Below are 71221 nucleotides of genomic sequence, written 5' to 3' on the forward strand. Positions count from 1 at the left end.
GAGTGCCAGACACGGACCAATCGCGACTAGTGGGAGACCGATTCAACGGTAGCAAAAAGACCCACCATGGACTATAACGGGATCTCAAGAACTCACAACCTCTTGCTTCCGGTCGGATTGTTGTACGATATCCTAGGCTATCTTCCCATTGAAGATGTGATTTCCTTCGTATTTTGTTGATGGGATCTTTTCTTTGTCATCTGTGGAATTACTCAAACGTGAAATCGGCCCAACACTGAGACATCTTGACGCTTTTATAACATTATTCACGCAGTATTCTTGGTCCAAGAGCTGGCTGCAACGCATTGTACAGCACGCAATCCTTGCTGAGCCATCGATACTTCGAGATGTTGATTCGCTTAAGGCAGTCCATGCAAGGGCAGAGCTGCCGGAAGATGTGTTTCGAGATACTGTTCGCGGATGTGCAGAATTCAACTGGCCAATATTCCATAGTTGGCTTAATTGTCAGCAATACGAAGCAGCAAATCAATACCTCAAACACAGCCCATGGGCTATCTTTGACAAGAACAATATGGCAATGACCTCCCTGCATGTAGCTGTACTGAGGCAAGCTACGGGAATTGTCGAAACAATCGAAATTGTCCTTCAGGACATGAAAGAGTCGCAGAAATTGATCTATATAGATCAGCCTGATGAGCTTGATAACACCGCACTGTCATATGCAATCTCAACCGCTTCCACACCCATAGTCCATACCCTCGTCCGTGCTGGGCGTCGAGCGTTCGGTCGAGTCCGGGTCGCCACGGCATTCGAGTCCATCCCCCAAGAATGGTAGGTTCACAAGGAACCCATAATGGCCTCTCTGCTCTTGGCCATCACCACTTGGACAATGTTACTAGGCTGCACCACGAGGAGGTGGCAGAGTCGGACTTCGCAGCCCGGCTATCAGGAGTTGTTCCTGGTGAGTCGTGACAGTGGTGAGTTACAGCACGTGATCTTTGGTTGCTGGCATGGTCTCGTGTACTCAAGATGTAATGGCCAGTCCTCTGGATCGTCTGCGCTGGGTAGAAGGCAAATTCCGCCTCACAGGTGACTGTCGTCTAAAAAAAAAGCCTGCAATTCGCCCAAATGGCAAAAGCGGAGTTCAAATCCCCTTCAAGTAAGTTCCTTATAGATAGAGACTTAAGATAAAAGAGATTGATTCAACTGACTAACTAAATTCCATGCAGAAGGAAGGGCAATAAATAGATGAGATGGATAGCATGAATTAGCACAAAGGAACAGTATGGCTCGGATGAGAGAGGTCCGGAAGAAGCAAACATAAAGTTAGGGGAAGCGGATGTTGCATCCGAAGCAGGCTCATATAGGCCTATCAGGCCTCTACAGGCGTGATAGAGAGGATCTGTTGGAGATCGGTGCTTCATGCAGGAAGCGCATCTTTCAGCAGGAAAGATAGAGGGCCTAACGGCTCAGGCCACTAACTAAGGTCATGTAACCAATGACTAACATGGTGTCGGAGAGCAGCGTTTGCATTGGGCACAGCTTTCTCCTTCGAGCTGACAGCAGTAATCCGCACAAAAGCTGTTATTGATCCAACACTATATACAAGAATTAGGCATTTGATACCAGAGGAACATAATATACAGTAGACTTCAGGTTAATAGAAGGTATGGTACTTACACCTCTTCTCATAAGCGTGTTGACTGCAGGGGCGTCATCTTCAAGAGTAGAGTCTAACGGAACTGCTGCGGCCGTTATAATGAGCAAAGTAAAGATAGAATATATGAGCTTCATTGTAGAAAAGATATTTAGGGGGCGGAAAGGTTTGAAAATACCGAAATAAAGACAGGGCACTAGGTTGGGGGAAATACAAATCTTTTATAGTTACAACAACCATTTGTGCCGACGCGGCCGGATTCGCCCCCACCCCGCTCTCTTCTCCCTCTTCCCTCGATCGGGTTTGGCGTGGGACCCCACCGTGCCTCCTTCCGGTTTAGCCCACCCAGATGCGGTTTGGTGCCTGCACTATGCCTGAAGGGGCTAAGAGGCCACCACCTCCTGTTTGGGTTTCGCGTACTCCGATGGGGTTTGGCGGCCCTCTCTTTCCCCAAACGGGAATCTGCTGGCCCTACCTGAGCCACCCATGGGGTATTTCAACCTGCTTCATGATATTCATTCTTTCTTCAATCAATCAACTTTTGCATTCAAGATTGGTTCTGCTTCATCCTCGCCCTTATTCGCCTGATAGGATTACTAGCCCACTGTCTCAGCTTGCTCCGACACTTGCTTTTGTTAAATGTGGCGCAGACTTCGCCCAGTATGGTTACACCCACAATGACGGAGCCCACCACAGTAATGCACCCTACTATAGAATGCGCGAGTTTTAGCAAATTCGGAGTTTCCAATTCTATGCAATTGACTTTAAAAAATCCGTCTACGTTGGTATTTCTTCAATAATAGTAGCTCGACGGTTTTATCTTGCGCCCAGATCGCCTGGATTTTCGACGCAACGTTGTGGCGTCAGCTCTCGGTGATCGAAACCATTAACCAAGCTTACTGTTTCAAAGCGCATTTGACCCTCCAAATATTCACTTTAGGACACACTACCGAGACTTTTATCTTGATACCGGCCCGGCGCGATGGCGACTAATTGGGATCCGGTGGGGTTTTTCTGGGCCGTTCCGACCCGCATCTTCGTGGGGCCGGTATATCGGATTCTCCCCGCTAGCCGGTAAATTCTGGCAAAGCTCGTCTCCTTGCTTGCTACTATACAGTGCCGGCCGTTATTGCCTTCTATATTGGAAACATAGAGGCACATAAACTTCAAACCCTAATCACATGACACGCTAAACCTTATATAAATACTTCCGTATTTATTGGTGACCTCACGCAGTCAAGAGGAGCAAGAAGAGTGTAGTTTGGCCATAACGGGTCACCTGTCGCTGCGGTCGTAGACCGTAGCGTCAGATAGGGCCCGTTCGCGCTCCCCTTTAGGGAGGCAATATGTCTGTATTGTAGTGGATTCTATATACAGAGGGAAGGCGGGAGGGACAAAATCAAGACTTGACTGCGTGAGAGATGACGAGCTATCCGCAGAGGCAAGCAACTGACTCTCGTGAGTAGGGCTGTTGACGATATTGCCGATATACCGATATTGACGATACGATATCGACAGACGATACGATATCAGCAGCTTTTGAATTTGTCGATGCCGATTGCCGGTACGATATCGGCAAGCTTCAAATTTGACGATATCACCACTCACGATATCGTCATATCGTATCGGCATCGGCACATTTTCCCCTTAGAATCGTCTAGAGAGCGAACGGGCTTTCGTCGAACAGCAGTTTTATTTAACACTTTATGAATGCAGAACCGGATTATCGCGATGGCATAATTTAACCAAATCTCTTGACCGCTACCACTTATACCCATCGCGAATCAACATCAGCATTCTTAAGGTATCCCCTTTCAAAGAATATCTCCGGATGCCTAGCACGTCCCTCGCTGTACTAAATACTCTCTCAACAGCAACTTCAGAAGCAGGAATCGCTAGATAGTCCCTGGCTGCTGCTGCCATCCGCGGATACTCGCCCTTGTGCATCTTCCACCAATTACAGAGCCAGTTCTGGCCGGTTGTATCTGCGACGCTGATCGGAGGGGTGTCGAAGTACTTATCAATATCTGAGAGCGGTGGATCTCGCGCCTGCAACTTCTTCAGCATTCTAGACTCCACATCACTATGCTGCAGGGAAGACGATTTTGATGCAGCGGCATCATGCTCCGGGTTACTAGCCGCGTATACTTGATGTATATTGGTGCGGATCGTTTCCAGAACCATTGTCCCTGCATTGCCATCTTGCAGTTCCCGTAAGACCATTTCACCTTTGACTCGGGGATCCAAGACGAGGGCAGTGTAGTAGGTATCGCAGTCATCCATAATGGAATAGTACTTTTCGTATTTCTTCATCCCTTCTTTCACTGCAGCTATGATATCTCGATTCAGTTTTGCGAATTCACCATTGCCTTCCGTCACGTCATCAAGCAGTTCGTGTAGCTCATAGTAAATCGGGACTGCGAGGCTGATTTGTGGATTGCGTTTCGAAATGAACAAAGTAAGCTCATTGAATTTGTGGAGTACTGTGTGAATCTGTTCCAGCCGTGACCAATCTTGGAGAGTGAACGGCGGGAGTTCCTCCTGAAGGTTTAGGAACTTGTTGACTTGTTGCCTTGACTTCAAACCATCATCGACCATGCGAAATGTCGAGTTCCATCGTGTCGTAACATCGTACGCAACGAATTTGTCTGGAAGATTGTTGAGTCTGCAAATCTCCTTCCATTTCTGTCGGCGCTGAGGACTTCGGTTAATCCAAAGAGCGAGGACCCGTAATCTCCCTATTACTGAGTGATCGGTGATCGAGTTACCAGTCTGTAAACAGTCACAGGCAACTTGCGCTTGTTCCATCGTCCCCGACCACACGTTACGGAGGATATCTTTCACAATCAGATTGAGGACATGAGCCAGGCAGCGGATGTAGCTGTCAAGACCTCGATAGAGTGGTGCTGGCATGGCGTCTTCCCCCTAGGTCGGTCGGAAAGAGAGAAGTATAACTCCGATGCCATCGCCTCATTGTTACTAGCGTTGTCGCCTGTAATGGAAATGAGCTTGTCCTCGAGACTCAACTCAGTAAGCATATTTTCCACTGCAATTGCCAGATTTTTCTCCACTATGAATGCCCTGGAGTTCGGTGAACTCGAGTAATCTCTCGCGGTACTCAAATTCGTCAGTCAGCCAATGACCTATTATCCCTAAAATAGGAAGATGATTCTGGCTTGTCCAGATATCCAGTGATAAGGCAATGGTTTTGCAAGTCAAAGTCAGCTCATTCTTCAGGTTGGTGCGCTGTATGGCGAACTCTTGCATGATTCGATCCCGCAAGGTGTGGCGAGAAGTGAATGGAGGCTCAATCCCAGGAATGTCTTGGAACATTTGCTGAAACTCTGGAGACTCGACAGTGGTGAAGGCTTTCATATCAGTCACGATCCAGCGAATGGCATTCCTTTCCAAGACCTCTTGGTGGGTGAGACTCTGTTTACCACCCATAAAACTCCGAATGTCCGGTCCCTTCTTCGCTGGCTGTATACTGGAGGTCGGGCAGTAAATGCCATGCTTTGCCAAGTGGGTTTTCATGTTGCTGGTTGTGTTTTGCCTTTGAGAATCTGACGTATGCCAGTCACAGCGTGTTCCCGTTTTTTCATCTACATGCATACAACGAATCTCTCGGTCGACCAGCCGCCTCTTGTTGGTCCTCTTGATAACCCATGGACAATCAATGGCTGTAGTCTCGAAGTACCCCCAGATCCACTCTGTAGCCGGCGCTGGCCGTTTACACCATCGAGACGATACGTGGCTTGTGATTGAAGTACCAGCATCTGTTGAGCTCTCTTGGGATACTAGCACTTGCGACACAGACTCGGAAGGTAGGAGTTCGCAATCTGGTATGTTGGCGAGGATCACCGCGTCTTTTTGACAGGTTGGGAGCGTATGTGTGAGATTGCTCGGTGGCTCGCTTGATTCGCTTGATTGGTCGGTTTGATCCTCGGGCAAAGACTCTCCATCGCTCTCGTCATTCAGAACTCGGTAGTTGAGGCGTTTCTGCCGGGTACGCATTTTGTGTTGGATACACCGGGCCACTGGTGCAGTGTGAATGAATACAAATTGCTGATCACAGCTCCCTTTTGATACGGACCCAGTAGCTCAGTAGAACCAGGGTTGAAGAGTCATATGTGGAGTTGATTAGTTTCTGGAAGAGCTTCACTGCCAACGAAGAAGAGGTAGGGGCACGCGTCCCAGTCTCTCAGACGCGTCGCGTCTAAATAGAGTTGAACCATAAAATGGGATTGAACCCTTATGACCTCTGGATATTCTGCCATATAGCATAACGGAAGAAGGAAGGCGTAGCCATAAAATAGAACAGGTAATATGATAGTATGTTGGCAGGAAAAAGCCAATGACGTAAATATATATATACGTATGCGCAGAGGAATGGAAGCAACTTAGAAAGGATTAGACATGTACCCTGCAATAGCAGAGTTGGTTGATAGGACGGGAGAGCAACATAAAATATATAAATATCAAGCCACATAGTACGGCAACAACACAACGTACGACTACACAACGGAATCGGATTGCCCTAATTAACGAGTATCTAAGCTTACATTCTCTTTGTAGTAAAGTTTTCTATATCTAGGAGCAGGAGCTATTCTCTTATTGTCCAATTACCGGTGACGATATATCGCCGACGATAATATCATTTGCCGATATCGTATCGACAGTTTCTGAAACTGTCGATGTCGATTGCCGATACGATATCGGCAGACTTCGAAGTTGACGGTGCCGATTGACGATATGGGAAAACAGTGCCGATATCGTATCGTTAACAGCTCTAGTATGTTGCGTGATCAAAATTGCTTTGCAGGGCCAAAAAGGAAAAAAAAAAGCAATTGAAGTTTCTATGATGTGGGAGACATGGCAAGAGACTACGTTGCCTCTGTGAGACGGTGACCAGCGCTCCCTTCACCGCCCGACCGTTCACCACATCAACATCAAACACCAACATCAAACATCAACATCAAACATCAACATCAAACATCAACATCAAACATCAACATCAAACATCAACATCAAACATCAACATCAAACATCAACATCGAACATCAACATCAAACATCAACATCGAACATCAACATCGAACATCAACATCAAACATCAACATCAAACATCAACATCAACATCAACATCAACACATCAACACATCAACACATCAACACATCAACACATCAACACATCAACACATCAACACATCAACACATCAACACATCAACACATCAACACATCAACACATCAACACATCAACACATCAACACATCAACACATCAACACATCAACACATCAACACATCAACACATCAAAACACCAACACTTCAACACTCTCACCAATTCTCACCAACATGTTTGCTCTACGCCTGAATGAAGGGTGTCAATTTCACTACGCGAAAGGACTATCGGATCGCAAACCATCAGTGCAGAACATTTGGGAACCTCCCCTTTGATAAAAATGACACTTTCGTTGTTATATAATGTTGGCCATTGAATTTGGGACGATCTATCTAGGGCTCATTCTATCTATCCAATGATGATCCTTCGGAAAAAGAAACAGACTATGAGGAGGTTGGGCAGGTCTTTGCTTCTTCGAATACTGTTGAATATCGAATACTGGTCTCTAACACCACGAAGAGGTGCCTGCACATTGCTAGAGGGCTTGTTAACGCAGCAATCCCCTGCAAAGCACGTTTGTTGACGCAGAGCTCGTCCTGCGAAGCACATTTTTACACTCGCGGGGCTCAGGGCAGCGAGGGAGCACATTTTGACACTCGCGGGGCTCAGGGCAACGAGGGAGCACACTCTTACACTCGCGGGGCTCAGGGCAGCGAGGGAGCACAGTCTTACATCGCTGGGCTCGTGGCAGCGACAGCCGTGGTCACGGAAGCTCTCAAGCCCGCAGGCAAGAGAGGGACACTATGATGCATCAAAGTATGAGGACCAAAGTGTGAGGATGGAAGTCCTGAGAATTTTGGGCTGGGAATCCGCCCCCTTTTATAATTTTTCGGTCAAGTCTCTACCAAGGAACCAGTGCGCCGAGGGTAGCGAGAATCACTGTCCTTTGGTTGGCGTTGAAGCAATTTGAACGACGTTGAAACGGTAACTTTGTGGCCTACCGACTCAAGTTTCGACCTGGGACCATTTCTCTCAAATCTTGCGTTGAGTATGGTGAACCGCTTTCATCAACTGTTGAAAGAAAGCAACGCCGCAAAAATGTGATTCCTACATATTGTTGAGTTTGCAATTAAATCGCTCAACGCGGTGGCACCCTACATCTGCCCGTTTAGCCACGGTCGCCGTCTCTTTCATGAGGGTTGATGTGCTTCAACAGATGCCAAAATAATAGGTTGGAAAATTTCTGGTTGACAGAAACGCTGGACTGTACCTGCGGTTGGCCGAAGGATCCTTTGGTCTCGCTCGAATCAATCCTGTTCATCCTTGGCCCCGCGCTGCTGAATGTTGTTTCTTCCCTGCTACTCGCAGCCAGCTAATGTTGCTTTTACTAGAATCTCTACTCCCTTACCGCACAGATATTGACATACTCTCAAGCTCAGGATGAGGATTGTCCTTCTTTGGAGGGCATAAACAAAGTCCAGAGCTTATTGGAAAGTTTTCATAGGAAACCGAGCCTAGGACAACCATGTGAAATGTGCAACCAGGCCCACGAGCTAGGTTCGCGTGATCGCCACCCCCTCGCAAGATTGCAACGCTACTATCACATTGATGAGACTGGATACAAACAGCACCCGACGGACCAATCAAACACAATGCGCGAATTTAGACAGACGCAGGTACGGTTCTGCGATGCAGATCCCAGCGGCGACCCACGGGACACTAGATCAAGGAGGTTCTATTTATGGCCCGGAGAAGAAGTGAAGGATTTGCAAAGATCCAGACCGATCCACAAGCCCAAACTTGACGGCCGTCAGTCTGATGGAAAAGGACTTTGTTGCGTGGAGGGTACGGCCGAGGTACGGTCCAGGCAGGTGAGGTATTTGGAATATCGCGCGGAATTCTGGCAACAGAATGGTAGGCTAAATCCCGATCCGTGGTTATGTTTTCCTGGTTCCTGTCACAGGAGAATAATTCTCCTGTCAAGTGGCAAGTTGCTCCTTGTCTATCAGGTCTGTCGAATGTTCTAGAAGCTCTGTCTTCTGTCCTGCATAAAGCTTTCCTGTAGAGATTGTACTCTCTGAATCCGACACAACCCCCTCAATCGTCAGTCCCATATCCCTAGCGGATAGCTTGTGGAAACTATCCGATCATGGACAGATCTCATGAGCTTATGTAAAAATATCTCCGGTTTTTGCACTAAAACCGAGGAACCGATTGGCTGCCGGAAATGGGTTGAGGTTGTGGCCGGCGGCCCCTAAACTTTATCTCAATTACCCTCCACATCTTGATTACGACTGTAGCGAGAGAGAATCTTTCTAGTACACTGCTGGTCTGTTCCAATACCCCATACATGAACAGGTCGAAACTCTTGTGATTCTGCCCCAATTCTATGGGCTTCTCTTTTGGGCTGTAGGGCTTAATCACGAGCAACCTAGAAAGCAAGTGAGGCAGTAGCCCGGGCCTGAATCCTGCATGACCACCGCATTCTCTCACCGAGCAGGCGATTCCATGGGTCGTCCAGACTAAGTGGTGGAAATGATTTGCGGTTCCGCTGATGATCGTCAGCTGCGCTCGTGATTCCACGGTCTCTGTCTAACTAATTTCCTCCTGACTTGGGTGTAGTTCAAAACAAATCGTACGCTTCACACCAAAGATTACCCTGCTTTCGACCATCGATCCTATCAAATCCAAGCAGACGTATTACCTTGAGCCAACAAGAATGCCGTATTTCCATTTTCCCAGAGCCCCTTTGCTACCATGTCCTGTCTCCCTACGGGAACACTCATAGTATCGTAAATAATCCTTATTCGCTGTCCGCAGTACTTACCGGGCCACATAACACTCCGATGAAATCCTCCTGGTTTTGCATGACAAGGATGAAAATGTGTAGGCGGGCCTGTTCCAAGGGCACCACCATCGTGCTCGAGTCCTTTGACTTTGGGATATCCTCTATATTATTGTCATTCCAAAGAAGGGTGATTGCTACTACCTCTACGAAATAAATGGAACGATATACAACTACGCTTATATTCCTCATGCTCAGGCTTCATTGCTGATCACCGCCTTTATTATAGTAACATTTACTTGGACTAGTGTATAGGGGTAGTTGGCCACTGTTCCTGTGGCATCGCAATGTAGTGCTCCAGCCGATGAAATGCTGCTAAAGTGCACGCTCTGTTCGCCGGTATCTTAGCTTCCTAGCAGCACAGACACGATACACATAGTCCCACCTCCAGGATGACGACCGTGTTCTTTTAGGCCGGCACGGAAGCGGTGCTGGCATCAAGCGGTCTGTGACAAAGGGTCAGCATGTAATATGAGGTGATTAAGTGTTCGTACCTGAAATTGGGTACGTTTGAGTAGGCTTTTTGCTGTCATCAGGCCGGTTAGGTTCGGCCGCTAGAATTGTTTGGAACCATTTGTCGATGTTCCTTTGGGCAGGGGTCTTGGCTGAAACACTCGACTGTGAAGCGCTACCGACAACGGAGCGTCGTACGGGCACGGCTCGCTTTGGTTTGCCTGGATTTTGGGAAGCTTTGGCGCCAGTGCGACTTTGCTTCCGCAGAATATGGTACTTTTTCCCTCGTAAAGATTCAACGCTTCGATGCACCTGGTATTCTTCATAATATGCGTCGGAGAGAGCTTTCCACGACAGCTCCGGATGGGCATCCAACCATGGAAGAAGGTTTTTCTCCTCCCATTCTGGCCAGCCGCAAGCGTTACGTGGGGACATGGTTATGCTTGGGTAGTTGGCAGAAGTGGTCAGAAGAGGTGAAGAAAACTGCAGAAAGTAAACTTGAAGATGTAGGGTTGTTGAGTTTAAAAGATTGAAGTGTGGCAGATAAAATCGACTTCTGTGCGTTTATGAGATTTGACCCAAAGAAGCCCTCATTTTTTGATGCAATGTGTTTCGTTGACAATCAATAACCCTCAATCGTTGATGCAATGTATGTCGTTGAGAATCAACAACGTTGAACGCGGCCACAAGAGTCCGTTCTTGTTGACAATTTCCCGTTGTTTCACCAATTGGTAAATTCTATTGTCTCATCCGCCTCTTAGTGAGTCATTGTTAAAAAACGTGCAGATTCAGCAATAGACATCTACGGGTAGAAAGTAGGAATGAAAAATGCGTGCACTTACGGTCCTCTCCTCAATTGTGAGCGAGCAAACAGTCAATCCGGATCCCGCGATGCAACATGCTATAAAACCCGAGCGCCTCCTCCTATCACAGAAAACCAGAAGTAGGACCACTCCTCACCCCAGCGTAACTCAGACCCAAGTATGGGCGGAATTCGCAAAGTCTCGCACACTCCTCGACGACACAACTTTCGAAGCCGATTGCAACGTGCATTGTCCTTGTCGTCTTCTGAGTCTGAGGATACTGGTAGTCCATCCAGATCCGCTACAGGCGATACCACAGAGGAGGATTCATCCTTTCAGGAGGAACATGACTCTGTCGACCAGGACAATAGCACCTCGGCCGATGAGAGTGAGCAAGGAGCTGTACGACAGCGGAAGACTGTGTTTGGACACCAAAGGGACTTGGAACCACGCGGGCAGACTCAGCTTTCCGGAGATGGCAATTCGGTTGCTCTGGAATGCCTGACGGAGTAAGTACAATCCTATCAAGCACATAATCATGATTGGCCTGCTAACAACATCCAGGCTAGATAACCGGATGCGGTCAGTTGTGGTCCATCTTGAGTGACAATGTAAAGCGCTAACAGTCTCCGCAGGTCTATTGAGCGTAGGGGTCGGCACGAATACATATTCGTAACATTTTGAGATATTCGCATTCGCATTCGTAGATCACAGACTGTTGAGTATCGCAGTGGTCAAAGCTTATGGCAGGACTAGCGATGGACATTTAAATAGACGGGATTCCCACTTTTGATAGTAACCTCAACAAGAACACTACAACTACCTATCTCAACACGTGCCGACCCCTACCCAGAGACTGCGTGGAATTAAGTATTTTACCACTAAGGGCTGGCTGATTCAGCGACTACCCACTCCTAGAGCTGTTAGCGATACGATATCGGCACCGTTTTCCCATATCGTCGATCAGCACCGTCAACTTCGAAGTCTGCCGATATCGACAGTTTAAGAAACCGTCGATACGATATCGGCAAATGATATTATCGTCGGCGATATATCGTCACCGGTAATTGGACAATAAGAGAATAGCTCCTGCTCCTAGATATAGAAAACTTTACTACAAAGAGAATGTAAGCTTAGATACTCGTTAACTAGGACAATCCGCTTCCGCTGTGTAGTCCTACGTTGTGTTGTTTCCGTACTATGTGGCTGGATATTTACATATTTTACGTTGCTCTCCCGTCCTATCAACTAACTCTGCTATTGCAAAGTGCATCTCTAATCCTTTCTAAGTTGCTTCCATTCCTCTGCGCATACGTATATATATTTTTACTTCATTGGCTTTTTCCTGCCAACATACTATAATATTACCTGTTCTATTCTATGACTACGCCTTCCTTCTTCCGTTATGCTATATGTGTTGAAATTTAGAATGTCTATGATGGAGGATGAATTCAGCATGCAAAACAGTCTATTCCAGAGAGGTGTTTAAGTCTAATCTTCCATAGTATGGAAAATCTGCTATATATAAGGAGAAAACTCTGGTCGCACTAGTACTGAACTGGGTGGTGTCAATGTTGACCTAAAGAGATGTGAGGCATCTGAATTGATGCATCAGAATGATGCCTTGAATGTAAGGCATCATACGATGGATCTTGCATCAATTTCAACACCATCTATTCATGCAGAAATCTCAATAATTTAACATTTAAGACGTAGATATCTCCATTGCTACACATAGTAAATTTTTTATACTGCACCGGTTGGTTAGAAATGTTACCTAGATTATTACAGGCTTAATGTCTTGTCCAAAAGAATCACCGTTATTGAGATCCGGACTTGTAATTTATCACATTTTGCATTGTGTTTTGGAGTATCTCACTCTTCCGTGTCTCACCCTCCCACGTCTCACTCCCTCGTCTGGATGGGTACGATATTTTGGAGGGCAAAATGCACCTCCAATCCACCACACTAACCGAAGACTAACGTCCGCTAGTTATAACCTAAGCCGATGGAAACCACGTCGGTCAGTGTGGGCTCTTCTGCTTTTGAAATTGAAGAGGCTAATAGGCACGCCAGTCCCCATGTTCGTCATGCCGATATAGAACTTTGACGGTACTCCGGAACAATTGACTAGGGTTATACAATTTTCGTCAGCAGAAGCACTGAGGTGCGTTGGGGTTGCGTAGTAAGAGATTTGTGTGGCGAAATTGGAGATCTGAAATGCATAGAGGGATGTCCAAATAGTAGTCAGGGGGCAGTCCACCTTACGATTACCTTTGGGTATGTTACAGCTGCAAAACAAGCTAGTTATTAAGCTACACTGTATATAGAATAAAGGTGGGTAGAGGTAGACGGCGGTCGGAAAATGACAATTTGGTGTAGACGGGACGAATTAGGCGGCGCTAAAGCGATACAAAGAGGTTGAAGGTGATGGAGTATCCATGATATTTATCAAAAGTGATGTAGACTTCAGGAAATTATATATTGTAGGCTTCGATACCGCTACTTGAGAGTCAGACCAGAAAGTTCACCACTAAGTGAGTCTCGGAATGTCTTCTTCATCAGGTCCATTTCCCTAATACGCAGACACCTGGGAGGTTTCGTTATTAAATATACTAAATTTTATTGTCCAAGATCAACCGCATATAAATCCTATCAAGTCCTCTGCTGGAAGCTGTCGAACGGCATTCGAAATGAAAGCAGCAACAAAATGTGAGTGTTTTCAGTTGAGGAAGTCACCCTGGATCCTCCCCCGATACCCCGAACATATAAACGGTTATAGAAGAGACCATTGGAGCATCAAATACTGTAGTACGTTTATAGTCCTTCCTCTACTCTGTGCTTTCAGCACGCTTATATCAGCGGCACAAGTCTGCTCACAATATGAAATTATGGACTCTCAGGGTAGTGGCGATGGCCCCCAAACGTGCATTTGCAATTCAGAATGTCGGGTGCCCACTGCGACCTTGACTCGAAAGGCTATCTGTTGGGAAGTTTCGGTTCTGTCAGATGGGATATCCACCAACGCCCCCTGTTACTACGGAGGCCCAGTTGGCAGTTCATGCGATCACTCGGGCCCTCTTAGCATCAACGACTTCGAGCGATATGTGCCAGCTGCATCGAATACCTGCGATATTCCAAGCGGCGTGGTGTGTGCCAGCTCCTGAGCTGTAAAATGCTTTTGGTACTAGGTCACTAAAGCACGAGCTTGACGAGCGGCGAAACCATCGACGATACTTGCTGGCCTATGTACTACTAAGCAGTTTGAATTAAGCGGGTAAGATAGTTACAGTTTAGAAGTATTTCACTACGCGCCAGAAAATCAAACACTCGAACAAGTTTTGGTTGAGATAATTACATTTAAAATTGATAGGCTAGGTGGGGTGCGACGCTCGCTTGTGTGCGCCGCTCGCATGTGAAATACGTTACGCAGTGCGCTTAGCTAATATGTGAAGTGAACATGCACAGTCATTATGGCTTATGCATGTGCTCAGCTACTTGCGCACTGAGCGGCCCAAGGCTTGCCGTATGGCCTTAGGCACCCTCAGACACCTAGCATGTCGGAATCCTGACATGAACCTAAGACTAACGTATTCCACAAGCGAGTGGATCACACAGGCGAGTGGATCACCGCAAAACACATAGTAAATGCGATAAATTACAGTTTTATATCTTAACAGCAACGTTTTTATTTTATCTCGTTGCTTACCGATAGCTATTGATAAGACTTATTAGCACTATGTTTCAATTTTAAAGGAATCAAAAAGCCATACTATCATCATGTCGAAAATTACTGAAAATTACACCGCTATGAGCTAAAAATATATATATCTCAATCACGACGTCATAAGAATTCTCCAAAACCGCTAAAGAGGCTAGATATCACCTAAAAAGCATTGTGCTGAAAAGAAGACCCCCAGTAGACCATGGTTGTGGAGATATAAAGCTGTAATTTATCGCATTTACTATGTGTTTTGCGGTGATCCACTTGCCTGTGTGATCCACTCGCTTGTGGAATACGTTAGTATTTCTTGACACCTTTAGTCATATAATTCATCCGGGAAGATAACATCGAATCGCATTAAAAATGAACCCTAAGGTGTAAAATCCGGGCCGGCCCTCCCGTATTCGCATATCATAACCGTTAATAGGTATCAAGTCTCAGCATATATCGGTAAACATCTTCCTGTAGGCACGTAAAAATATCCAACTGTCAACCAGAGATCCCACCTAAAATTCTAACCTACACCGTAACCCTCCGCTCCTTCAAATACTCATAATCATCCATCGCATCCCTAGTAGCCTTCTCAAGCACAGCAGCAACCTCATCCCCAAACTCAACCTTCCACTTCGCAACCTCAACATCAACATCAACACCAGCAGGCGCTTTATCCTTAACAATACCAGTGGACGCCTCAAGCGTAGAAAGCATAATAGCAGCAGCACTCCTCTGCCTCTCAATTTCCGCTGCATCTCCCTCACTCGCGCCCGCCGACCAAGTCTCAGACTTCTTCTCAATAACCCCATTCCCACCCCACTCAAACTGCATAGACCCAGTATCAAGCCCAGCAAGCTCACAGAAACGCACCATAACAGCAGGGTTATGGATCACATCATTGGCATCAATAACCAACGGCTGACTTGGCACATCCGGCTGCTCCATCGCCCAGTCGAACAGCTGGCGTGTCCACGACATACTCATGTTTGCCATTCCCATACCCTTTATACCATCTTCGTCGATATAACCAGCCTGCGATATCTTCTGCATGGCCCGATACAAGGATGGCCATGCCAGTGCTGGGTGACGGATGATGAAAGCCAGCTTCCACGTGCGTAAATACGGATCTGGAAGGATGGTATCGTTGTGCGCGGAGAAGGTCGGGGCGCCGTAGCTGTCCGGCGTGGTGACGTGGAAAGTCTTCATATCGTCTGCTTTATTGGAGCCGTCACGCATGCTGGTGAAGACGCCAGGGTTTGTGAACCAGAAGGCGTGTTCTTTGGCGAACATGATTTTGTTCTCGGCGCGGGCGCGTGCTGAGTAGGCTTCCAAGTTGTCGAGGCTGACTTGGAAGGCGTTTTGGACTTCGGTTTTATCGTTGTCAGTCCATTGTGAGAGCGGTTTGTTTAGGCGGCTTTCTTTGCCGGCCGCCACGAAGGCATCGAAGAAGAAGTAGCCGCCCTTTGGGCTAGTTAAGACGTTTGGTTGGTTTGGGATGTTGAGGATCTTCAGCAACAGGTTGGAGGCTGTGCGGGGTACACTGATGAGAAGGAGGCGATTGGGCTGGTCATTTTGTTCGGGCCTGGTGATAGCCATTGTGTATGGTTTTGTTGTTGCTTGTACACACTTTGAATGGTCGGATTTAAGCTTAAGTTGATGCGGTGCAATGAGAAGACGAGAGATGACTACGTTCTGGAGACGGATGGCGTGATCTCTCTTAAATAGATTGAACTTCAGTGCAGATCATCTCTACATGTGGTCAATTTTCTAGTCTGTCTCGTCGCAGACCGCTCCACCGACGTCGTGTGGAGCAAGACTGCCACGTTGAGTAGTAAAAATCTCATCCGGAGGGGGGTACATCCGCTTTTTCCGTACTGTAAGGAATCATGCACAAATGGACCTTCGGCCACAAAACAGTCCGATCGGCCTTTGTCCCCGTTTGTCACCGAGGGTGGAGCCGTCAATGTCCGTTCGTTTGAAGTCCGCAATTGGTCACGCCGTCACATTGAGTGATGGTCAGTGGGGTTTACTTTTCAGACAAGTTATGTTCCGAACTGCGTCGGACGTTCAAGAGTCCGAGCCGTCGTATGACCTACAGTGTCATTAATACCAATATCTCTCGGAAGAGGTACATGGTCATAGTCGAGTTTTGCCTGATCTAAAAAGACCTTGAATGTGGGACGTGTGTTTGGTTAAACTGGAAGATTCGCCCGCGTCAATCTTAAACTTTGTCGGGTCCACTGTGGAATATATCCAAATGAATCCATTGGAGTACTTGAAGGAAGCCGCACTCCGCACTCCCGTTCCATCTCAAAACCAGCGTGTTGAATAAGGGCCCGAAGATTGTGACTGGAAGGCCAACACAGACATACGTTGCCTCATCAGGGCTCTCTGGACGCACGACCTTGAGTACCGATTTAGCCTCTTCAATTGATCTTGAATCAAGAACGACCGAGTCGGATACCCAGAATTCGGTTGACCAGCGGTTGGAAGAAAGTGGCGGAGGTTAAAGAGGGTTCCGCTGAGACGTTTGTTTGCTTCTCTTTCTTCGCACCGAGAAGGATAAACTTCAAGTTTGCCGAATGCGCTATCTCCAGAATTCCAATCTGATAGTCATGCGGTTCCAGATTCGTGAGCTGTGCTTGAGGGAAGACATGAGTGAAGCCATTCTCGATGGATACGAATTTGCCTTGGCTATCAGCTTTGTTTGGTGGATGACCTTGTTGAATCAGTGGAAGAGAGTGTGTTGAAATTTAGAATGTCTAATGATGGAGGATGAATGAAGCATGCAAAACAGTCTATTCCAGAGAGGTGTTTAAGTCTGGTCTCTTTCTCAACGAGAAAGAGACCCTATTTAAATGGAAGGATTTCCCCTGAACTATACTCCTTTTGAGGAAGGATTCAAGCTGACTGATTCATGCCTGATATATCTGGTATACACCATCTAACGTGGTCTGCAAGCGAGTGGGCCATCTCAAAACACCATAGTAAATGCGATATACTACAATGTTATATCTCAACAACCACGTCTTTGTTCTATTTCATTGCTGGTACTTGGGCTCCGTTTTCCACTAGAATTTTCGTTGCGTTGTAAGAGCCATACTCAGCAGCCCAGGAGAGAGGGGTACGTTTGTTTTGATCGTGGTCGTCTATTGGGGCGTCTATATCCAGAAGTTGTAAGAGAAGCTCAGTACAGTCCCCCATAGCGGCGTAATGGATGAGAGACCTCTTGAAAGGGCCCCTTGAGTTGCATATGCCATGGGATTGGACCGACTTGTGAGTTGCTTCGAGGAAAGCCATAATGTTCTTGTCCAGCTTATTCATCTGGATACTTTTGAGGCGTTTAAATTCTCCATCCATGGTTGTGGTGGATTGAGAGGACATGGTTTTTAGACACTTCGAAAAGCCAAAGGTCAGGGTTGCGAGAAAGAAACTTTCAGAGCCCATGGCCAAGCTGGGGGATCATAGGCTATATAGTAATGGTGGGAGAGGATGTCCCATATCTCCCAAAGTAAAAAATATGAATATGCTTTCTGCTATCCATGTGCTTTTTGGCGGGTTATATTTCATTTTAGTGATGCAGGATGCTACTTGGAAGCACAGGAGTAAGGTTCAAGGGCATTCTGTTTTATCAGTACATGTTTCATGGCCTCGGCAAATTGCGGCTGCCGGCCACAACATACAGTATGCAGCGAACTGTTGGGTTGAAGAGACGAAAAGGCTAACAAATAGCCAGAGGCAACTCACCCGCACCGTGTTGTAGTGCCTCAGAAACATGAATTAAATCGTTCAACACAGTATGTTGTAGGGACTGTTATAGGGACAAAGGCTAGCGCGGCCTACTTCCGGAACAAGACCGCCGGCCACACGCGACCTGATACGCCTCGTAATTGGATACATGGGTCCTCGGTTATGAATAGCATAGCTCTATCAGAATGGACAAAAACCAAGGTCGAAATCTATGGTTGTGCATTTCGTGCCCCGCGTTATCGTAGACGCGGCACATCACTTCGATAATGGCCTGCTACGCCACAAGTGTCCAAGTGCATATCCAGTCCTCACTTCTTCAGCCACGACGACACGCCATAAAGCTGTAACAAGCCATTTTCCTTCGGCCGGGTTGTGAGGTGTGATCTGGTGAGATGTTGAAAGGAAGTACCTCAGAACTCCGGAGCTCATCTGTTCTGAAAAGGTTGCCCGCATGTTCTAGCCCTAGATACGTCAAGGGTTATTGGGCAAGCATCAAGTTGTCTTAGCTGGCCTAAACTGATCTAACCGATTCCTGACCGCATAGTGAGCCTCAATATCCGACCATACTTGCCAAAGTGTTAATCTCCCATGCACCTCAACTTTGGTCAGCCGACTGACATTTTTAATTCAATATGTGCCCCCTACAGACGATCTGAAGGCTCTCAGAAATCTCGGTAATTCTATAAAAGCCTCTGTCATCCTTCCTCGTTTTGCTCGACTACACACAACGCCAAATCAATCGGTTAAGAAATACAGGACACAAGACGCAACACACAATATTTTCGAATTTTAAGTTCCTGTAATTCGTCTAAGACAAGGAAAATGCGTTTCTCCATCGTTATGATTCTCGCCAGTGCCTATGCAAGCGTATCTCTCGGCGGCACCCTTGAGATCATTGATATTGATGGTCAATGCGCGATATGGTCCTATGACAACCACGGCTGCACGGGACCTTCAGCATTCTTTGGCCAGCTTGAGGGAGAAAAATGCTCAAGTAAGTGGACTTCTGGCATAAGAGTCAGCAAAAAGAGTTACTAACAAACTCGCAGCGGTGAACGAAGTCGGAGACCGCACCCATCGCTATCCTGTGCACGGGGTAGAGGCTTGTGGCACGGAAGACAATTCGTCAGCTGCATGGATTCAGGTGAAGGATACGGGGGTGGTCACCTTCTCCAATCACCAAGGAGAAACGTCGTCATGTACATTAGACAACGGACTCAAGCATGGCAGCCGATGTATTGCTCCTGACACGATATCCTCCACCAAGGCGTCCTCCGCTTTGACGACACCGAAGTCTTCGTCATCAGTGTCGGAGTCATCCTTGGCTACCTTCCAGACCGCACCTTCTTCTGATTGTTCCGCGGATTGAGGAAATATGAAGAACAAGTGCAACTCTCGGGATGTACCAAACATACCCTTCACTATTTTGCAGGTGCATGGAATTTTTGGCTTTCTATTAGTTATGTTTTTCAATGTCTGGTTTCATTTCCTTTTTGAACATTATACGTATTGAGGGCAAATTAGATGGAGACGTGGACAGCAATGCATTGAGTTAGACTGGATGGGTGTCCTGATAGATTTATGCTGATTCATAGGTTGTGATTTGATTCTGCATTTTGTCCTTTAGGTTCAGTTGGGAGAGGAGTAATAGCTTGTGCTGTAGCTATACTTTGCTTTCCAATTTGGGCGCTTCTCTTGAAGACTTCCATCGATATGATAGTATTCGAGACCTTGTCCCAATCCGACGAAAAGCAAATAAGGGACTTCCCATTTTCGGAAATTTGGGCCATGGTGATTGAATATGCCCTTTGATGTTGCAGGTTAGTTTGTGCGTTATATTGTCGTCCCAGGGATTGAACATACATATAATATGACGCTTCTTGAGTTTTCCGACGGTCTTCGAGCTCGACGACAAACAGCTCGCCAATCACGGGAGCACGGGTAATGCAAATACCAATGACAGGCTCAAGAGGTATCTTGTTACCTTGAGAATCTGCCAGAATCAGTTCCGAATTCGCATGGTTTGCTTGGAGCGATTGCCTGCTTGTCCTAGCGCATTGTTTAGTCTTTCAATTTCCTTTCTTATCACTTGGACCGAGGAATCACATACAACAGATCGCCCTGTTGGGAGTAAGAAGCTATGTCGATGGAGAAACCGTGCCTGAGATTTGCAAGTTGGGGTTGGGTTGTATGCAACTCCCTGCAGTGGTATTCGACCTCTAGCACCCGCACGTAAAGTGGGTTTACGAGTGCAGCCTTGCTACTAACATCGACGGGCGTGGCGTAAGTTCTTGCTCCGGTATTTTTCCGGAAGCCAACATATCCCGGACGACCGCTACGGAACGTGCTATGACTCGTGGATTGCTGATTCCGCAGTGCAAATATTTTTATCGGCAGGGACTCTCGCAGGGCGGTCTTTGGGCCGATGGCTCGGTTTTGGGGCCCTAACAAGGAGTCATCAGCAAGCTGGTAACGATTTCTCAGTTCTGGACCGTACTCAAGATCTCTTGAGAGTTGTTAGATTGAGGGTCCCCAATTGTGAATAACCGGTCGACTATTGTGAAACAATTTGTTGTATAAAGCTCCCCGCTAACTTTGTCGAGTACTCTCGCAAGGTCCTGGTGGTCGTAGTTTCTCATAACGCATGCTAGGACTTCGGATTTCTCTGGACATACATTAGTATTAGTGTTAAAAAGAGTGCACGACGTAAGACTGACCGGATTCTTGCATACCTGAGGCGTCTTTGAAGCCCCGTTCAACGCTAGTGGGCCACCACCTAGGTTCCTCTTCCAGTCTCGATTTCACAGCAGCCAAAACCTCGTCATTAATAAAATTCCAATCAACGGCGCTTGGCCACCAATGTGGTTTGTTTTCCAATCTCAGTTTCGCAGTCGCCAGAAAGTGGTTGTAGAGCACTTCTCTATCGTTAGGGCAGAGTGCTTGGAACTCTCCATAATATTGGTCGGCGTAAGTTGGAACCGAAAAGTCGACCTTTGCGTCCATTGTGTTATTCATGGATGGGTAAAGTTTGAACGTCCAAATAGTAGGAGGGCAAGGGATTGTTTTAAACACAAGAGCAACAGATCAATCGTAGGGAAAAGTCACTGCCCTGACCTAGCTGCCGAGCTAGCTTGGAGGGCATGAAAGCTGGACCATTCCTATTTGGAGAGCCGCTAGGGGCCTGAATCCCTGTTTGGGTTTCGCAGGCATAAGCAACCCATAATCAAATTGAAGGCTTCCGACTGCAATGCGGTGAATCCAATTTTTCTTGGTTTGGTTTATCGCACTTGGCTGCTAGTAATGGAGCCGTTTACCGGATTGAGAATTTTCCCCCTGCATCCTTCAACTCCTTCCTTACGAAGACTCCGGGTCCACGTATCATGGAGCCGATAATTCCATGAATTCTGATCTCAAATGCCTACTGTCAAGGCTGACTACGTTGTTTGAATCGCACCCACATGGCGCCTTGTTCACATTTCTCGTAATTATATTGAAGACTAACGCCTGGCGGGGCCCCTCACAAAAAGCGTGGCAGCTCCTAGGATCAGTTCGGCCGATTCCAACATAAATTACATTAACTGTGTCGTAAATGGAACAGGAGTGGCAGCTTCAGAACTAGATTGCAAGCAGGTCTCGCCAACCCATGGGTGTTGGAAGCCTTGGAAGGGCGGCGCCATCCTGGCCGATAGGCTGTAGCCCTCCTGAGCCAGGAAGTGTCGGTGTTCTGTGTGTACGTCTAGCCCGAAACCTCGAAATTGTCTTAACCAATACACGTCCGGCAATTGTTTCCTAGTCCCACCGCCAAGGCCTTAGCGCGACTCACTCGCGTCACATCCAATGGAATAGCTCTTACGGGGCCAAAGAACAACATCAAGCGTGTATTGGTCAAGGCAACTACAAGATTGCGGGCTAGACGCCGTAATATAAGTAGCACGTACGCTCCTTTGTATATCCTAGCAAAATTTCCTGCATATCATCTATCAACTGAAGGAACTGATGTTCATATCGGCTTGGCGCATGCAAACATCCCTCAAAAGCTACACCGCATGCTCTCTGCAAGCCGGCCACAATTGCCCCACCGCATCCAGACATGAAGCCAAAGGCATGGGTATACATATTTCCAATACCCCAAAGATATCGTAACGTCATCGGGTCTATCTTTGAGTTGGTTATGACGGAGAGCGAGTATTACGAGCTAGCCGACCCCCTTGTTGAGTGGACTCACCGCCACGGAAATCTCTTTAATAGCGCACCTGCTCGGAGTCACAGAACAATTCCTCTACGCCAGCAGATATCTGAATCCGCTCAGGGAGCAGGACCCTTTCATGGTCTACTTTGAGCCACTGATCAAGAAGGGACTGCAAGTCAATTCTTGGTAGCGATATTCTGGATTTAATGGAGAGAATCCAACGTCCGGCGACGTACTGGGGCAGTCGAATTGCGGAGCTAGAGACCAATGGCGGACTCATACATACGCCTGAAATTTGGATCGTGGCAATACGGCCCAACCAGCCCACGTACGAAGCGCCAACAGAGCTCGCGGCATCTGAAGAGCCATTTGACGCCTTAGTCCAGCCTGTGGAGAGCAAATACATGTACAGAGACCCCGATACGAGCATGCCGGTGATGTGGTTAAAGGGTACGGGCGTATACTTGAGACATCGACATCCTCAAATGGAGACTCAACGGTCGAAATACATGTGTACCGTGGAATCTTCCTCTTTTGCGATCGATTGGGATGATCTTTACCAAGACATACGGCCCGGCTCTACCCTACCCTACATCGACGCTTCAGGAGAACCCCACACGATCAAATTTTCAGAGCATGATACGGCCATGGAATTCAAGTCGGATACCCATAATGAAGATCGCTCGGTTGTTTTGTGGAAGAGAATGTACGGTCCGGAGGCGAACGCGGTATTCAATGGCAGGGTGCTAGACAGAAATGGGAGGAATATTTTGGGAGAGGTTGAGTTTGCTTTCAAGTTCCCTTTTCAGAGTAACATATAACTGGGGATGACATTGTAAGTTACAATCGAAAGTCAGGCATCGAATCCACTAAAGCCGAACTGCTTAAGTCAGTTCCTATGAATATGGTATTCAAGGTTTGAGAGTATCGTCATCATCAAAAAAGAGTGGTTATCATCCTCTCAAGGCAGAAGGTGGCACTGAGGAGCCTAATTGTGGAAAGAGTAGGATGGGAAGCATGTATTTATGAATTTCTTCACCCACGACGTCACGTCCGGGTCAAATGTTCTTCCACGAGGTGCACTAATATGGTATATGCAGCGACCAATCCAACCCCAGAATACCTGATGCAAGTTTTTAAAAAGGCAGAAGACCCTTGGAGCTCAGGGTGATTCCAGGGGCTGGGTTACTCCCAAGACATCGGACACATTTTCCGGGGCTGTCGAACAACGACTTACTCTGTGTAAACATCGATCAAACTTGGTCTTCGTAAAGACTTCAAAACGGTGACTCTGGAAATACCATAGCCCCAGCAAATCGTACGTAGCTTGTAAGACTATCCACCATCACTATCACGAAACCGGTTACATTCCTGTTGACGGCCCTATCAGTGCCAGGAACACACATCTTGGTCCTAGGAGTTCTCTTGCTCCCGGGGGGCCCTAGAAACGTTTTTGGGAGCAAAGAAGCAGCTTCTAGGAGCCACGTAACCCCCAGGAAACGCGATGCAGCTTCTGGGGTCTGGTATCCCCACCTCGGGGAATCAAAGCAGCGTTCCTGTTGACGATTTGTTTAATTTCTGGAGCGATGATTTGGGCTTCTAGGAGTGATCGAATGACGAAGATTTCGACGCAGTCTGGTGAATGTGTCTTGTGAGGGCTTTCCGCGACCTCAAAAGGCAAGCTATTGACTCTAGGACCCTAAGTTAGTGTCCCAGAGGCGTCGTAGCTTCCAGATCTGGTGGCAGGGATATTCATGAAGCATACAGAATGAACGGAGATATGATCTGTGGGACCCACATGGTGCCTCCGTTGCTTCCTCGCGCTACGTCTTGTATCTAGAATCGGAATTAGCTTTCCTGGATATTGATTATTTATCAGGAACACGCTGTCGTCATCAACGGATGCGTGAGACCCTCACACAGCTGCTGAATGAATAATGAACGGCTTTGGGGAACACATCGCCTGGATCTGGGAGCTGTTGCACTTCTGGGGCCTTGCTGCTGGGTCCTAGCGTCATCTCTGTCTGTCTCTGTAGAGCCGTCACAAGATCCCTTCACTGCGCTCGAGTCTGAGTCATTGACTATTCAGAGAAGGCCAATTCATAATACCAGAAACTACGCTTAAGTTTCGATGAGCTAATGAAGCTATCAACAAGAATGCGGCTTTGGTTCTCTGAGACGAGAAAAGAAGGCCTCAGAAAAGTTACGTCAGGTTTCCTGCGGACTATTTGGCTCCTAGAAGTGGCTTCTGTGCTCCCAGGAGCTGTACCAGAGCCTTCAGGTTGCGGAAAAAGCCTAGAAGCTGCCTCGGGTTTCCAGGTGGCTATAACTCCTAATGGCGGCTTACGTGCTCCCAGAAGCCATAACAAAGCCACTGGGAGCAAGAGGACTCCCAGGGTCAAGATGACGAACTTCTATCAGATTTACCAATCAAGTTACGGAAATCCCGTCTTCCAAAGCCTGACATCGCTCTGATTCTAGAATCTGTTATTAGGGGAATAGCGCGCACACAGATGGGAACGAACAGACGGTACTCCTTTTGTCGTATCTATAAAGGGTCTAAACCAGCGAATCGTACCAAACGTTTGAGAGCATTAGCCTTGATTGAAGTAGAGAAATAGCTACTGGCATAGCCTATTTCACCACTGGGATAATTTTTTAAACGCTATCCCTTTTCCGCTTTCTTTTGATCACTTTATAACGAGGCCCACCTTGAGAACTGCTTTTATGTAAAGGCGAAGGAAGTGAGGGGCTGTGACTCATCTCTCGAGCCGGTCGTATGGAGCTAGGCTGACCACGAATGAATGAATTGTGATGGTAGGCACCCCCAATTTTGTGAAAGCCATAGTAATAAAGCCGTCGGATAAGAGATTGGTAGCTTTTTGTGGACATCTTTGCAAGCATGTGTGCAGGAAATATGCTTTCTTCGCCGACCAAGACAGATTTCCCATCTTCTGACCGGCGCATGGCTTCCCAACTGTTTGGATCATCTAGAATTCTTTCACATGTTAGTTAATAAACGCACATCCAAGCCCCGGTATATGCTGCACTTACTCGCTCAGATTTTGAATAAAGTCAGATGTGTGTAACCTGGACTCTGGCCTTGTGCCGTCTGCATGCCCAAAGTCATCGTGTTGAGTAGGATTCCGCACAGTGGCATCTTCTAACGGAGCTTGATCATTCGGGTCTTCGTTAACTGGCTGCGCCGATCCGGCTTTGCTAGTATAATGGATAGGTACAGGGATGGTTGGTGAATCTCGGTATCTTATGCTGTCACCTTCTGCCAAGGGCCCTGGACCAAAAGCTCCTTGAGTTGGAACAAAAGGCTGAGCAAAAGGCTGAGCCCCGTCACAGATTGAAATTTTACCTCGGTGGATGGCGTGGTCCCTACTCTCAAAAATTTGAGACACTAAACCCCGATGATTCCGGAGACGTTGTTCGACAAGTAAGATTTGTGCCAAGACTATAATAATCGGTTTCAGCTTCCCATATAACATCGTTAAGCCATATTTCCAAGACACTCACCCTCGTCTATTACTTTCCGAGCACTGGAAAGCTCCTGCAGCGCAGTCTCGCTCGACTGAAGCTCCTTCGTGCAATCGTCTCTGTCTGGCCAAGGGGAGAGAAACCGCCAAGGCCGACCAGACCGTAAGAGTTTGAGGTCGTACTCGGGCAGCTCAACGCTGGAATTGTCAATTTTAAGCTGCGTTGGGCCCTCAAAATTGGGACCTGCGAAAAGCACAAGCTTCGTCCAAGTCAACGGCGGCCTTTCGGTCACGTGTGGTGTTGAGGTTGAGAAAAGGCTCTCTAAGCTCTTGCTTAGGCTAATGCTGGCCAATTTTTCTCCACGGCCAAGGGCAATACTGCCACCCTCATTTATAGTGGATAAATGGTTCGCCAATTCGGTCGAGAATTCGGAAACAGAGAGACTGGCAAGTCTAAGAGGATTGAGACTTTTCTTATCAGGCCGAGCGACGAAGTTGTGTACTATTTTAGCAATAGTTTGATGGTTTCCATCATCGGCCATTTCGTTGAAAGGGGTAGGCATAATTTCACGACCACGACTTTGAGCGTACAGTACCTTAACACTTAATCGAAAGTAAAAAAGGAGAATCTGCGACGTCGTAAACGAATCTTTCATTTCGGAATAACGACTTTCCGTTACTGTACCCACCGCCAACATTTCAACTACGGGTTCCACACTCGTGTATTCGGTCAGAATCTTCGGTTTTGAGACAAGCTCCGCTGACAACAATTGGAGCGTGGTATCCAGTTTCGGAGACCCAGGAGATTCTCGGGCCAACACATCGACAATATCTGGTCAAAGCTCGTGTCTCCTTGACTTGCTCAGATGATCCCTTTACGACACTTGGGACTACGCGGTACAAGTGCGTCCACTGTTCATAGACGGCATGTAGTATAAGTATAAGAATGAAGCAATAGTTGATATTGAGCCTTCCTCATAACCTTTTCCTTGCTTCTAGAAAAAAGGTTACTATTATTTCAATACCGATGCCGCTTTCGAGAAAGAAGAAGTAAAAGTCGAAAGTGATAATCTGCCACACAATGGCCCACTAGTACAAGATGGATGGATGGGGTGGATGATACACAGGAACACAGTATGGCGCCTGGCAGTGCCACAACTGACCGGGATTTCGCATCCCCGGAGCCCCTGCCTCACTTGGATTCTACCCCCGGACAGGAAGCCTCTTTGGCATGGCTGGGGCCTCGCATTCACTAAGCGACTGCCAAAGCTTACACCCCACCTCCATTTTATTAAGCAGAAGCCGAAGGACCCGAAGCGAATGGGCGCCGAGGACGTAGGTCTTACGGAGATGTGGTATGACCGCCTAGAGCAGTGTATTAAGCAGTATGGGTTTCGACCGAAGGACATCTATAACATGGATGAAACCGGCTTCCGAATCGGCGAAGGAAAGGCTCAAAAAGTGGTATCTGCTTCACCTATTAGCTTCACTGCAACCGGAGGCCATGGCGAAAGTATTACCGCTATTGAATGCATTGCTGCTGATGGTTGGAAGACGCCGCCGTGGTTTCTAGTGAAAGCTCAGTATCACCAGGAAAGCTGGTATATTGACGAAATGCCTGATGATTGGACGATAAAACCGACACCAAAGGGCTATTCGTCTCATACCACAGCATTAGAATGGCTAGACTCATTTATCGAGGCCACAAACCACCGAGTCTATCGCCATAAACACGCCGAAAGTGATGATGGGATAGCGGAAGCTCGTGGCCATGGCGGTCGCCGTCGATACGGCCAAGATGCAGCTATTCGCCGAGAGATAAAGCAATACGCGAAGAAGCAGACCGAGTACACTGCCGAGGTTATCGCCTTCTTCTTTTCGACGGCCATAAGTCTCACTGCACGCCTGAATTCATCCTAAAATGCTGGGAAAATCGCATTGTTCCGTACGCCTTCCGGCCGCATGTCTCCCATATATGCCAGCCCCTCGATTCGGTTCCATTTCAACGGTATAAAGCGCTATATCGGAGAAATAATGTCGAGGTTGTCCAATGGGGTGGCTCGGTATCCCGGAAAGTCGACTTTTTTCGCGAAATCGTTAAGGTTCGAGAGGTGATGGATGCTCTCTCGGAGCACGTCATTAAGGAAGGTTTTCGCCTTACTGGAATCGTCCCTATTGATGCGCAATTAGCCATGGAGCAAGAGATCAGAGATGCTAATGATGAGACTAATGATATATGGGTAGACGGCTTTCCTGATAGAGATGGAGACAGAGATGAAGCTCAAGACCGCGAGCTCGCTAGCTCTATCACTATGTCACCGCCGCGAGACGTTCTAGACACGAAATCGACGTCTCAGAAGCTTCTCAATGATATCGCCGCTGCTCGACGCCGTCTAGCTACCCTTAAGCGGACGGCCACGTCAATAAGGAAGAGGAATAATGAGAGTGCTAAGGAGAGAAATCATCGCGAGGACGGAGAGAGACGTCGTCTAAAGAGCTTCCTATCTATCGTGGAGAGAGTTTTACACCGGTCTACGCTTATTTGTAGCACTGCAGGTAGGTTTCTCGCTTCCTCGCCGTTATTTTACGTGTATCTAACCTTTAGTGTAGGAAATTCGACGGAGGGCCTTGCCCAGTTCCGTGCCGACAATCAGCTTCTTCTTACCCATACCCACAATCGGACGACGAGGCCCTCTGGCCGGCAGATCAGGATAGTTGGACCACTCACAAAAGGCGATGCAAATAAGGATATACGCAAGCGAGAGCAAAGAGAGAGAGATCAGGCTGAGAAGAAGGCGATATCGCTAGGTAGGAAAGCGGCTAAGAACCCTATGCCAGCAGAGCTTCTTGCGAGGGTGAATGCCAGCCTAGATACGCCGGCGCCGCCGCCACCGATGCCACCGCTGCCAATGCCTGAATCGAGTCCATCAAGAAAGCGAGGAATGTGGAGATAAAATTGGAGCTAAAACTGGAGAAAAATGAGAGAGAAATGGCTGAGAAATGCATGTACGCCAAGAGCATGAGGAATACTGCGAAGATCCTACCAATATAATATGTATTGCATTCTGATTTGCTTACATTAAATAGCTTACGCAATGCTCTTTTGAATGCAATATTTATGGCAGCAATTTGCTGTACAAAAATGCTACGAAAATTGACGTTTTACGAGGTGGGTGAAAAGTATGGTTAGGCACCAAAATAGGGCCCGAAAGTATGGTCTAAAACCGGAGCCCCAACACCGAAGGTGTCTGGGGCGACTAGCTTAGCTAAGCATTGGAAGGGCCCGAGTAGTAACATTTCGATCCTCTTTTGTTGACACATAAGCCCATTCCTTTCCCTTTGCTCCCCTCCCCGCCTCCCTTTTATGAGCCATCCCATCTATTGTTAGAGTATTTAGTCATGGGTGACAACCCTAGAGGACGTGGACGTGGTGATCGCGGTCGGGGGGATCGTGGTCGTGCCTCCGATGGTGGTCGCGGTCGCGGTCGCGGTGACTTACCCTTCCGCCCAGCTGGCAGAGGAGATGGGGATCGTGGGGGTTTCCGCGGGGACTTTCGAGGCCGCGGTGGTGACAGAGGTCGTAGTGACTTTCGTGGCCGTGGTGACTTCCGTGGTCGCGGCAGAGGAGATGGTGGTGGACGTGGACGCGGGGATTTCAGTGGACGCGGCCGTGGAGGACGCGGTGGAGTTATGAACTACGGCCCTCCCATTTTCAGGTCAGCTCTTCACTATATAAATTTTCGATGATCTAACTATCCATCAGACAAGGCGAGCCTATTCCACAACCTAGCACCGTGGTTACCAAGACCGAGCATGATATCGCCAAAGCCCTCGCTATCAACGGTGCAAAGGCTCCCAGACAAGCTAAATATCCCGAACGTCCTGGTTACGGCACTGTCGGCAGGCCGGTGACTTTATATGCCAACTACCTGCCCTTGACCCTGCCTAACAAGCAGCTGTTCCGCTATCATATTACGATCGCGGCCGACGCTGCGGGCCGAACTGCACCAGTGGGCAAAAAGGCCCGGCAGGTCGTGTCTCTGCTGTTGGAAGAGCACTTCGCCCAGCAGAAAAGCAGCATTGCGTCGGACTTCCGCTCTACGCTTGTGTCTTGTGTCAAGCTGACGGAGGGTTCCTTCGATGTGCGATATAAGGAGAATCTGCTGGATGATTACCCAGAAGCTCCCCGTGTGCACAAGGTCACGGTGCAGCACACTGGTGAGGTCAACCCGGCTGACTTGCTGAACTACTTGACTTCCGCCAATGCCAGTGCGATCTTGGACTCTAAGTCTGATATCCTCACTGCTCTGAACATAATCTTGGGACACCACCCTAAGACCGACGACAGTGTCGTCTCTGTCGGAGCTAATAGACACTATAGTCATCGCGAAGGTATCAAGGAGTCATACAACCTCGGCGGCGGCCTGTCAGTTCTCCGTGGATTCTTCGTCAGTGTGCGTGCCGCCACAGCTCGCGTCCTCTTGAACGTGCAGGTCAAGTACCTCGCCTGCTACGATGAAGGACCCCTGGCCAATATGATCCAAAGCTACGGCGGCCGGAACACATATCTTCTAGAGAAGTTCCTCAAGAGCGTCCGCGTCCGTATCACGCACATCGCCCGTAAGAACAGCCGCGGTGAGTCCCGTCCTCGCATTAAGCCTATATATGGACTTGCCAACCGCGGTGACGGTGGTAAATCGCCCAACGCACCCAAGGTTGCTCGCCATGGTGCAGGTCCTGCTGAGGTGGAATTCTTCCTTGCCGAAGCTGGCCCTAAGCCTGGCCCGCCTAGCGGTGCGCCAAAGCCCAAAGGGAAAAAAGCACCCAAGGCCGGTCCTGCGGAGCCTGGACGCTGGATCACCGTTGAAGCCTTCTTCAAAAAGGGTTAGTAAACCTTCAGTTATCAATTACCTTTCTCTTTTTTAATACTGACTTCATTCTTAGAGTACAACCTCTCTTTGAACCTAGGTTTGCCAGTGGTCAATGTCGGATCTCGCGAGAAGCCTGTCTATCTTCCTGTTGAGGTCTGCGAGGTCGAGCCTGGTCAGCCAGCCAAGTCGAAGCTGTCCGGTGACCAGACTGCCCAGATGCTCCGCTTCGCCGTGATGGGTCGTAAGCCAGGCCAGAACGCGCACTCCATCGTTACTAAGGGTGTTGGTGCCCTAGGACTGGAGCCTTTGAACTCCACTCTGGTCAGCACTCTCACTCTAGATATCTGATCAAAGTTATTAACCTAACTGCAGTCTGCCTTCGGTGTCAGCTCCTCCACAGAGCTCATCACCGTTCCTGGTCGCGTCCTCCCAGCACCAAGCGTCTTCTACAAGAACGGCAAGCGAACCAAGGAAATCCGAACTATGGCTGGCAGCTGAAACATGAAACAAATCCAGTTCTCCCAAGCTAAGCCAATAAAGTCCTGGGTCTTCCTCTACGTCGACCACCAAAACGCCCGTCCCATCTTTAACGGCCCCGATGGGCTCGACTCGTCTCTCCAGGGCTTCCGCAAGACCCTCAAGACATGGGCATGGCAGTCGACGGCCACAAAGGCGGCAAGAGCGTAGTCCTAACAGGACGCAACGACGCAGCCGACATCGAAAACGCCATCCTCGACCTGCAAAAGCAGTTTGACCCAATCTTCATCCTAGGCATATTCTACGCAAAGGACACAGGCATCTACAACTGCGTTAAGCAGGTCTGTGACGTCCGCTGCGGCATCCGCAACGTGAACGTATTGGCTGAAAAGCTTCGCGGCTTCAACGACCAGTACAACGCGAATGTGGGCCTGAAAATCAACCTCAAACTCGGCGGTGCAAACCAAAGCCTCGGCACCGCCGACCTCGGCATCATATCCGAAGGAAAAACAATGCTAGTCGGCATAGATGTCACCCACCCATCCCCAGGCTCGGCCAGCACAGCTCCCAGCGTGGCGGGTATCGTCGCCTCCATCGACTCAACCCTGGCGCAGTGGCCCGCGGAAATCCGCGTCCAAGGGGCGCGCCAGGAAATGGTCGCCGATCTCGAAACCCTCCTTATCTCCCGCCTTCAACATTGGGCTAAATGCAATAAAAAGGCCCTGCCCGAGAACATCATCATCTATCGCGACGGCGTCTCAGAAGGCCAATACAACAAAGTCATCGAGGAGGAACTTCCCTCCTCCAAGCCGCCTGCAAAAAGACATACCCAGCAACGCTGACAGCAAAGGGCCTCCCACGCCTTTCAATCGTCATCGTCGGCAAACGCCACAACACCCGCTTCTACCCAACAACCGACCAAGACTCCAACCGCGAAAATCCAATCCCGGGAACAGTCGTCGACCGCGGCGTCTCCGAAGCGCGCGACTGGGACTTCTACCTACAAGCCCATGCCGCACTGCAGGGAACTGCCCGTCCAGCGCACTATTTCACCGTCTGGGATGAGATCTTCTACCCGCGTCACCCAGCGAAGTCGGGGGGACAAGGTGCGGCGGACGTTTTGCAAGAGTTGACGCATAAGATGTGTTATATGTTTGGGCGGGCCACGAAGGCTGTTAGTGTTTGTCCGCCGGCTTATTATGCGGATTTGGTCTGTGCAAGGGCCAGGTGTTTTCTTTCTGATCTTTTGACCCCTTGCCTGTTGATGCTTCGGGTGGGAGTATTAGTGGTGTGACGGAGGGGACGGCGGATTTGTCTAGGATGGTTGATGTTGTTATCCATCCTAATATTGCCGAGACTATGTTTTATATTTAGGGGGTATAGGGGTGTATGGTGGTAGTATGAGGGGAAGTGGGATGAGTATATTGTCTAATCTCTTTGGTGGATTGGATATATTCATTCTGGTTTTTGGTTTTTGGATTGTTGGTGAGACATATCGCCAGTGGAATGAATGGACCAGTGACGTGATCTAATGTGATTTGAGAAGTTGGAACACGCGTTGGAATGGGATAGATTGACTTGCTGGAGGAAGAGGGATATTGATGGAGGATCCAACGATACATATGTCAAGAAGATGAATGTATGCGGGGATATTTGGAGGATATTTCGGGTATCAAATTGAAGACGGATCTAGCTTAGCAAGTAGCATAGGTAGCATAAATTGAAGTTTGAAGATGGACTAACTGTCGGGACATATACTCCCGTCAGAATAAGCAAAGACAGGTTGTACGTAATCTTGCTAAGCAACGGCTCCCGCCGTAACGTGAAGTCCGATTGCGCGGGCGACCCGGTTGCGCGAGCGACCCCACCAAACCTTGAAAAACCTTCAATTTTTAACCACTATTAAAACCACCAAAAAACATAAGTTTGGCTATTGAACACGTGTAGGGCATTTAGAATATGTATGACCTTTTATTCCACAGCCAGAACATGTCACCTGCCGCCGAACCAAGGGCATAGAAGGTAGAGTAGGTTCCGTAACCGGTTTTGCAGGCACCTCTGGTAAAGATATATCTTTGCTTCTATCTTCATCCCCAACAACCACATCATCCTCACCACCCTCTAGACCCCCAAAGATGCCTTTCTGGGTACTAAACTTGTGTTTGGTCCCTCGCTTCTTGGTCTGTTTCTTGTTGGTAGCCTCCAATTGAGTACAGCGATTCTGGAGAAAAATGTGGTGGTGGACCACTTTTATAGTCATCTCGTAAGTCTTATTGATCTCCCTTTTTGTTGGTGAAGAAAGGATTGAAGAAGAAGATTGTAGACTTTTTTTGATCCGAGATTGCGATTTTGTAAACTTTGAAAGGGTCCAAAGGGTATCTGGATCACTATCGCTACCGGAAGAGACTGGTCGCTGAGAAAGGATCTCCAGAGGAGGGAGGGAATCCAGGTGCACATTTAGCTTTTCCATGACCTTATTAGCATCGAATGGTGCTAATCCAGTAGCCAAAAAGCTATTCTTTATAGTGGAAGTCTTAAAAGCACCCATTCTCGCATCTGCGATCAGTTCAAGGAAATCTTCCTTGTCAATGGAGTTAACTCCGTTTCGCATCAAAGTTGAGACCGCCCCTCCGTAAAGCCTCTTCAAAACCGAGAAACAACCCACGTCCAAAGGCTGTAAAAGATGAGAAGCATGCGGAGGCATACAGATTGCGATGATTTGGTTTTCTTCACAGACTTGGTCAAATTCAGGGGTTAAATGACTCCCATGACCATCAAGGACCAGTAAGCAGTATTTTCCCACTCTTGTCCCAATATTTGGGATAAAATGATATTTTAACCACCATAAACCAATTGTATTGGTAGTCCAACCATTTAAGCTCATGGTTAGACGAGCTCCTTTTTGATTTGAAAGGAGATAGGGTCGTAAATGCTCTGGGAACTGTTTTCCTTTGAAGACAAAGAGCGGCGGGAGAACACTTCCAGAAGCTCTAATACACTCAATCGAAGTCACCCACTCACGATTTCCGGCTTGTAAAAGAGCTCTTTTTCCATGGTATTCTGCTGAAGTGATAATCTTTTGTGTTGCACCAATACCCATGGCAAAACCAGACTCATCAAAGTTGAAGATATCGTCTGAAGCGATACCCCACTTTTCAATCGTCCTTTGAACCAAATCAAACCATGGTTCAATAATTCGAGGGTCTTCTGAAAGAGCTCTCTGATAATCGTATTTGCGAGAGAGGCGAGTAGAGAGATTTGGGCGTCGTTTGATAAATTCAGCAGGCCAATGATTACCCACAGTAGAGGGTGTAGTTTTTCGGGCATACAGTAGAAGATTGGCCATATCTCGCAACATAGGCAAAGTAAGAGCTGCCCCTCTGGAATCCATATCCAGTAGCCATTTTTCAATCGATCCCTCCTCAATTTCGGTAAAAATGAAGCGATTGTGTCGCTTTTCAGTAGCAGATTCGCGCCCATTGATCCGGGCCTTCAAAGTTGAGACAGGTATCTCAAAAGATCGCGCAGCAGCGGCAGCAGAGGGATACTTGCCATTTTTAATAGCTTGTATAGCTAATGAAAGGCGACCCTCCTGCTCTATTAACTTTTTTTTCTTATCAGAGCGTTGGGGGGGCATTGTTTTTGTGGTCAAAGAAGATGCATCATTATTGAAGTGTATTTTTGGTGGGGTCGCTCGCGCAACCGGGTCGCCCGCGCAACCGGACTTCACGTTATGGATTCAGGGCTACTGGGCCTTGACCTAGAAGAATCATCTATCTATTTTACATGAACCAAATTGACTTTTGCTTTGGAAGCATAACCACTGTCCACTTAACTGTGTACACAGTACCTAGCTGGTGATACCAACACTAAGAGTTCCTGCAAATAAACCTTTTAGAGGGAGGATCTGCTGCGTCGCAACTTGAAAGCGGTAGGTCTAAACTCTTCAACCAACAGCTGAAATTGACTGTCACTTCCGCACTTGACGGGCTGGATCCCTTTCATGGACGCACGTACTTCAAATGAAGCATAACAGTAAAGTGGGACGCGAGGCACGCAAACTGAGCAATTATGGTTATAATAGCATTTCAAAATACACATACGTATTAGGACTCGGCCTATACCGGATAAAGAACTTCTATTTCGTCCTGATTCCGAGTCCTATTCCAAAAAGCACGGACCTGAGATGTATCAATTGTAGCAATTCCTTTGGGCTTCAATGACAGACTTCGCAGCGACGTTCCGAGTCGCTCATTACACCATGGAAAGCGGTCTAGTGATCACACTATTTGGACGACACATCGCTTAAGCGTTGTCGGGGCTCGATCGTACTCTTGGTTCCTGCTGAGCCTGTTGTTTGAACTGAATTTATTCACTAAAGAACATCGTAATTCATGCGTGATATTACTTGTAATAATATGAGGCTGGCCTGTTCATGCTGTGAAAAGATACAGTGCATCCCCATGCATCTTTGTGCGGGCTAATTGCTCGCATCCCCGATAGTAAAATCGAAGGGCAGATGTTTAGTGCGTTCGCGCTAACGCTTCACGGAGTCCGGCATATAAAGTAGTCCTCAATCTTTTGAGTTCGTGATTCTCGTCCCGACGCACTTGCTTGGCAGGAGCCCTGCTCTCTTTCCGATCTTATGCTTAGGCCTCTCCCTATTTCTATATAATGCTCGATTCTCGGCAGGTCACTGCTGATACTGTTCTCATCCCTTCTGTGCCTGGTTGATTCACTGTTGATTGAGGAAAAACAAAAGTTCGAACATGGCAAAGAATCCCAAGCATCCTCAGGATGACGCAGACCTCAGGTCTGACGGCGTACGGCGGCGTGCCGCACCGTCATTCTATTCCGTTTGTTCTACTGGTTCTGAGACCAAAGATAGACGAAAGCCACGCAAACCAGACACGAAATCACACAGAGATTCGGTACGCCACCTTTTTGGATCGTACTACACTATGGCCAGAACAGCCCCGGTGGCATCCCTTTATTTCAATGTACTTTTTACTGACCATGCTAGAAATCCTCCATTACGAAGAAGCCCAAAAGCAGAAACGACAAAGCGACGCATAGAAAGTGTCTCCGGGTTATGAGCAATATTGAGGAGGAGTTTCAAGAGGTGCTTGAGGAGAGAGATGGAGAGAACCACGATCTTTCTCAGTTGCTGGACCAGCTCAAAGCCGAGAAAGCGCAAAAGAGTTCGGAGTTGCAAATCGCTGTCATGGCAAGGGATACTGCATTAGCCGAGCAACAGAAGCTCCAGCGTGAGATTTGCCAATTGCAGCAGCAAGTGGAATCCACGAACACCGCTCTGCAAGATCAGGTCCCGTGGAATGATATACAGCTGGTGTTGGATCAGGCACACGCGGAGCTGGTTACCGCGACCACTCGATTCTGGCGCGCGATCGACGCCCTCCAGAACAGACGACTTGCATCCTATTTGCCAGGCTCCGGAATGATCCAGGCAGAATGGCCTGATCAGGGCGGCGCGGGTACGCTTGGCCACGATATGCTCCCCAGCATCTCCCAATCGAACAATGACAATGTCCCGCTTGGTACTCAACATGAACTACCTACCACCAACTGAGATGAGCCCTTCATCTCACAATTGGGGTGTGTTGATTGGGCAAGGTCCTACTGATGGAGTGAGCTAGCTTCTATGTATGGAAAGGACCAAAACTCTTACGAATCATGTCTTTCCTGTAGACGACTGGCTTTTTAATGTAGCCGAGACGCAGATAGTTCATGAAGAAGCATTTCGCCACATTCTTACTATACATGTACCGTGCCAAACTGTGTGTATTGTCAATTCTGTTAATTGCCCTGAAGGGGATGGCTATGTGCTTTTGTCTAATAGATCCGAGCACGGGCGGCTCGAGGCAGTATTCGGTGCAGGTTAGCGGCAGAGTCCGCCACAACCTCCACGGTCGATTTATTATACCATAAATAAATATAAGCGTAGATTGGACTCTTACTTCTGGCGAGACAGCCGTAGAGTATTTGGCATACACCGCTCCAGGCCGAGACGCCCGGATACGCTCTGGATGAGAGAAAAGGCCCTGCCACGCGTGCCTGTGGATTTGTTACACACTGGGCTCCCTTGCCGTAAAGTAAACGCATTTCCAACGGTCCTATCCGAATATTACTTATATCTGTGCTATGGGTTTCATGGAGAAATCCGCGCTTCTCTTGCGCATTATAGCCATTAGTTCTTCTCGGCGTTCAGCCAAAGCTTGCCGTAGTATCCTGGTCCAGCCCGATCACAAATAGCAATTGCTCGTTGAGTGGGATATCGCAAGTCGATAGATGTGGCACTACTGCGCGAGTATCAATTGCTAAGGATCGCACCTTGCTATATGGCGTATGATTCTAGAGCACTACTGTAGGATTAGCCTTCTTGGGAATTTCGTCACTTATACAGACCAAGTACAAGCATAGTGAGCCAGGCAATACAAATCATCTGCAATAATGGAACTAATCAAATACTTATTCTACTCGGCAACATATAGTGGCTCGTGACTATAGCCCGTCGGTTCAGGAGAGCCCTCTCGGCACAGTTCATATACCAGTCATAGTTTTCGTCTGCACAGCTAAGGGAAGCATAGGTAAAATACGAAGACCCAAATGAAACAACAAACGATACGTCGCTCGCCATGGCATCAGCTTGGCAGTGAGTCTATCGACCTTGTCCAGTGACCGTCCTATCCAGCATCGATGATGAGCGTGTTCATATTCTGTTAATTGAGCTGGTGATCATACCTCAAGACCAATACAGACTGATCTTGGTCTGATATACATGGTTCGGCATCCAAGTAAACCTCCAGTCGCATCACTGCTGCCGACGCAGGGATCGGCGGATCTTCTGGCCCTCTGTAGCTTGGTTTGAACCCTGCATGGTCCCCTTCTGGATCTCACTTTCGACGATTGCCAACCGACCAAAAATGTCGGCCAGATCGTTACGAATGGTTTCATTCCAGGTGGCCTGGTCCTGCGATAAGCGTTCAATAGATCTGCGGAAACGGTTAGCGCTTTGCGTTGTCACTCAAAATGGACACAACTGACCGCATCCGGTTATCTAGTCTAGATGTTGTTAGCAGGCCAATCATGATTATGTGCTTGATGGGATTTTACTTACTCCGTCAGGCATTCCAGAACAACCGAATTGCCATCTCCGGAAAGCTGAGTCTGCCCGCGTAGTTCCAAGTCCCTTTGGTGTCCAAACACAGTCTTTCGCTGTCGTACAACTTCTTGCTCACTCTCATCGGCCGAGGTGCTATTGTCCTGGTCGACAAGGTCATGTTCCTCCTGAAAGGATGAATCCTCCTCCGTGGTATCGCCTGTAGCGGATCTGGATGGACCACCAGTATCCTCAGACTCAGAAGACGACAAGGACAATGCACGTTGCAATCGGCTTCGAAAGTTGTGTCGTCGAGGAGTGTGCGAGACTTTCCGAATTCCGCCCATACTTGGGTCTGAGTTACGCTGGGGTGAGGAGTGGTCCTAGTTCTGGTTTTCTGTGATAGGAGGAGACGCTCGGGTTTTATAGCATGTTGTATCGCGGGATCAGGATTGACTGCTTGCTCGCAATTGAGGAGGGGTTCGCAAGTGCACGCCTTTTTCATTCCTACATTCTGCCCGTAGATATCTATTTCTGAATCTGCACATTTTTTAACAATGACTCACTAAGAGGCGGACCAGACAATAGAATTCAACAATGGGTGAAACAACGGAAAATTGTCAACAAGAACGGACTCTTGTGGCCGCGTTCAACGTTGTTGATTCTCAACGATGTGCGTTGCATCAAAAATGAGGGCTCGTTTGGGTCTCATAAACACATAAAAGTCGGTTTTATCTGCCACACTTCAATCTTTTAAACTCAACAACCTACATCTAAAAGTTCACTTTCTGCAGTTTTCTTCACCTGTTCTGACCACTTCTGCCAACTACCCAAGCATAACCATGTCCCCACGTAACGCATGCGGCTGGCCAGAATGGGAGGAGAAAAACCTTCTTCATGGTTGGATGCTCATCCGGAGCTGTCGTGGAAAGCTCTCTCCGACGCATATTATGAAGAATACCAGGTGCATCGAAGCGTTGAATCTTTACGAGGGAAAAAGTACCATATTCTGCGGAAGCAGAGTAGCACTGGCGCCAAAGCTTCCCAAAAGCCAGGCAAACCAAGGCGAGCCGTTCCCGTACGACGCTCGGTGGTCGATAGCGCTTTACAGTCGAGTCTTTCAGTCAAGACCCCTGCCCAAAGGAACATCGACAAATGGTTCCAAACAATTCTAGCGGCCGACCCTAACCAGCCTGATGACAGCAAAAAGCCAACTCAAACGAACTTAATTTCAGGTGCGAAACCCTTAGTCGTCTCATACTACATGCTGACCCTTTGTCACAGACCGCTTGACGCCAGCACCGCTTCCGTGCCGGCCTAAAAAAACACGGTCGTCATCCTGGAGGTGGGACTATGTGCATCGTGTCTGTGCTGCTAGGAAGCTGAGATACCGGCGAACAGAGCGTGCACTTTAGCATTCATCGGCTGGATCGCTACATAGCTATGTCCAAGGAACAGTGGCCAACTACCCCTATACACTTGTCCAAGTAAATGTTACTACATCAAAGGCTGTGATCAGCAATGAAGCCTCAGCATGAGGAGTATAAGCGTAGTTGTATATCGTTCCATTTATTCCGTAGAGGAAGTAGCAATCGCCCTTCTTAGGAATGACAACAATATAGAGGATGTCCCAAAGTCAAAGTTAAGGAATCGAGCACGACGGTGGTGCCCTTGGAACGGGCCCACCTGCACATTTCCATTCTTGCCATGCAAAACCAGGAGGATTTCATCGGAGTGTTATGTGGCCCGGTAAGTACTGCGGACAGCGTATAAGGATTCACGATACTATGAGTGGTCCCGTAGGGAGACAGGACATGGTAGCAAGGGGGCTCTGGGAAAATGGAAATACGGCATTATTGTCGGCTCAAGGTAATACGTCTGCTTGGATTTGATAGGATCGATGGTCGAAAGCAGGGTAATTTTGGGGTGAAGCGTACGATTTGTTTTGACCTACACCCAAGTCAGGAGGAAATTAGTTTGACAAGACCGTGGAATCACGAGCGCAGCTGACGATCATTAGCGGAACCGCAAATCATTCGACTGCTTAGTTTGGACGACCCATGGAATCGCCTGCTCGGTGAGAGAATGCGGTCGTCATGAAGGATTCAGGCCCGGACTTCTGCCCCACTTGCGTTCTCGGTTGCTCGTGATTAAGCCCTACAGCCCAAAAGAAGTCCAGAGAATTGGGGCAGATTCACGACAGTCTCGACCTGCTCATGAACAGACCAGCAGTGTACTAGAAAAATTCTCTCTCGCTACAGTCGTAATCAAGATGTGGAGGGTAATTGAGATAAAGTTTAGGGGCCGCAGGAGGGCCGGCCCACAACCTCAACCCATTTCCGGCAACCAATCGGTTCCTCGGTTTTAGTGCAAAAACCGGAGATATTTTTACATAAGCTCATGAGATCTGTCCATGATTGGCATAGTTTCTACAAGCTATCCGCTAGGGATATGGGACTGACGATTGAGGGGGTTTGTGTCGGATTCAGAGAGTACAATCTCTACGGGAAAGCTTTATGCAGGACAGAAGACATAGCTTCTAGAACGTTCTACAGACAGATAGACAAAGGGCAGCTTGCCATTTGACAGGAGAACTTACTTTCCTGTGACAGGAACCAGGAAAGCATAACCACGGATCGGGATTTAGCCTACCATTCTGTTGCCAGAATTCCGCGCGATATTCCAAATACCTCACCTGCCTGGACCGTACCTCCGCCGTACCCTCTACGCAACAAAGTCCTTTCGACCGGACACTGACGGCCGTCAAGTTTGGGCTTGTGGATCGGTCTGGACCTTTGCAAATCCTTCACTTCTTATCCGGGCCATAAATAGAACCTCCTTGATCTAGTGTCCCGTGGGTCGTCGCTGGGATCTGCATCGCAGAACCGTACCTGCGTCTGTCTAAATTCGCGCTTTGTATCCAGTCTCATCAATGTGATAGTAGCGTTGCAATCTTGCGAGGGGGTGGCGATCACGCGAACCTAGCTCGTGGGCCTGGTTGATTTCACATGGTTGTCCTAGGCTCGGTTTCCTATGAAAACTTTCCAATAAGCTCTGGACTTTTGTTTATGCCCTCCCAAAGAAGGACAATCCTCATCCTGAGCTTGAGAGTATGTCAATATCTGTGCGGTAAGGAATAGAGATTCTGGTAAAAGCAACATTAGCTGGCTGCGAGTAGACAGGGAAGAAACAACATTCAGCGGCGCGGGGCCAAGGATGAACAGGATTGATTCGAGCTAGACCAAAGGATCCTCCAGCCAACCGCAGGTACAGTCCAGCGTTTCTGTCAGCCAGAATTTTTTCAACCTATTATTTTGGCATCTGTTGAAGCACTTCAACCCTCATGAAAGAGACGGTGACCGTGGCTAAAACAGGCAGATGTAGGGTGCCACCGCGTTGAGCGATTGAATTGCAAACTCAACAATATGTAGGAATCACATTTTTACCGCGTTGCTTTCTTTCAACAGTTGATGAAAGCGGTTCGCCATACTCAAACGCAAGATTTGAGAAAAATGATCCCAGGTCGAAACTTGAGTCTGTAGGCCACAAATTCTCCAAACACCATTTCAACGTCGTTCGACTTGCTTCAACGCCAACCAAAGGACAGTGATCTCTCTGCCCTCGGCGCAATGGTTCCATGGTAGAGACTTGACCGAAAAATTATAAAAGGGGCCGGATTCCCAGCCCAAAAAACTCAGGACTTCGGTCCTCACACTTTGGTCCTCACACTTTGATGCATCATAGTGTCCCTCTCTTGCCTGCGGGGTTGAGAGGTTCCGTGACCACGGCTGTCGCTGCCAGCGACGTAAGAATGTGCTCCCTCGTTGCCCTGAGCCCCGCGAGTGTAAGAGTGTGCTCCCTCGTTGCCCTGAGCCCCGCGAGTGTAAAAATGTGCTCCCTCGTTGCCCTGAGCCCCGCGAGTGTAAGAATGTGCTCCCTCGTTGCCCTGAGCCCCGCGAGTGTAAGAGTGTGCTCCCTCGTTGCCCTGAGCCCCGCGAGTGTAAAAATGTGCTCCCTCGTTGCCCTGAGCCCCGCGAGTGTAAGAATGTGCTCCCTCGTTGCCCTGAGCCCCGCGAGTGTAAGAGTGTGCTCCCTCGTTGCCCTGAGCCCCGCGAGTGTAAAAATGTGCTCCCTCGTTGCCCTGAGCCCCGCGAGCGTAAAAAGGTGCTTCGCAGGATAGGTCTGCGTGAACAATAATCCTCGCAGGGGGTGCTGCGAAAACAAGACTACCCCGCAGGATAGGTCTGCGTCAACAATAATCCTCGCAGGGAGGTGCTGCGAAAACAAGACTACCTCGCAGGGGGGTGCTGTGATGACAAGTGAGACCCGCAGGAGACTGCTGTGTTAACAAGTTCTCTGCAGGAGACCGCTGCATTACCAAGTTCTCTGCAGGAGACCGCTGCATTACCAAGTTCTCCGCAGCCTAGGTACTGTGTCAACAAAGCGCCTCGCAGGGACATCTGCGACACCAAGAGTCTCCGCAGGGACATCTGCGACAACAAGAGTCTCCGCAGGATGGGCTCTGCGTCAACAAGTGTGCCTCGCAGGATGGGCTCTGCGTGATCAAGTGTGCTTCGCAGGATGGGCTCTGCGTCAACAAGTGTGCCTCGCAGGATGGGCTCTGCGTCAACAAGTGTGCTTCGCAGGATGGGCTCTGCGTCAACAAGTGTGCCTCGCAGGATGGGCTCTGCGTCAACAAGTGTGCTTCGCAGGATGGGCTCTGCGTCAACAAGTGTGCTTCGCAGGATGGGCTCTGCGTCAACAAGTGTGCCTCGCAGGATGGGCTCTGCGTCAACAAAGGACTCCAGACCTTCCGTGACCACGGCTGTCGCTGCCACGAGCCCAGCGATGTAAGATTTGCGCTCCCTCACAGCCAATGAGCCCTGTGTATGTAAAAATGTGCTCCCTCGCTTCCCTGAGCCCCGCGAGTGTAAAAATGTGCTTCGCAGGACGAGCTCTGCGTCAACAAACGTGCTTTGCAGGGGATTGCTGCGTTAACAAGCCCTCTAGCAATGTGCAGGCACCTCTTCGTGGTGTTAGAGACCAGTATTCGATATTCAACAGTATTCGAAGAAGCAAAGACCTGCCCAACCTCCTCATAGTCTGTTTCTTTTTCCGAAGGATCATCATTGGACAGATAGAATGAGCCCTAGATAGATCGTCCCAAATTCAATGGCCAACATTATATAACAACGAAAGTGTCATTTTTATCAAAGGGGAGGTTCCCAAATGTTCTGCACTGATGGTTCGCGGTCCGATAGTCCTTTCGCGTAGTGAAATTGACACCCTTCATTCAGGCGTAGGGCAAACATGTTGGTGAGAATTGGTGAGAGTGTTGATGTGTTGTGTTTTGATGTGTTGTGTTTTGATGTGTTGTGTTTTGATGTGTTGTGTTTTGATGTGTTGTGTTTTGATGTGTTGTGTTTTGATGCGTTGTGTTTTGATGTGTTGTGTTTTGATGTGTTGTGTTTTGATGTGTTGTGTTTTGATGTGTTGTGTTTTGATGTGTTGTGTTTTGATGTGTTGTGTTTTGATGTGTTGTGTTTTGATGTGGTGATGCGCGTTGATGTATTGATGTATTGATGTGTTGATGTGTTGATATGTTGATGCGTTGTTGTGTTGATGCGTTGATGCGTTGATGTGTTGATGTGTTGATGTTGATGTTGATGTTTGATGTTGATGTTTGATGTTGGTGTTGGTGTGTTGTTGCTCAGTGTTGATGTCGATGTGGTGAAATGTGTGTACCGAAACATCACTGTTGTGAACGGTCGGGCGGTGAAGGGAGGGGTGGTCAACGTCTCATGGAGGCAGCGCGGTTTCTTGCCATGTCACCCACATCATAGAAATTTCAATTCCTTTTTTTTTGATTCTGCAAAGCAATTTTGATCCCTGTTGGTCACGTCTTGACTACGGCCTCCAACTCAATTGAGATGATCCAATTCAAGAATTGTGCAACTCTGATCACGCAATATACTGCACACTCAAGATCAGAAATACGAAGTGTAGACCCATGCGATGTGTCTAGAAAATCTGATCATGGGTTCAATTCAAGATGCTTATGTGATAGGCTCAGTTTCTTGCGTCGCCAAAGAAATTGCTTGAGATGACTATTGCTAGTCACTCGAACCTATTCTACACTAGAATGCCTACATCATAGAGCGATTGCGAGAGTGAGAGTTTCTTTCTCTCGAGGTTAACATGTCATTGGTAGCTTGGCTCGGGAATATCTGACCCGCTCCTTCTACATGTACAGAGGATTCGAAAACAGTTTACCCCCCAGAGACACACGCTTTCTTTCCCAGCGCCCCAATCAGAATGCGCTAATCTGGATTTGGCTAGCCGAGGTACCTTCCTTGAGTCGTAACACCGTATTATTGGCTGCGGGGGAATCTGAGACCCAGCGATCCGGACTAGACGTCCTTGCGGGTCTCTGGGAAAGAAAACGTGTGTGTCTGGGGGTAAACGGTTTTCGAAATCCGCTGTAGGAGCCGACGCAACTTTGTGAATAATATCCCGCCAGTAAATCCAACCAATCTCTCGTGGAATTCCACTACAGCGATGAAGAAACGGTCGTTACTTCCGTGAGGCATATTCCCCACTACATGCAATAAATCATGCTCCGCTGCTGATATAGCATGATTGATTTCTGATCGGGGCCCAACGGGCCATCTGAAATCAGAACTGGTAAGACACTCTCCCCAATCAGCGCTCGGGACCTGGTGATTTGTACAGGGGTGTTCTCACCCACGTGTGACCCTAGCAGGCATCCACTCAAATCCTCCCCAAGCAAATGTAACATGAGCGCTTATTGGGGTAGATAATTCGTATAGGCTGTACGGGACATTCAGAGGTCCTACAACCCGAGGGCTCTTGTGGTGCTGTTACAGATATCAAACCCACCGTCACGATGAATTGCTTAAACAGTAATATGCCGGATATCGTCCTGGACGCGGTGACAAATACATCATCGATGCTCAAAGGACAATGCGCTCGGGAGGTAGAGCAGTCTGTGATTTTGACAAGACCTGCTTGCGCCGCCAATTGCGATATGTTAGACGACGGTCTCAATGGACGAAGGAACTGGATAACTTGACTGACCTCCAGCTGCTCTGACATTCAAGGTGTATGGGCTTTGCACGTAGTGCTCGGGCTTGGATAGAAAAGCACAGGCTTAGGAATGAAATCGCCAAGCTTCTGTCTAACAGGGAAAAGCAAACAATCCTGATAGCATGCAGCTCCGTGTATGTCCGAGTGGTTCCCGCTCGCTCGAATATGTCGATAAGCTGAGCAACAAGGAGAGGAAGAGGAATCAGGGGGACCTATCAGGCGTGGTTCTTGGGTCATGGGTCCTCTCAATCGTTTGGCCATCCTCGGTCTTGTCCATCGATTTGAAGCTGACTGGCTATTGTTAGTTGATTCGGGTAGAAATGACGGGACTTTTGCCTCACCTTCTCCATGCAAGCAGTCCCGACTAACAACCTCGCCAGTACGAAAATATGGCTCTAGCTAGACAAAGCATTGGCTTCTCCCGGTTTCTTAGGGGTTTCAGGCTCGAAAGACGCTAGATGCCATCTGAGGACAACGATGGTCACCCACTGGACGCCAGGGATCCAAGCCGCAAGTAGGCCATTCTATGAGAGGGTTCAAATGCCGGGAGACAGACACTGCTATGCGCGCTCCATTGAGTCTGCATCAGGTAGGCATACCAACGCATGATCTGATGAACCAAATCGACTGGGAGAAGGTCGAGGTAGCGACTCGTCGATGCCACCAGTAGTCATGTGGAAGAAACAAAGCATAGATGGTATTGGTGTAGGGGAGGTCGAGCAGATAAGAGATTTGCTCGCTTTGCATTAGGGTGATGGGAATCTGACGGCGTCTTCCTGTGGTGAGACCCGAGTCAGCAAGTGTTGATTCAGTTGGACAAGGTGCTGTACTTTACGCCGTTCATGAAAAATCCGAGTGTATGCTTGAGACAGATAATCAACAAGATTCGTGATCATACCTGCTTACCAACTAGATCACTACCAACTCAGTTCTGCGATGCAGTCACCAATATACCATGTTGTATCCAGGTTCGTCACACTCTCCGGCTGTCGCTTCGAGAAGTCGCGCTGGATGAACCGACAAGTTCACAACACGGCAAAGGCGCATGACGAACTCACGTGTGACAAAAATTTGTACAGTTGTATTAGGAGACAGCTTCGTGCAAACAGCGAGAGGTTGAGGCACTCCACTGTTCATGGTGTGAAGGCGGTGAGGAAGGGGAAGACGCGATGGCGCGTCGGGCCCTGGGTCTTATCTGACTCGGCGGGAATAGGTTACTCGCCACAAGAATTGTCGCGGTTGGCGATGGGCTGCTCCTGCAACGGCATGAAGATGTCAGTAGTGTTCGTGTCTGGGGCACAGACTTGGCACAAATCATCGGACCCGGCGCATCAAGAGCCGCGATATCCACTCACCTTACCATAGAGAACAAGGTTCTTGAGCTTATGCGTCCTGTTGTTGGCCCTCGCCTTTGATTTGCAGTATTTCACATAGGACATGCTGCATGGTTTGATGTGGCAGGGCTAGAAATGGTGTGTAAGCCATGACCTTGCCCGGAGCACTGACGGCGCCGCTGGTTCGGACTCACATTAGGGCGCTGTCAACGGTCTCCTGTCCATCATTAGCTTGTCGACCGGCGAGACATGTAGCACTCACATGTTCTGAAAGAAGACACGGAAAAGGGCTCCGTGGCTTTGCGCGTGCATTGGACGGAATGCATAGATCCTTGTTTCGCATCCTGTCTGAAGTAAGTCTAGTTTCGGACAGGGGCGCGCTGAAATTTACATGCCTGTATGGAAGTCTTTATTTTGCATCGATATATTCAGGGACGGGACAGTGGTCGGTTGCTATGGTGGACAGATGTTCGCATTACGGAGGTTAATAGGGATCACGAGTGCAATAACCCAGAATCCAATATAATTGGGCAATCTGTATACCGCCTCCTTTTCCGCCCGTATTTTATATCCTGTTCGCCCTACCTTAATTAGGTTAGCCACTATGGCGAGGAACAGACTTACAGTGACTGGACATAAGTTTCTACACTGTCTGGCCCCATCCCCTGATTATATAATATACTGCCAGTCAAAAACCTCCATGAATTCATACTATGGAATCTAATACGGTGTATACCGCCTCTGGCTCCCAATAATAGCTTCCATCCGCTGCGGAATCGTCTCAAGGAAATGCTCCCATCCTAGGTTTGCGTCGCTTACTATTTTTAGCATGGTTCTATACTACGCGCTTTAGGTAGGCGGTATAAATCAATAGAGACGGTGAGCTGGCCGGGGTGTAGAAACTTATGTCCAGTCACTGTAGTTCTAGGGGAATTGATAGGGACACTCCCACTTTTGTTCCGGACACTCCTAATTATGTAATATCCATGATTAGGTAATTGAAAACGTCATGTGATTGTATTGGTATTCATTCTCCGTATTATTTACATGACCTTCGTGTATGCCCAACTTTACCACATGCAGTGCATTTAAAGGGTGCCCTCTTCCGTTTATTCATAGTCTGGCTGTTGTCTTTCTGCTCCAATTGATCCCACTTCCGCTTTTTAGGCTTTGGAAAAGGAATCAAAGGCTCTAAGAGAGGAAGGTATTCTGATTCCATTTCAGAAAGCCCAGTTCGCCAGAATGGGTGGATATCTGTCAATGGGATAGCTTTATTGCTCTCCAATAAACTAGTAATCCGATGGGCACAAGGAAGACCCATTGTCCTTGTGAACGTATTAGTACAAGGGGGTAAAGGAGCAAGATTTGTAGCTCTTCTAGCCTTTGTAACTTGCTCGCCAATTAGTCGTATCGAATAGCGGGAGGTCCTGATCACAATATTAGTATAAAGTTGATGTAAGGTTACTACTGGCCTCTCAATCTGATCTCGTCTAAAATCATATTCAAGCGTAGCATGCCGGGTTTGTAAAGCCTGTGAAATCCTTTCAAATACGATCAACATATCCCCTGTCGAAGCACCGATGTGCTTTTTTAAAAAGGCATGTGAGCCTTCAACTCGAGAGGTCGCAGAATTACCGAGGTGTAGGCATTGTTGTGTCCATGCAACTATAAATTTTTCTTTATGAATTAGCCATGTCTCCTTAACATATCGAAGAGAAGGGGAGGTCTGATATCGCTTCTCGAACTCTGATAGCCTCGAATTGTAGTCGTTCTCTGTAGTAGAATAAATTAGCTGATTCCATGATTTTTGAAATGTTTGATATTCGGCGTTCGTCGTAAAATGCTGCTTCGTATTAGACGTTACGTTCTTGTTAATATGCCAGATGCAAAGAAGATGGGGATAATCTGGACAGACGACCTTGACAGCACCTAATAATGCAAGGTCTCTATCTGTACAAAGAACTGGATAGAAAGAGAGGGGGTCGAGAAATGAGAAAAAAGTCTTTAAAGCCCAAATATAGCTCTCTTCCTGTTCATCCTGCATAAAGCAAAATGCAACGCTAAAGGTTGAATTTGATGGCGAGACACCAATAATATGCAATAGAGGCATACGATATCGGTTTGTCTTATAGGTGCAGTCTAGGACGAATACCCTGTTGTATAGGTTAGCATACTTGATTGACTCTGGGTGTGCAAACATAAAAAAGAGGACATGTCCTTCGCTATCCTGCTTAATAGCATATTTCCAGTGATTTTCCTTCAAAGTCTTCAGTAGAAACTCAAGGGGAGTACTATTACCGAGCTTTTGCCTTCGTAAAGCACTTCGCGCATTGTAGATGTCTCGAGGGGTAACTAAAACATTAGGATGCTCTCGTTTGATTAGAGCTAGGATGCCACGAGGGGGAGATCCAATTTCCGATAGATGTAGGACCTTTTGAAGCTGCTCCTCTGTGAGCCGACGGGCAGCTGAATGTCCGATCATATTATCATCAGCTGTGTGATTATGATTCCGGTTTTGGACCTGTAGCTCCCACTTATCATCAAAAAGCATTTTCCCGTATAGCTTAAATGGACAGCCAATCCGCCGTGTAGTTGTCGTTCTTCGTTTCGCTCCATCAGGAGCATTCACTCGGTCACGATACGTGCCACCACGGTCACAACCAAGATAGATGTACTTATCTGTGATTGATCGTATAGTAGTGACAGCGTAACCTTGCGAGAGAGCATGCTGACGGACAGAGGCAATTAATAAATCTCTGCTATCAAAAATTTGCTCAGTAGGGGGCTCCATTTCTGAAAAATCCGAGAGGCAGAGATTTGAGGAGCTAAGAAAAGAGGGAGGCGAGAGCTGGGGATTTATACGTTTAATATACTATACTATGGTATGACATTTAGAATGATGTTGCTGTGGTAATTCCAATACAATCACATGACGTTTTCAATTACCTAATCATGGATATTACATAATTAGGAGTGTCCGGAACAAAAGTGGGAGTGTCCCTATCAATTCCCTAGTTCTAGGTCGGAATAACGTAATCCACGGGCGAGTGAAACACACGTTACCTCAGTTCCCTCAGACCACAGCCAATGATGAGACAGAATTCTGCCGATTCTGCCACGCTAACCCGATTGGGTTGCTTCATCAGCCCGTGGTCTGAGCCGGGAACCCCTTCCGTACATACAAGTTTCCGGTTCTCGCCAGCAACCCCACCATTTGGTCAAGGTGTGTTTTCTCAAGCTCTCTGAGAGTATTTCTGACATTGTTAGAAAGAATGGCATCACCGGATTTGCCCAATATGATCTCTAGATCGCGAAAGCGTGCTCGACAATCCTCCCTCGAGTGGCCTTCTTCCAGTTCACCATTACAAGAACCACCTGCGTCTACTCAGCGATCTCGTTATATCTCAGGATTGCAGCCACGCGAACGTGTCGATATGGTACTGGCTGAGCTTAATGATAAGCACCGGTGGACAATCAAGGATCTTCTTTACCACATGGTGCATGCACAACCAGTCAAAAAAAATGGATATTCGACATCGTATCGAGCACAGAAATTGTCTGACGCTATATATGGGCAACCTGAAATTATTGAGCGGCTAGGTAGTGTCTCAAAAGACATATATGCCACTGGTGCATCCGATCTCGTGTCTCGGATACAGACCGAGATTCGAGGGCTGATTAACGGAGATATACTCGGCGAGTTCCAGTCCAATGTGGACCCTAAAGATATGGACATCTCTAGCTTGGCTACGCAGATGCAGAGGAAAGCTCCAGAGCTCTGTGGACTGCTCGTTAGCATCATGACACCTCCAGGAAACCATCGCGATACACCCAAGATCCACCAGGGCAGCATTGTGATGGTCTGTTCAATTCTGGCTTGCGCTTTTGCACCACGGAAAAGCAACAACTTCCCGATGTTGATCGGCTTGTATTTACATGCAATGGGTGTCAAGCGACGTGTGATTAGCTTTCTGGCTGGCCTGGGGATAAACTCAGCATACCAGACTATCATGGACAGACGGAAGGAACTTGCAGAACTAGGACAGGTACTATAACCGCATTTACCGGAGAATAACATGTTCTGGCTGACTTCTTACCCCAAGATGTGTACAGAAACAATTGAAACAGAATGCCCAGGCTTCTCGCAGGAATCTCATTGTGGCATGGGATAACTTTGACTACAGCCAGACTGTTCGACATCAAACTATTCGTGATCCATCAGAGCATATCTCCGCCACCACTGGCAAGCTTTGTATCGGTCAGTCCATCCCTGCAGGAGGGCTTCTCCGATCTATGTTCCATCCAGAGGTTACACTGAGTCCTCATGATATCTACATGGCACCAGGCAATCAGGATGATGAGATCTTCCATCAATGTCAGCGCCATTGGATTGCAGAGGCCATTCGCTATACTCATCGGGAGGCAGTAGAGAAACTATTTACTGCGGAAGCGTGCGTCAAACCAGGCCAGATGAAACCGCGAGCCCATCTTATTGACTGGCCTGAATTCCCAGCAGTTAAACGACTGCAAGCGCAGAAGACAATTCACTACAGCCTTGGGCCAATGTTATACAACGAAGGCACGACAGAGGGGACATACAAGGTCATTCAGAATGTCTTTCTGGAGCAACTGGGGGATGATGATGATACAGACCTTGATGGGCTTTTACAACTGGTTTATGGAGATCAGAAAACAGTGTCACTCCTTCGTGCCGTCAAAAAAGAACGTGCGGAGGCTTCTCGTCTTTTCGATCGTTTCAGCTGGATATTGCCAATCCCCGGACTGTTCCACTGGCGTATGAACTACTTGGATATGATCTTTGAGCTCTATGCTGGGACAGACCACCCTACCGTTGAATCGACGATCCATCATAATAAGGTCTGTCTCGGTTGCGTACAGGGACACAAAAGTCCATTCCACCATAAAGAAGAGGTGGCTACTCGCTCATTTGACGCTCGCGTCACGGCCATGTTCTATCAGTTTGTCCCATTAACAGTCAATTTCGCGGATGCTAAAGATGTGGATGATTGGATTCAAAGCCTCGGAAGGGGTCAATTCCTGGACGTTGTGGATCAGATACGCCAGTCTCTGTTCCATTTTAAAGAGCAGCAGTCTAAGGTTCGTGAACGAGAAGGAGAACCAGTCGACTATGAGTTCTCAGCACATGCGAAATTCCTTCAGCAGATGGAGACTTACAAGTCCTTGAAGCTTGCCATCAAACTTGGTGACATTGGAATTATCCAGCGGATCTTTGCACAATGTTGTCTCCTCTTCCCTGGCACAAAGAAAACCCGATATTCTTTCCTCTCCTTGTATATGACATGGCTCACTCAAACCAAAGCAGCTGATCCCGAGCTGCAGACTGCCATTCTTGCCAACGGACTTGTGAATCTACGGGGTGCGGAGGACGGTTGGTTCGAAATTGATCGACTGAATGAGTTCTTCAATCTTCATATGAAGACACTCATGTCGACTCGACGGACCTCAAATCTGGACATCACTACCATGTTCCGTCGAACTGCTCTCACAGCCAGCTACTGTACTGATCTAAAGGAGCTTCTGGAGGCTACCTTTGGAGAATATAGCAATGGGCGACACCAAAATAAGGATGCTAGCCAGGATGTTCGTCATCTAGCTTATCAGATCTCGAAGTGCATCCAAAAGCAACCAAATGGTCGGACAAGAGGCTTTCAACCATGTGATATACTCACAGAAACAATTGGCGAAAAGCTCTTCAAAGCCGTACAGAACTTCAATAGCCTCGTCGTCAACGGACAGTGGGCACAAGAAGTTGATTTTAGCAAGATGACATCGACTCCTATTGCTGTTCTAGATGAGATTGAAGAGAATGACACATGACACTGAATAGCAGGTTGCTGCCGGGACAGCTTTAGCTATACTTCTCTTCATTCCATTGATAATACTCCCACGCTATATTATAAGGTGACTGACACACATTGATGGAATGCATCAGATGGATTGTTCATCATTCTCTACCAGACCTTAGAACCTAGGTCTTCTCCACCCTTCATCACGCGACGCCCATTTCCTGATACCACACCGAGGGCCTTGCGTTTGGGAACTGGAGTTGCCGAAGGAGGAGGCATGTCCATAAAAGCTTGGGATGGCGTGTTAATATCAACCCACGGAGAGATATTCCGAGATGGAGTTGGTTGACTGGTGCTTTCTGGCGTGACTGCAGAAGACCATGTGAGGTTGCTGCATTCACTCATTTGACTAGAGTCATTCGACACACGCTTCCTCTTTGCAGGGGTTTGAATAGTGGCCATAAAGGCTGCTTGATATGCATTCTTCAAGACATCCACAAGACCCTCAGCAAGCTGATTCGACAAAGCCCATATTCCCAATATTGTCTGAAGATCCTTTGCCTGGAAATATTCCCGCTCCGAATAGGTGGCATTTTCAATATATATCGCAAGATGGACATATTGTTCTTCTGCCAGTATGCTTGAGCAATCAGGTATGAACTTCACTCCGTTCAAAGCGCTTGAAAGGACCTCCTTGGACCAATATTTTAACTGGTTGATGATTATCTCGTCCATCTGTCCTGACCTCGGACCGTGCTCAGTATACAGATAACGAGTTGGATCATTGAGCTGATACTCAGGATTGCAGTTGCTGCAGCACCGGTCACGCCGAGGATTACATCTGAACTCTTCAGGTTCATTGAAGTAGTCCAGGAACCGTTTCCGGAGGCATTCTGTAGGCTCATTGGCAAGGAGATACCAAAATTCAGGCAACACAGCACGTCGCTCTTCATGACTTAAGCGTCCACCTTTCTGTGGTCTCTCAGGGTTTGCTTCTTTGACTTCATCATCTGAATCGGCCAGTGGGTTGTCTTCCGCTAGATCATCATTTTCTGTATGAATCTTGCGTTTCACGGCACGTTTCTTGATACGCCCCTGTATCCACTGATCAACGAGAATAACGATCTTTCCATCCTGTCCAAGGCGAGATGCCCGACCACCGCGTTGCCAGAGCGTTGCTGGTTGTAGGTTTTTGGGGAACCGATACATGACAACTTGATCAATATCCTGGAGGTCCACTCCGAGCGCTAGTGCCTCGGTGGTCATGAGGACACGAAGCTTGGATTGCGGTCCGGGTTTCTGAAGCTCTTTGATCATTGCTTCCTTGTCTCCCTTTGCGGTGTCGCTATGGTAGACCTTCACCGTATCCATTGCCTCTTTGAGGGTATAGTTGCAATGTTGAACACTTGCCCCATCTGGTTGCTTGTTATGCTGCAGCCAATACCGACAATTTTCCATGGCAGTATATGCATCATTCTTCGAGTCAAAGAATACCAATGTCTTTGGGATTCGTGACGGTCGTAAAATGGGCTGACAAGGACCATTGTCAAACAGGAAACGCAAGGCCGTTGCCTTCTTATGCGCGCCTTGTGGGATCCAAGCTGTTTGAATGAGCAACTCTGGACGATTGACGGATGTCCGCAAGATTTCAACATCCTTTGGAAACCCAAGTCCCTCAATAACAACGCGCAATGTATTCATATCAAGCGTAGCAGAGCATGCAAACCAGGGGACGCCACTGCCGAATAGACTTCGCAATTGATGCAATCGCGCATAGTCCGTTCGAAAATCTTTGCCCCATTGAGCCACAAGATGAGCTTCGTCTACAACAACCAGAGCCAGCCGGTCTCGGAAACCTGGATGCATAGCAGTTGAACGGAACTTGTCACTGATTGCAAGCTCTGGACTCACGAGGACATGTGTGAACTTGCCCGCTTGTACCCTGTCAAGAAGTTCGGATGAGAATGTTTCCCTGTTTAGGAAACAAGGTCGCCCTCCAATGTTCTCGATGTAATTGGTCTGCTCAACGCCAATTTGATTCAATGGAAGCACAACAAGGGTGATAGACTTATCAAGCAAGAGTGACACTGCTTGCAATATCATACTCTTCCCAAATGACGTCTTCGCAATCAGGATAAGGTCCTTTCTCAGGTAGATCAATTGTCTCAATGCTTGCAACTGACCCGCACGTGGATAATAGGGATACAGCTCTCGAATTGCTTGTCTGATGGCTTGGTCCTGTTCATCCTTACGCTTCTCAGACGCATCGCGAATCAGTTTCTGCGCTTGAAGAACTGAATTCTTCTCAACTTGTTGTTTCTCCAGCAAGACAGTTGCGCCCTCATTCTCGTACTCCACTCCCAATTCAATAGGCTCTCCAGCCTTTGAAGAAGGTCGATTATTCTCAGAGGCCAACCAGTTATCCAACTGTGTCTGTCCATTTCCGGGGTCGTTCAGTTTCGCGTTATATTTCCGAGGAGGCTTCCGTCGTGATGGGCGTCGATCTGGCATCGTGAGGCGGGTTTGGAGTCAATTCTCACGCGATAGAGTTAATATTGTGGATCAGATGTAGCCACTATACATTAAAATATGTCAATATATGCTTCATGGAGGTTTTGGCGGAATACTTGGGGCATATAATGGCTTTGACAGCTTAAGAAAGGGTTCCTTCGGGTATTTTAAGGACATATTTCTCACCCACCTTTCCAGTTATACATACAATTTTGGTGTCAATGGGTTCAGCTCAGAAAGATGCAGAAGACATCGTCGCCCGATTCTTAATATTCGCGTGGGTGCGCGAGAAACTTGGAAATATTGAAAGACGCGCCTGGAAACTTCGCCATATAAACACGGGCAAAAACCCCGGAAACTTGTATGGTACCACCAAATTCCCAGCTCAGACGTTCCCCAAAAAAGGTGTGTCAGCATCGCTGGAAACAGCAGGCGGTGGATGGCCAAATTCACCGCCTTTTTGGGGGCGGCTGAGGTAACTGAGGTAAAACACACGGGCGTGTGAAATACCCCAAAACTCCATACTAAATGCGATAAATAACAACTTCATATCTCCAAAAATATAGCTCTTTCGGATAGCATATAAAGCTCGTATAACCTAAATAGCATTTGTGACCTAGTGGTGCAGCATAGAAAGTTTAAGAAATAGGAGATATATATATATTGATGTCTCAATATCAAAACTACGCTGTATTTTATGGTAAAGTGTCGAAATAATGGTCTGACTAGCTCAAAATCTAGATATATTATTGCTCTTGCTTGGAAAACTGTTGTTTCAAATTTTAACAAGAATAAAAACCGCTAGTGGTTGAGATATAGAGGAATCAAAATATGGCATTCAATATGGTATTTTGCGGTGTTTCACTCGCCCGTAGATTACGTTACTAAATCTCCGACTCAGTAGTTACGCTAGTGTAGTGTGTATATAAGACCGTATGACCAGGTAGCCGGCAATCCTTTCTATTGATTTTAACACAGTATAATTCCTACTATTTTGGGCTCGTATGAATAACCTCTATTTTTACCATGCCACGCCCTCCAATTAACCTAGAGTCTTATAGGGAGGAGATTACTCTCTTATATTCTCAGAATACACCTATTGCCAATATCCAGACCATCATACAAAGCTACGGCGTCAATATCTCACTTCGCACGCTCAAAACTCGCCTTTCTTCCTGGGGCCTGCGACGCGAACTACCCAGCCAAAATGAAGCTTTGCACGCTCGCCTTCTCACGCTAGTTACCGAAGCCGGTTTATCTCCTAAAGAGACACTCGAAGTGCTACAAAAGGAGGGATTCCAGGTCTCTGAACCTACACTTAAAAGGTTACGAAAACAGCTTGGAATTCAGCTTCGTACAGACTGCCCGCTTCAGAGGCAGCAGCAGCGGCTCGAAATCGAGGTTATCTTGACCGAGGAGCTTGGGATTGGCGATGCCGAAGGTTATGGGCGTCGCGTTCTCTATCACCACCTTCGCCGTCATGGTTTTCTTTTCCCACAGCACCGAGTATTCGAAGTCTACCGCTCCCTTCGCCCTGACTCACTCCTCCGCCGATCATACGATCTCCAGCGCTCCCGCGGCGAGTATTGGTGCCCTGGGCCGAATTTCGTGTGGCATGTGGATGGTTATATGAAGCTAGCGCAGTTCGGAGTTGAGGTTTATGCCGCTATTGATGGGTACTCTCGGTATATTCTCTGGATATACGTGGGAATTAGTTCTCGTACAGCAGTGAGCGTTCTCTCTCAGTTTCTTGACACCATCGCCGACCTCTGCTACCAACCGGAGATTATTCGGTCTGACCTCGGCTCGGAGACATCCCTAATTGGGGATGCACAATGGGCGCTGCGGCAGGTTTTCGATCCAGAGGCTGCCCATGGAGACTGTTTCTGGCTAGGACGAAGTACAGATAACCAGAGAATAGAGGCTTGGTGGGCGCAGTTATCTAAGTCATGTACTTTCCTCTATTACCAGTATTTCCGGGAGCTCCAGGAACAAGGTAAGTTATCCTGCCCACTATCCGCTGCTGCCGCTAATCCTCTATAGGTCTCTTCTCCGGCTCTATCCCTGAGCAAGTCGCCCTTCTTGCGGTCTATATGCCTACACTCCGCCGGGTTATTAGCGAGTACGCTAAGACCTGGAATATTCATAATATCCGAAAGCAAAAGTCACGGCCGAACGCTGTTACCGGGAAGCCCTTTATGAATTATTTTAATGCATCTAAGCCCGATTACCAGCGTGCAGTTGATCCTATGCTGCTTCGCGAGCTACAGGAGGACGTCCGGGACTGGGATAAAGATGAATATTTACCCCTTGACGTCCTGGCTTGGTGCCACCAGCAGCTTCAGGAGATTGGAGCCGAGCTTTATGGGCCTGGGAATGACTTCAATCCTGAGGACCCCCGTCTCGTGCGCCAGTGGAAGTTAGTCATCCTTAACCGTGCAGAATATCTCGAACTCCGCCGCCGTGCCCTTCTCCATGACCAATTGGATGAGTATCCAGTGCTCCGCCTCACTACAAAACCCCTCGGCGCGTGGGATTGGGAGCCTGGAGAGGCACAGGAAAGCTAATTTTCAGCGCCGCTATACAGCATCTCGGCCCAATATCCAAACACAGGCCGATCAGCGAGTGCCATAGCGCTCTTAGGATTTTAGGATAGCCAATTAGTATCTAGGAAGAAGGGGATCGACGGAGGTAATTCGATATATAAACTTTCTTACGTATATATGTCTCAACGCCAAAACACGAGGTTATCACGGCGCTATACTTCCGGCTCTATCCGGATTACCATACGAAACTAATAGGGGAAGGCGCCGACGCTAAATAAGCCTATCCGTGGATTCGTTGTGGTAAGATATCCATGCCTCAGTTCGTCATAAAGTCTTAACTGAGTACTAATTTTACTAGGGGATTTCGTTCTGTTCCAAGCTGACTCGGCTCCCTCCTATGTTCACATTATTTTTGTACCTGATATTCTTCCTCGAAAAACATCCTATTTGTGTTTTTATGGCGCACTACCGCGATACTCAGTCCCACGATACTGGGGAAGATGTTTTTACTTATCCTCCTGTCTCCACTGCCCAGATTACTTCCCCTACGTATAGCACGAGAACTCCTATACAGAATTTATCCTCTTCGGCTAGGGCGACCCTTTACGAGAGAAGCCTAATTACCCCTGAACCACGCTTCCAGGCCTTATCGGGGACGACAAATGAGATCCGGCAGCGCCAGATCCAACAGCGATCGATTCAGCGCCAATTTATTGGTGGGAGAAGCTCCGGAGGTGGCCGCCTCGGCCGAGGGCGACTTCAAGTCCCTACAGCGCCAGCGACAGTCTCATTAATCGTCCACTGCTATCTCTATTGGTGCTTAGCATCGGGAAAGCCAGATAGGCTTGAAAAGCTAAGTATGGAGAGATCCCGCAGCTAAGAGAGATATACTAACTTGTCTCGTTATGAGTAGCTACAGTTACTCCAATCCTTACGCCGGGTACTATTAGTAGCTTCGTCGATTTCATCGAAAACGAGCTTCTAGTAGAGCTCGACCCTGAGGATTACACACGTGAGGAGGGAGATACATTTCGATTTGCAACTGCAGTTAAAAATAAAAAGGAGCCTTGGTTCCTAGGCATGCGGGAAGATCATGAACAGCTTCCTCACAGACTTCTGTACGAAATTTACCAAGATCAAGGATAGTTATGAGGTCTTCCTGATTATCAAGAGGAAAAGACCGGAACCGGTGACGATAAAGCTTGAAGCTGAAGCTCCTGTGGCAGCAGGAGCTCCAGCGCCATCTCCTCCGCCGTCAGAGGCATCTATCCCATCATCTCTCCCATCACTAGGAGCAATTATCAGGTCATTATCACCGCAGAGAGCTGTGGAGGCCACTCCGCCACCAGCACCACCGGCACCGCTGCCGCAGCGGCGAAAGCGAGCTCGTGTGCCGCCAGGGATCTCTCCACCACGTACCCGGCGGAGATACCAGCTGCGAGAGTCGGATATGGAGAGAATGACTGAGTCAGGGCCTGTTTCGGAGATCTGGAGGGCAAGCAGGGGGTAATTAGCATAAGACAGAGATGGCGGAGTGGAAGGACTTGGAGAGTATATGTCATTTCGCGTTATTTTTCGATTTTGAGACTCAATCAACTTCAATTTGCGTGTCTTGACTAGTCAGAAAGAGGAGACAGGTGCTTGTTTAGCGAAAACATGTTATTTGGAAGAATTCAGCTTGTTTTAGTGCCTTATAGGCAGGGAAGGGTAGGAAGACGAGTTGGCCGACGTTAGGTCTATTTGTGAGCGCTGGATAGACTAAAGCCTAATTGGGCATAGACGACGTTACTTCGTATTACGCTAGGTTTAATAAGGCTAGACTGGTACCAGCATAACTATTCTCACTACCTCTAAGTCGGCCAAGCGGGAATTCTGCCCGACAAAAGCCACCATTTGTCATTCTTGCACTCGTGATCCCTATTAACCTCCGTAGTTCGCATAGATACTTTGACCAGCTAACCCCGATCTGCTTCTCGACCGGCTGGCATGGGTGGCATAGTGGACCTGGTGGGAATCTCATTCTCAAAAGCACTTTCTAGCTTGTCAGTCCACAACGTAATTACAGTATAGATGTCAGTACATTGGAAATCCAGTAGGTGAAAGGGAAGAACTTATCAGGTGCCTCGAACCGAAGGCCTGCTCGACTTTGCGCAGCAAGTGACAGTGTTGTAGAACAAATTGCTGGGGGGAGAGGGCGAATTTATAGGTTTCTCGGCTCCCGTCGCGTACGTGCTCTATTATAGAGCAAACGTTCAAGGACACGACGCTATCCTAAGTGACGTCTGTTGCAATTCATGCCTTCGTTCTACCGCAACTATTCGCAGCGAAATTTTTGGTGTCATGTTAGATGCCCACCGAGAAAAAGTGCTAGGGTCATGTTGAGAATGAGTCAAAGTGAGTCGGTTAAGAAACGTTGGCTCACTGTTGAATCTACGGTCCTAATACTGAGGCAATGGAAGCTGTTCGTTCTTTGATTTCACCAAGAGCGCTCACATTTTCATCCAAGGAACATGAAAATTTTCTGGCCTTGCTTTAGTGTTGATTGTCTGAGCTGTGTGTGGTTCTGCCCGTCTAGGCTGCGGAAAGCGTCAGGCCGCGGTCGCGTGGGCACGGGTACTCAGCCCGTCAACCCGTTGAAGCTTGGCCGTCCTTGTTGACGGGAGTCAACTTTTGAACTCGTGATCATGGTTGAGATAGATACCTTGTTATTTTTTCGATTTTCTTTTTCGGCCCTCTAGATTGTACTCTATTTACTTTTGGGATTTCTGAGCTCTCAAACGAATGTTGAAATGCGTTGTGATTGAATATATATCCGTTCATCACCAGAAGCCACTAATATGAGGCACATTCACGAACCATCAACACCACGAGATTGATCACCAGCACCGTCATTAAACGGACTGCTAACAGAGTGCTGAAATTGAAAAGCCGACCACGGCGATTGACTCTCATGGTAAAAACGAGACTGAGTACCTAGCCACCTATGTCTGCTAGCTAGTCTATAAAACCCTCCAAGAATTGGTGGACATGCTATTGCCCAGATACTCGACTTTCCTCTGCGATCAAGATGGATGCCCCTAACAGCACGCCAGAGCAGGAAAAAGAAGGAGAACAACAGCCCAGTGCATTGCCAATCGTTTGTGAAAAAGACAATTCGCAGGAAACTTCTGATCATGCACCAATGGTAAGTGGAACGACTCAGCTTCGAATGCTCTTGCTGACCATTACAGCCCTCTACATCTGAACAGGAAGCAGAAACAAGACATTCTTTGGCGACTGAGCCCTTTCAGCCTGTTCTGAAGGTGCTAGAAGACCTCGAACGCGACGATCCCAAATTCGCCTTTCCCGCGGCTCGACTTGTCGGGCTCTATCGACGCCTATGGGATTCGTGCGTGTCCAAACACATCGATGGCCAGAAGCTAGATCAGAGCAATCGTATCTTGGAGGAGGCTAGCAGACACCTGACTAAAGAGAGGGACGGACTTCAGCTTCGGCACGACAAGCAGCTGTCTCGGCTGCGCTTTTTCGGGCAGGCACTGGAATCATCTCGGGTTCGACTGACTCGCGTACTCGATGACTGGGATCACCCTTCCAGACTCAATCTACCAGGGTTCTTGGACAACGCAAGAGAAGAGTGAAGCATTGCCTGTTCATATTTGTCTTATGTCTTTTACAACGTGGAAAATAACCAACAATTTCACAATGAAGAGGATTATCGCATGCCAGGTTATGTCTTTTTAGTTGTTCACATTAAGAAGGCATATGATAGCCTTTGCGGAGTGTGTCAGCGGATAGTCCGGCCTGTTCTAGGTCACTTCTATTAATTCAATATATTATAGACAAAATACGGATCCAGTGACAATGTGGGCAGTATAGCTAGCGGAGGAAGCGTCGAATGAATCGGCCGTCTCGCATTGCATCGAAAGAGCTACTTGGGGTAGACGTCGCCAGCCCTAACAGACCACCCAACCTTCCCCTTGGAGACCGCTTCAACAATCTTTGTGGAGTATTGACGTCTTCAATTCTGCTCCGAATGGCCCTCAGGATGCAACCGTTCCTTGCTAGATCCAGCGATCTCTTCAGGCTGAAGTAATTTAGTCCGGGATTGACCACAAGTGCATCAACAATCGGGAAATGTCCACCCTTGACTGCCAACATCAATGGATCCTCAGAATATCGATTTCTGACGCTTACATCAATTCGATCATGGCGTAGCAGCGCCTGGACCATCTCCAAGTCACCGCCACGGGCAGCCATGCAGAGAGCAGTGTCGTGAGTTGCGATCGTGCTTTCATTGATGTTCAGACGTGCGTCTTGTTGCACTAAAAGTCGTACCACATCGAGATGGCCATGTGCAACCGCTCGACAAATAGGCGGATCTATTAAATCCATTCCATTAATCTCCACGCCCGCCATACTCAGTAGACAAGCAACCGTGTCCACACTTCCGTGCGATGCGGCAGCAGACATTGGAGAGTGGCCTGCAACACAGTGATTGAGATCTATTCCTGGCACCGCAAGCAGCTGCCGTAAAACTGCAGTGTCCAATCTGGCTGCCGCGTGATGAAGCGATGTAGAAGGCCCCTCGCGCCTCCCGTAGCCTCCGACGAAGTTGACATCGATGCCGTTCTCGGCCAGTAGCCTTTCGGTTATCTCGTCGTATGACAAGTACGTTGACAGCCAAAGAGGCGTATTGCCTTCTTTGTCTTTGCAGTCCACATTGGCACGAGGGTAACTCAGGAGCATATTGACCACTTCGAGGCGTCTGCTATGGACGGCGAGATGGAGCGGCGTATCACCATTCGGGCCGTGGGCGTCCAAGTTCAGACCCTTTTCTCCGAGAAGCCGTTTGACAACATCTACCGACCCATAGGATACTGCTTGGTGAAGAGGTAGCTCAGCCTCCTGTGATTGGGTACCAAGAAATACCTCGGCCATCGGATCGTTTGAAAAAATCATTTCCATCACTGGTCTATTGAAACGACGTGCCCGGTCCCATGGCGAGTGGCCCGAATCATCCTGTAGATCAGGGTCACTGCCTCTAGAAAGTAGCAGATGCAGAACCCTATTCGGCCTGCGAAGACTGCTAGGTGGAGCGACGTTCGGCCGTGTTTGTGCTTGATGTCCACCTGGACGTTGGGTTGATTTAAGAGACTTTTGACGGCGGAAAAGGTTCCGTAGTGGATAGCATACCACAGGGCGCTCTCCCGCGCTTGATTTTGAATGTTGATGTCTAGGTCTCGATGATTGAGCAAGAGTACGCGCACACCAGCGGAAGAGTGTTTCAGCGCCCGCATTAAAGGAGTTTTGCCTCGGTAAAATGCATTGATGTTGGCGTTGTGCCGGAGCAAAGCCTCCGCCAGACCAACGTTGTCGTATTTCACAGCCAGGTGCAACAGATTGCTGTTCTGATATTTGATGTTGTATTTCCAGATGCTTGGCTGCAGTTTAAAATCAAAGTCTTTGCATGATTTTGTGAGGGCAAATAATGCACTACCGTCCAAATACGACACAATCCACAGCAAAAGCTCGTTGGGCAGGTCTCTGATGTTTGGCTGTAATGTATTAGCTCATCGGTAAACTCCGTATGAACGAATTGAACAGACCATGATGGGACAGCGGATGGAGCAAACGAAATGTAGATAGGGGTGAGATAAGAGTTGTGAAAGTAGGATATCGGAGGCCTTTATATACTCACCTCAGCTAAATTCCGTGGTCAGCTCGGAGTGTAGTCTGTCACTTCGCTGAAAGGTGCGTAGTAGCAATCACACGGCAGCATCAAAGCCTTGACAACCATGTTTAGGCGGAGTTGGAGGACATCTGGAGCCTAGCTCCTGGGAACGCCAAGACTGTTCTGGTAGTGTGTCGATGGCATGGGAACTGAATCTATCTCTACGTACCCACATCTTGCATATAGCGCCATAAGAATAAATCACAACCTATCATGCACTTCGAAATTCTATAGGCAACCCAGAATTTAACCCAGCATTTGTCGACTATGCCGCCTACCGCAGTAGCCAAACTGTTCGCTAATGCGTGGTCACCGCGATGGACAGCCACAAGTGCAGCTGATTGCAGCAGTGGTCTGGAATGATATCCCTTCATGCAGGCCACTGATCGGCTGTATACGGCGCATACTGCGTGTAAATGCATTCTTCGACGTACCGACTGTTTGAAGGAAGTGTCCCATGCCAGCCACGCAGCCATGTAGGTAAGGAGCCCACGGCGATGGCATATAAAGCTGGCGAGGGAACGCCGCAGTGATTGCCCAACACCACCACAATCCGAAGCATTTTCTACCTTTGACGACCACCTCAATAACTACCATGCTGCCTTGGAATCCGTTTCTGGTTTGTGAGATAGAGGTCAGCCCCAATGGCGGTCCCGGCTCCTGTTGCGGGACGACGAAAAGAGGCGAGCCGTGCAAAAACTCGATCAAAGTTGAAGACACCAAGATCGGCCATCAAAAGTTGACCAGTCTCGCCAGAGAGCCATTTGACTTGTCATCGTTGCAGTCGAAACTCTGTGATGTCGCCAGAGACTTCCTCTGCGCGAGATGGCACCGACAACGGCAGGCCGACCAAGTTGGCCAGCAGTGGTATGAAGCCGCCGTCCGCAACCAGACGCGAGTATCACATGGCTCCAGAATGGCTTCTCCATCAGCCATTGGACATCGGGGCCAGCGTCAGACGTCGTCAGCCTCCAGGCGACGCCCTGCATCAGACAACACTGGCCCGTCACCTCGCGGGCTCAGACAAGACCCGCCGGTGCGCCTGTCAACAAACCCCGAGCCAGTGCAGCCATTCAATCCATTTGTGACTTCGGCAATGCTGCGGACGAACAGTGTTCCATGGCGCGTTTCGCCGGCCCAACCGGCTATTCTGGCGTCGGTCGCTAATATCTGGGCGGGTTTCCAAGAATTGACGCTCCAGAGTCTCACCCCGAGTGAAGAGGTCGACATCATCCACTGTGTTTTCTGCCTGACCGAGGATGAAGACCATGCAAATGAGTGCGTGATCTTGCGCTGCCATCAGTGCCGAGCGCTCTCTCATCTATCTTGCGTGGAAGAGTGGTTGGAAAGGCGAGATACAGGCTTTAGCACCTCCTGCTGTGTGTGGTAAGTTTGGATGACCTTTTTTCTGCAACGACCAGGATACTGATGACTACAGTCGAAATGAAGGTGCCCTAGACGCCTTGATTCGCCCTTTACCAATCCCCTCATCGGATGCCGAAATACATTCCGTTTTGACAGCAAGTGGATCGTCTCCCGATGGAGAACCTGCCACCCTCGGGATCTTATCATCAAACGATCCTCAAAGTCAGCCGCGTCAGCGGTCAGTGGGATCCCCAGGTGTTTCAGTCGAAGAGAGTGGCCACCGTCGCTCAGCCAGACTAGCAGGAACTCATCTACCGCGAGGACCTTCTACCTCTGCACCGCTTCGCTGGTCGGCACGACTGAATTCCACTCAGCGTAGGTGATCACAGGTTACAGCCGAGTATGACGGAAAACGCGAAAAGCGATCACACGCGAGTACACGTGACCAGACACCGGTGGAGCCGTGTCACGTGAAGGCGGGGATTGTTGGCAGAAAAGCCATAGGCAAGAGACTGACAAACTCTCGTGCTTGTTAACTTATTCTGGGAATCAATACGTTGCCCCTGGGAACCTCAAAAGCATTTCTAGGGGCTGTTTATCCCCTAGGAAATGCTGTTTAGCTCCTGGGGCTATTTCTAATCTCTAGGGAAAATGAGATCTACCCCTGGAATCTTCACTTTACGTTCCTGACTGAGTACGACACTGGCTCTGGGAATACATTGACCAGATCTGGGAGCTGTGGAGCCCCTGGGAGCTTACTTTAGGATCCTAGAGTCAATAGCTTGCCTTCCGAGATCGCCTAAAGCCCTCACAAAACACCTTCACCGGACCTGCGCAAAATTCTGCGTCATTCGGTCACTCCTAGAAGGTCAAATCATCGCTCCAGGAACCAAGCAAATCGTCAACAGGAACGCGGCTTTGATTCCCCGTGGTGGGGATAGCAGACCCCAGAAGCTACATCGGGTTTCCTGGGGGCTACGTGGCTCCTAGAAGCTGCTTCTTTGCTCCCAGAAACGTTTCAGAGGCTTCCGGGAGCAAGCGAACTCCCAGGACCAAGATGTGTGTTCCTGGCACTGATAGGGCCGTCTGTGAGGGTCTCACGTATCCGTAGATGAGGACAGCGTATTCAGATCAGTAATCAATATTAAATAAAGCTATAGTCGACTCTAGATACAAGACGTAGCGCGAGGAAGCAAAAGAAAGGTAGCTTCCTCGCGTTCAGGGGAACCCATGTACACCATGTGGGTCCCGCACAGATCATGTCTCTATCCGTTCCGTATGCTTCATGTATATTGTCAGAGATCGAGCATAGCCGTGTCACGGGACGACCCCCCACCCTCTCGGGTAGGGGGGTGTCCCTCAGCCATAATGCAATTCTCAGCCATAATGCAAATTCTCTACTTTTTCAACTTTACGCGTATTCCTACCCACCAAAAATGCCTAAAAAACCTCGTGATGAAGAGGATCTGCTAGCTAAGGCATTACATGCTTATACTACGCGAGAATTTTCATCCCTACGTAAGGCTGCGGACCATTATCGCGTGTCTTATTCGAAGCTTCGCGGTCGCAAAAACGGACAGACATCTCTCTCCGGCTGTCGCTTCGAGAAGTCGCGCTGGATAAACCGACAAGTTCTCAACACGGCAAAGGCGCATGACGAACTCACGTGTGACAAAAAATTGTACAGTTGTATTAGGAGACAGCTTCGTGCAGACAGCGAGAGGTTGAGGCACTCCGCTGTTCATGGTGTGAAGGCGGTGAGGAAGGGGAAGACGCGATGGCGCGTCAGGCCCTGGGTCTTATCTGACTCGGCGGGAATAGGTTACTCGCCACAAGAAATGTCGCGGTTGGCGATGGGCTGGCTGCTCCTGCAATGGCATAGAGATGTCAGTGGTGTTTGTGTTTCCGGCACAGAGTTGGCACAAATCATCGGACCCGGCGCAGCAGGAGGCGTGATATTGCACTCACCTCGGCGTGCACAACGAACGTCTGGGGCTTATGCATCCTGCTGTTTGCCCGCGGCCTTAGTTTGCAGTATTTCACATAGGACATGTTGCATGGTTTGAAGTGATAGGGCCAGAAATGGCGTGTAAGCCATGACCCTGCGCGGAGCACTGACGGAGAGCTGGTTCGGACTCAGTCTGGTGCGCTGTCAACGGTTTCCTGTCCATCGTTAGCTTGTCGATCGGCGAAGCAATGCTTGACTCACATGTTCTGAAAGACGACACGGGAAAGGGCACCGTGGCTGGTGTATATTGGATGGAATGCATGGATCTTTGTTTCGCACCGTCTTTGAAGTCAGTCTAGTCTCGGATAGGGTCGCGCGGAGACAGACTTACCTCGACCGCTCTTCTGCATCGATATATTCAGGAGCGGACAGTGGTCGGCTGCTATGGTGGACAGATGTTCGCATAGGTACTTTGACTAGCTAACCCAAATATGCTTCTTTGATCGGCTGGCATGAGTGACATAGTGGACCTGGTGGTCGTCGCGTCTCACAAGCACTTTCTAGCTTGTCGGTCCACGATGTAACTATAGATGTCAATACAGTGAAATTCCAGTAGGTCAAAGGGGAGAACTTATCAGGAATCGAAGAATTGCTCGACTCTGCATAGCCAAGTGATGGTAATGGAGAACAAATTGCTGGGGGAAGAGGACGTATTTATAGGTTCTCGGCTCCTGTAGCACGCGGGCTCTACTAGAGAGCAAACGTTGAACACGATGTCTATCCTAAGTGAGGCCTGTTGCAACCCATGCCTTCATTCTACCGCAACTATTAGCAGCGAAATTCGTGGTGCGATCTTAGATGCTCATCGAGAAAACAAGCTAAAGTCATGTTGAAAATGAGTCAAAGTGAGTCGGTTAAGAAACGTTGGGCCACTGTTGAATCTACGGTCTTAATATTGAGGCAACGGAAGCTGTGCATTCTTTGATTTTAGCAAGAGCGTTCACATATTCATCCAAGGAACATGAGAATTTTCTGGCCTCGCTTGAGTGTTGATTGTTTGAGCTGTGTGTGGTTCTGTCCGTCTAGGCAGCGGAAAGCGTCAGGCCGCGGTCGCGCGAGCGCGGGTACTCAACCCATCACCCGTTGACGCTTGGTCGTTTTTGTTGACGGGAGTCAACTTTTGAACTTGCGATCATGGTTGAGATAGATATCTTGTTTTTACGATTTTCTTTTTCAGTCCCCTAGATTATACTCTATTTACTTTTGGGATTTCTGAGCTCTCAAACGAATGTTGAAATGCGTTGTGATTGAATATATATCTCCTGGACTGTTCATCACCGGAAGCCACTAATATGAGGCACATTCACCAACCATCAACACCACGAGACTGATCACCAGCACCATCATTAAACGGACTGCTAACAGAGTGCTGAGATTGAAAAGCGATTAAAAAGCTGACTACGCTGATTAACTTTCATGGTGAAATGAGACTGAGTACCTAGCCACCGATGTCTTCTAGTCTATAAAACCCTCCAAGAATTAGTGGACATACTATTGCCCAGATACTCGACTTTCCCCTGCGATTAAGATGGATGCCCCTAATAGCACGCCAGACCAGGAAAGAGAAGGAGAACAACAGCCCAGTGCATTGCCAATCGTTTCTGAAAAAGAGAATTCGCAGGAGGCTTCTGATCATGTCCCTCCACTGGTAAGTAAAGCGACTCAGCTTCCAATGCTCTTGCTGACCGTCGCAGCTCTCTCCCTCGCAACAGGAAGCAGAAACAAGACATGCCTTGGCGACTGAGCCCTTTCAACCTATTTTGAAGGCGCTAGCAGACCTCGAACGCGACGATCCCAAGTCCGCCTTTCCAGCAGGTCGAATTGTCGGACTGTATCGACGCCTATGGGAGTCGTGCGTGTCCAAACACATCGATGGCCAGAACCTAGACCAGAGCAATCAAATCTTGAAGGAAGCTAGCACACACCTGACTCAAGAAAGGGACGGACTTCAGCTGCGCCACGACAAGCAGCTGTCTCGGCTGCGCTTCTTTGAGCAGGCACTGGAATCATCTCGGGGTCGATTGACTAGGATCCTCGATGGCTGGGATCACCCTTGCAGACTCAATCTACCAGGGTTCTTGGACAACGCAAGAGAAGAGTGAAGCATTGCACATTTATATCTGTCCTATGTCTTACTTTAACAACTTGGAGATAATACGACAGAGCCGCAATTGAAAAAGAATTACCGCATGGAAGCATTCTATATTTGGCACGTATTTACAGAAGAAGGGCATGAATAGCCGTCGAGGAATGCGGTAAAGGCTCCATACTAGGCGATAGGGTCATGCGGAAGCTAATGGCTATTTCACCAATCCTATGTCGGGCGACTGTGTCTAGCAACTGCCTGCCTGCGTACCCGACACAGATTCCCCAGGGCCGTTTCAACCCAGGGAAACAAAGAATATATGCTCTCCTATATTCTCGCCAGATGTCGAACCAAACCGAGCTAGTCGACGCTCTATCTATTGCACCTCTTCGGGAAAAAAAAGCGAACGCTGACATGTAGAAATTATTGCTAGCCTGAGTAGAAATGAACGGAGAATCTGGACCCGTCCACTTGAAGCCGGAGAGATTGTCGTCATTGGGTTTAAAAAACATTCATTCAAGGGAGACCCCCGGCGCCATATTCTGCAGGCTCGGTTTCATCCTAGATAATATGTCGCGGATCCAGATCCGTGGCAAGACATGAGGGCGTTGTCGATATACCAGAAGACTTCTGCCAGATAGCCTGAAGGTCAAGATCGAAATCACAGTCACTAATTTTAGCACAAAACATGCATTGAAGAAACATGTACGGACAATACTCGCTCATTTCGTCCATTTCAATTCAGGATCTGCTGGTGGGAAATTACAGAAGTGTATAAAGTAGCATTTAACGGGTTGGGAGGGACAAGATGCCGCAAGCTGAGCAGAGATCTTATTTATCTTCAATTATAGAAGACCAGGGCACGTTAGGAGGGCTTTACGGCCAGATCCTAAGGCCTCGAAAACCAAGCGCTTGAAATATCAACAGCTGTGGAACGTTGACACTTCGTCACAGAACCCGATTAATTTCATCCGCAATTGCATTCGCATTCTCTATAATCAGCGAAAATAACTGGTAGAGAGCACCAATACATAGCAGAAATATCCAAACGTGTCCTTATCCATGAGCCCCAAACAAAACTGAGACCTTATCAATTCCCATCAACGTGATAGGCTTGAGGATCGCTCGCTTGCAAGGCTGAAATCACACCGTTACAAAGGGCCTGAACTGCTCGTTTCCGATCCCACAATACCAATTTCTGTTCCTCGCAAAGCTGCAGAAGGATGTCACTGTCGCTTGCTAGCCACTCATTCAACTCTTGAAGCTGTCGCTGCTCATCCTCAAGTCGCATCTTCTCGGCAGATTTGACCACGTAGCGTTCCCATAGGCAAAAGTACAAGTCGAGCAGCTTGAGGGCTGGCGTAGCGAGGGTGTCATTGTATTGTAGAACTTTCATAAACTCCGCCGTCAGGGCACCGGGTGTCACTGGGATCTGCAGAGTATTAGTGTTTCTGTTCATTTCCTGCCGGAGAGGTATGACTGACCTTGGGTTCGACGATTGTGCCCTTTGAAGATTCTTGTGCGTGGTTTTCCAACTTCGACTCATCTTCTCCATCTTGGGATACCAGACGCTGTCTCTTGGCTGGCCGATCAGTTGGAGAAGGCGAAGTGGGATGGTCCATCGTGGCTGTAGAAATGAAATGCAGGAAAAATTCTGCTCGAGAGCCTTTTATAACCGGCAAAGTCACACCAAGGCTGCTGTGATTGCACTCGTATCCCCTCGGGTCTGGTTTTCAACAGCGTTGAATAGTTCAGTAGACAGTTACTCAACTGTTGATGCTCGATCTCACCTGTTGTTCACCCAAATACTCAGTTATATGAAGAATTGGGCGACAAGTGAAGCCTTACAACACACATTGCAGATGATATCCCTAATGGTGGCCTGCAAGTGTATTCCTGATGCATTCGATCCTAGATCGAGTAGAGTTCGTTGAAGTTAATTGTGACGTTATTGTGACTGCGAACCATCTGAACGACGGTGATGCAGATTTCGATTTCAGATAGTGCTTCATATCACGAGAGTTACCTAAATTAAATATCACTCGCTTTTACAGACCACGGCCCATGTGTCTCCCTGGCAACGGCACCAAAATCGTTTGACCGGAGTTATCGTCTTCTATCAAGTTCCCAATGATCCTTCGGATGTAATAGTCACTTCCCAACTCTGAAGATCTCCTCAAACTACCATTTTGTCAGTCTTCTACACACTACAAGCGCAAATACAATTGGGACTTATCAAAAAAATGTTAACTTCT

The 71221-nt window shown here is 48.2% G+C and overlaps 9 protein-coding genes across 9 annotated transcripts; 6 read left to right on the forward strand and 3 right to left on the reverse strand.

Moving 5' to 3' along the window:
• Positions 1 to 532: 532 nt before the first annotated feature.
• Positions 533 to 933, forward strand: N7446_014051 (uncharacterized protein; the record flags this gene model as incomplete). Its single annotated transcript, XM_058522790.1, has 2 exons — positions 533 to 792; positions 861 to 933. The coding sequence occupies 2 exons, from the start codon at positions 533 to 535 to the stop codon at positions 931 to 933; spliced, it is 333 nt and encodes a 110-aa protein (XP_058364883.1).
• A 14150-nt stretch (positions 934 to 15083) lies between these two features.
• On the reverse strand, positions 15084 to 16154 carry N7446_014052 (uncharacterized protein; the record flags this gene model as incomplete). Its single annotated transcript, XM_058522791.1, has 1 exon — positions 15084 to 16154. One exon carries the CDS (start codon positions 16152 to 16154, stop codon positions 15084 to 15086), a length of 1071 nt encoding a protein of 356 aa, XP_058364884.1.
• Positions 16155 to 19130: 2976 nt separating this feature from the next.
• Positions 19131 to 19677, forward strand: N7446_014053 (uncharacterized protein; the record flags this gene model as incomplete). The annotated part of the gene is made up of 2 exons (XM_058522792.1): positions 19131 to 19302; positions 19358 to 19677. The coding sequence occupies 2 exons, from the start codon at positions 19131 to 19133 to the stop codon at positions 19675 to 19677; spliced, it is 492 nt and encodes a 163-aa protein (XP_058364885.1).
• A 1111-nt stretch (positions 19678 to 20788) lies between these two features.
• On the reverse strand, positions 20789 to 21311 carry N7446_014054 (uncharacterized protein; the record flags this gene model as incomplete). Its single annotated transcript, XM_058522793.1, has 2 exons — positions 20789 to 20973; positions 21026 to 21311. 2 exons carry the CDS (start codon positions 21309 to 21311, stop codon positions 20789 to 20791), a joined length of 471 nt encoding a protein of 156 aa, XP_058364886.1.
• A 1392-nt stretch (positions 21312 to 22703) lies between these two features.
• Positions 22704 to 23318, forward strand: N7446_014055 (uncharacterized protein; the record flags this gene model as incomplete). Its single annotated transcript, XM_058522794.1, has 1 exon — positions 22704 to 23318. One exon carries the CDS (start codon positions 22704 to 22706, stop codon positions 23316 to 23318), a length of 615 nt encoding a protein of 204 aa, XP_058364887.1.
• Positions 23319 to 25155: 1837 nt separating this feature from the next.
• On the reverse strand, positions 25156 to 26545 carry N7446_014056 (uncharacterized protein; the record flags this gene model as incomplete). Its single annotated transcript, XM_058522795.1, has 3 exons — positions 25156 to 25495; positions 25552 to 25960; positions 26023 to 26545. The coding sequence occupies 3 exons, from the start codon at positions 26543 to 26545 to the stop codon at positions 25156 to 25158; spliced, it is 1272 nt and encodes a 423-aa protein (XP_058364888.1).
• Positions 26546 to 28096: 1551 nt separating this feature from the next.
• On the forward strand, positions 28097 to 28936 carry N7446_014057 (uncharacterized protein; the record flags this gene model as incomplete). The annotated part of the gene is made up of 2 exons (XM_058522796.1): positions 28097 to 28538; positions 28593 to 28936. The coding sequence occupies 2 exons, from the start codon at positions 28097 to 28099 to the stop codon at positions 28934 to 28936; spliced, it is 786 nt and encodes a 261-aa protein (XP_058364889.1).
• Positions 28937 to 29381: 445 nt separating this feature from the next.
• N7446_014058 (uncharacterized protein) lies at positions 29382 to 31351 on the forward strand (the record flags this gene model as incomplete). The annotated part of the gene is made up of 4 exons (XM_058522797.1): positions 29382 to 29698; positions 29746 to 30866; positions 30927 to 31174; positions 31226 to 31351. 4 exons carry the CDS (start codon positions 29382 to 29384, stop codon positions 31349 to 31351), a joined length of 1812 nt encoding a protein of 603 aa, XP_058364890.1.
• A 146-nt stretch (positions 31352 to 31497) lies between these two features.
• On the forward strand, positions 31498 to 32649 carry N7446_014059 (uncharacterized protein; the record flags this gene model as incomplete). Its single annotated transcript, XM_058522798.1, has 3 exons — positions 31498 to 32109; positions 32181 to 32540; positions 32617 to 32649. The coding sequence occupies 3 exons, from the start codon at positions 31498 to 31500 to the stop codon at positions 32647 to 32649; spliced, it is 1005 nt and encodes a 334-aa protein (XP_058364891.1).
• Between the last annotated feature and the right edge of the window lie 38572 nt (positions 32650 to 71221).

This window comes from Penicillium canescens (genome assembly GCF_028828765.1).
Source record: "Penicillium canescens strain IBT 15451 chromosome Unknown utg000012l_segment0_segment0, whole genome shotgun sequence".
Lineage (NCBI taxonomy): Eukaryota > Fungi > Ascomycota > Eurotiomycetes > Eurotiales > Aspergillaceae > Penicillium > Penicillium canescens.